Genomic DNA, 72,089 nt, shown 5'->3' on the forward strand with positions numbered 1-72,089 from the left:
ATTAGATGTGGTGGTAGTATTAATATTTGTTTCAGCTAAAAATATAAATTTCGATGATGAAATTTTTATGAGTTGGGAGGAATTGAACACATGTGCCTAGCTTTCTTTAGCTAAATACAAAGCCAAAAAGGACTTATTAATTTTAACCCGCCAAATAAAACCACACGATGCTTATTAAGTTAAAAGCAGCTAGTTGCTTGCTTCATTGAGACCACTTGCATGCTTCACTTGTATGCTTCATTTGCATGTTTCATTTGAATTAGTTGTCAGCTTCACTGAATTTCTCACATGTTTGCTTGGATTTGGTGGCTATATAAAGTGAAAAATATTAAGAGTTGCTTCATTTATCAATTTAGGAGTTGAGAGCAAAGCATGTAGAAGAAAAGAAAGAAACTAAGAGAAATAAGAAAAAAGAAAAAGAAAAAGGAAAGAAAAAGAGAAATAAAAGAGAAAAGAGAAGTCAAGAGTGAGAAAAAGGAGAAAAAAAAAAGATAAAAGAAATTAAGGAGCCAAGATTGAAAAAGAAGTTAAAAGAAGAATTGAGAGGAAACGTTACAAGAAATGGAATTGGGCAGTTAGATTAACATCCAGTGAACCAAGGGGTAACAAATTTATAAAGTTTAAGCAATTATGATTTGGTTTACATTATGCGTATTAGTTTTTTATATTAGTTGTAATAATTAATTTTTGAACCCTATGTTTACGAGAAATTCACGTTCCAAGAGAACAAAAAGAGTCTGAACTAATAGTAAATCAATCATATAATGTGCGTACATATAATTATAATATGATGCAGTTCAGTTTCTACTCAATTGAGATTGGGCCACAACACGCATTGCTACATGACTTGCAGTTTGAGCACGTTTTTGTTCGTATGTATATATTTAAGATGTATGTATGTCTAGTGACATGTAAAGTGTGTGAGTTTCGAATATGTTTTTAGATGAGGCACATATGTTATTATATGTTTATAATGGAGGCTTGAGGCTAGTTTTATAGATTCATGGATTAAGTCTATTTTTTGAGTTTTAACAAGCAATATGCTGAGTGTTTCATGTATAATTTTCATGTTTGCTTATGTATTATGTTCAGTGCAAAGTGATATCATATGATTATGTATAAGCACTAGTACACTATATTGCTTTTATATATATAGTTATATCTACTTATTGAGTTGTAAGTTCACTATTTTCCTATTTACCCCTTTCTCCTAGGTTCCCATAGGATTTCGTACAGTTCAATTTGTACTCTGTTGAAGTTGGGCCACAACACACATTTCTACATGACTTGCAGTTTAAGCACGTTTATGTTCATATGTATATATTTTAAGTGTATGTATGCATGTGTAGTGATATGTAAAGTGTGCGAGTTTCGAATATGTTTTTGGATGACGCACATATATTATTATATGTTTATAGTAGATGCCTGAGGCTAGTTTTATAAATTCATGGATTAAGTCTATGTTATGAGTTTTAATAAGTAATACAATGAGTGTTTCATGCAATCTGCCTCAGATCTGACAAAAGGGTCGGGTCGAGCCATGTCATATTTATCGGACGCTAACATCCATATGTAAACTAACACAATCAAGGGACATTTTAATAGTATGGTATGTGCAACGAAGCATGGATCTATGATCGGAGATGTATTCAAATTTGAAATTTTTTTTGCAGCCAATGTTTACAAGAAGGCGACCAACCAATAGCATATTCCATGAATTTTCTAAGAAAAAGTATTAGAGATTGTTGATCCTTCCTTCTATTGGAGGAAATGGCAAATTCTAGGAGTCATACATGGAGACGAAAGAGTTAGTATTGAGGAGTGCTTGGCTGCTGTATTTAAAATTAATGGAATCTCCAATTGCTCAATGCAGATGAGAGATATTATGACAAAATTGTGCTCTACAAGGATCGGCGAAGCTAGCAGAGGCCTCGCTTAGGCTCTAACCCAGTCCATTAAATTTCATGTAGATTCCTTAGTTTAGTAAAATATAATTATATGAATTACTGTCTTCTTCCATCTAATTTTCACTTGATATATAATCTTCTTTTATCTAATCTTCCCTAAAGCATAATTAATTAAATTTTTTATTTAGCTTGGTCTAACTTCTAATCTAATTTTACCAATGGCTACAAGGGAGTAGTGGCGAAGCTAGCTGTTGAAGTCAACAAATTGTTGGTGCACCAACAATTTGTTGAAAATAATAATAATTGAAAAATAATAATAATTAAAAATTATTATTTTTAATTATTTTATTCTTAGCATAGTAATTCATTTCTCCTATAAATAGCTAAGGATTTCATTCATTTGAAATCATCCCAAAATTGTTAAGCTTATAAGTTTCTAAGCTTTTGAGAGAAGTGAGAGAAGTGTGTCTGGGGAATTTATCTTTCCTGCAGAGTATGAGAGTACTGGGTATATTTTGGGTTTCTGAGAAGTGAGATTCGTTACTTAAATATTTGTACTCTATTAATTGTTAAATAAACAATTATTCTTTCTTGCCTCCGTGGATGTAGGTTTAATTACCGAACCACGTAAATTCTTGTGTCCTTTATTTTTCTGTAATCATTTGGTGCGCTTGATTCCACATTCCGCGCACAACAAGTGGTATCAGAGCCGAAGGTTCGTACTTGGGGGGATACGGTACTGTTCACATATACGGTAATATTCTCGTATACGATACTGTTCACGAATACGGTGGAGACGGTCATTTGTACTTGGGAGACAGTCTACTGTAAGTAGTGTGTATTTTTGCATGTCTTGGAAAGTTCTGTCAACAAAGGCGATAAGAGTTTAAGGATTCTGGTTTTAATTAGGACCGAGTTCCCGTCCAGTTTTCTGGGAACTTTCTTGGTGCATTTATTCACGTGAAATTAACATCATAGAGACTGTTTTTCAAGTGGAAATAGTTCGTTGAGAAAATGGTAGAAGGTGAAACTTTCAGAATTAGGGAGAGATCTACCGAGACTATTTCAGGAGACACTTCAGGTGGGAGGCGAGATTTGTCAAATCGCTATTCAGCACCTGTTATAGGAGGCCAGAAGATCGATGTTGAAAAGTTTGATGGGAAAATCAACTTCGGCATGTGGAGGTACGAAGTTATGGATGCCCTTATTCAAATCGATCTCGATATTGTTCTGAAAAATAAAAGACACTTGTATGATGAAGAAATTTTGGATCGTATGAATGAAAACAGCCTGTGGTCAGATCAGATCGTGTTTGACCAAGGAGGTGAAATCCTTGGTGAAAGATGAGGAGTGTGCGGTGACTTTGTGGCGTACATTAGAGGAGAAGTACCAGGTGAAAAGTCCTGAAAATTGCCTTCATGAAATGAGCCAAGTATATGGTTTTCGAATGAAGCCTGGGGTGTCAATGCACGATCATGTTTCAAGATTTGAAAAGTTACTTGCTGATTTGAAGAATCTTGATGAAGATATTAAGGATGAAGTCAAGGCTATGATTCTGTTACACTCACTACCAGAGGACTATAGCCATTTTGTGACTACTTTGATATATGGGAAGAGTGTGATCGTCTTTAAAGATGTTTGCACAACATTGACTAGCTTAAAGATTCGGAATAATGATAAAAATTCTGAACGAGCATTGTCTGAAGCTTTGGTGAGTAGAGATTGGGCGATGGAGAAACAGAAGAAGCGTGGTGGAAAAAATTCTCGATCCAAATCGATAAGCAGAAATATAGCTCGAGATGAGTGTGCCTTTTGTCATGAAAAGGGCCATTGGAGGAAAGATTGTCCAAAGGCTCAAAAGAGAGATGGGAAGAAACCAGCAACAGCAAACATGGCACGGAAAGATGAGGGATCTGATTATTCACTAAGTATTACTCCTACAGCATACGTGGCTAGTTCGAGCGAGTGGATACTTGATACTGGAGCAACCTATCATTTGTGTCCTATTAAAGAATGGTTTATGGATTTTCGTAATCTGGAATCCGGTGCAGTTGTGATAGGGAATAATCAACCTTGTCGTACAATGGGGATAGGAATAATTCGGCTCAAAATGTTTGATGGAATGGTCAGAGAACTCAAAAAAGTTAGATTTGTTCCAGCTTTAAAGAAAAATCTAATTTCTGTGGATGCTTTGGAAGCTAAAGGTTACAAGGTTACCATTGAAAATGGCACAATAAAGTTTACACATAGGGCTATGGTGATTCTGCAAGGGGTTCGACGTCACAATCTGTACTATTTGAAGGGAGGTACAACTGATGAAGCAAATGTTGTTGAGGCGCACAGTGACACCACCAAGCTATGGCATGTACGACTGGGACATACTGGAGAGAAGTCTTTGCAAACTCTGATGAGGCATGGACTCTTAAAAGGTACCAAAACCTATAAATTAAATTTCTGTGAGCATTGTGTAGTAGGCAAGAAAACAAGGGTCAAGTTTGGTACAACTAATCACGATACTCATGAGATCCTTGAATATGTTCATAGTGATGTATGGGGACCAACCAAGACTGCATCAATTGGTAGAAGCCATTATTTTGTTACATTTATTGATGATTTCTCTAGACGTGTGTGGGTGTACACCATGCGAGCAAAGGATGAGGTTCTAGAGATTTTCGTGAAATGGAAGAAATTGGTGGAGACTCAAACTGGCAGAAAGATCAAAGTATTACGATCTGATAATGGGGGTGAATATACTTCTGATCCATTCTTGCAAGTATGCCAGAGCGAGGGTATTAAAAGACATTTCACTGTGAGACATACTCCACAACAGAACGGTGTGGCTGAGCGTATGAATCGTACTTTACTGGAGAAGGTACGGTGTATGTTATCTAATGCTGGTTTAGATAAAAAGTTTTGGGTTGAAGCTGTAAGCTACGCAAGTCACTTGGTAAACCGGCGGCCTTCTACTGCAATTGGAGGTAAAACTCCTATGGAAATGTGGTCTGGAAAGCATGCACAAGACTATGATTCTCTTCGTATATTCGGGTGTCCAGCTTATTATCATGTTAAAGATGGTAAACTGGACCCTCGTGCTAGAAAATCTATCTTTATAGGATTCAAATGTGGAGTAAAGGGCTTCAAGCTTTGGGATCTCGAAGACAAAAAGTTTGTGTGTAGCAGAGATGTCACATTTGATGAAGCTTCAATGATGAAAGCTTCAAGTTCTCAGTAGGTGGAGAACAAGACCAAAGAGGTTTTGCAGCGGGTGGAGTTTGATGCAACTCCATATGTACCAGTTAGTTCTACATCAAAGAATGGTTCAACTATGGAGGTGACACCTAGAGTTGAAGAAGAGGTTGTTTCTTCTGATGTCCCACAAAATGAAGAAACAATTGATGATGTAGATAATGATGATTTTATAGCAACAAGGAGGCCAAGCAGAGAGATAAAGAAACATGGATAGCTTACTAAAGATATTGTGGTAGCCTATGCACTTCCAGTTATTGATGATGACATCCCCAACACTTTCGGTGAAGTATTACGCAGCAGTGAAAGTGATCAGTGGAAGTTAGCCATGGAGGAAGAGATGAAATCTCTTCATCAAAACCAGACTTGGGAACTTGTAAAGTTACAAAAGGAAAAAAAGGCTATTGGCAATAAATGGGTCTATACCAAAAAGCAAGGATCTCCAAATCAATCAACTCCTCGATACAAGGCAAGGCTCGTGGCAAAAGGTTTTGCTCAAAAGGAAGGTATTGACTATAATGAAGTTTTCTCTCCAGTTGTAAAACATACTTCCATTCGTATCCTACTCGCCTTAGTTACAGAATATGAGTTAGAGTTGGCTCAGTTGGATGTTAAGATGGCGTTCTTACATAGAGATTTGGAGAAGGAAATCTATATGATTCAGCCTTGTGGTTTCAAAGTTGCTGGAAAAGAAAATCGTGTGTGCAGATTGAGTAAATCTTTATACGGATTGAAACTAATTCTTTGAATGCGTTGAGTTTGGAGAATTTTGAACTACAGTTGGCTTGATCCCAAATTTTGAGTACGTAGGCAGTCACAGAGATGCAGCCACTTTGGGGATGATGGCTCGTTGGTAGTTGGTTCAGATTTGAAAATTTTTCGCCGAGGTGGAGATTTGTTGAATTAAACAAATTGTTGGTTAAAATTTGTTGAAGTCAACAAATTGTTGGTGCACTAACAATTTGTTGAAAAATAATAATAATTTAAAATTATTATTTTTAATTATTTTATTCTTAGCATAGTAATTCATTTCTCCTATAAATAGCTAAGGATTTCATTCATTTGAAATCATCCCAAAATTGTTAAGCTTATAAGTTTCTATGCTTTTGAGAGAAGTGAGAGAAGTGTGTCGGGGGAATTTATCTTTCCTGTAGAGTGTGAGAGTACTGGGTATATTTGGGTTTCTGAAAAGTGAGATTCGTTACTCAAATATTTGTACTCTATTAATTGTTAAATAAACAATTATTCTTTCTTTCCTCCGTGGATGTAGGTTTAATTACCGAACCATATAAATTCTTGCGTCCTTTATTTTTCTGTAATTATTTGGTGCGCTTGATTCTGCATTCCGCGCACAACACTAGCAATTTTTTTTTGGGTGGGCTGACTTTTTATTTTTCTAATTCAATACTTAGAAAATTACGGCATTAATACCGCGATAGACATAAATATTGTAAATTACACGTAAAATTAATAAATGTAAAGTAAAACTAGTAAATGCATACAAGATTATTATTTATTTAAAAAATTAACATTGTTTGTATAGAATTTTAGTGAAAAAAATTTTATTCATTTACAAAAAATATTTTCTTTAATTAAGCAAAAAAATTACTCATGAATTAAACAAAAAATTGATACGAAAAAAAGTGAAATAAGTTTTATTGAATTGGTTACCATAAATTCTATATTTATTCTAGAACATTTGTAAACTTTTTTCCCTGTTTTCTATAATGATATCTATTTATTACACATATTAATTAAACGGAATTATTTATTTTGATGTGGATTAAGTAAAAAAAATTAAAAAATATTCTTATATTACTAGACACATATATGATATATCAATAAAATTATATCTAATTTTAAGTATTATGCATACTTTATGTAGTTTCAAACATTTTACTTATATTTAGAGACCATTTAGGGTTGTTGAGGGAGTGCAAAAATATGTAAAATAACTTCATCTTACAACTGTTGTGCAAATTTTAATGTACTCGCAAGCGCACGAATCTATTGTAGTATAGATCAATGGTGACGAGTGTCGATCTCACGAGGAGGTGGATTTTAATTATATGTAGAATTAATTTTGTAAATGGGTGGTTGAAATTGTGGTGGAAATGATTTAAATTATCCTAAAATTGGAATTGAGATGGCGATAATAAATTCTAAAATTGGAATTGCAATGGCGAGAATAAATTGAAGAGAATTCTATTGAAATGACGTACTTGGGTATCTGGATCCGTATCAACATGCATCATGGGCTAAATAATCCGTATTAATGCCAATTAAATCATGAGGGGGGAATCTACACCTCATGAACCACGCTCTAATCAATATGGTGCTAAGGGCTTATTGTGCCAAATAATAATAACCTTGTACTAGAGGGCTGGTGAAACCAAGGCGGTACTAGACAAGATTAGTATTATTTGTCGACGAGAAGTCAAAACATCTACAAAAACTAGAGGGGAAGAGAAAATAAATTTACCAAATTAAGCTCATGACACATGTTGAGACCTCACCTTCAATCCAAGCTTGAAAGAAAATTAGCCACTCATAATTGAACTAGGGGCAAAATGGGAATTTATTAAAATACAAAGAAAATACAAGATGGAGAAGGAATTACAGAAAATGGATCCCAAAAATGGATTCAGAGATATCAAATTAAGGGGGGAGGCCCCCTTTTTATAGATACATGGAGTAAATCATGGCCATCGGATTAAAAACAGTTTTGACGCTCAGGATTGCGCCACGTCATCAGTCAACAGTCCACGGTTTGACCACGCGGATGAACAGTAACACGGTTTGACTCGGATGAACAGTAACACGGTTTGACTTGGATGAACAGTAACGCGGTTTGGTTGAAAATAATCCTGTGTGATGCATGTACCGTACGCGAGATTTTTCATCCACTGATATGCTGCCACGTCACCATCAACAGTACATAAGAATTTTAGCCCAACAGGATCGTGACACCTCATCAGTCAATGCCACATCATCGGTCAATGCCACGTCATCGATCCGTCTATGTGAACAGTGCTGTGAACAGTAACGTAGTTAGTACCGTACACGTGAATAGTACCGTACATATGAATAGTGTCATTTTTCCTTTTATGCTCCTCCTAAGGTTTTCGACCGTCCTGAGTTCAAAACTGATGTCCGTTTTGCCGTCTGATCTCTCTTTTATTGTAAAATGACTATAATGCCCCTAAAATACATAAAATACTTAATTAAAATAAAACACATATAATTAAATCACAATAAGGTTAAATACATAAAAGTAAGGGTTGTTAGTCAGACTTGAAATGTAAAATGACGGTTTTCTCCTTTATAAATATGCATTTTCTAACACTCAAACACCCCCCAACCAGCTTATTGCTAGTCCCTAGCAAATAAAGCGAAAACAAAATTCAAATTCAAAATATTTTTTTTTAATAGAAACACTCGTATTTATTCCGTCAGATTAATGATGGCAATCAAATAAAAGTATAAGCATTATCTCCAGTCTAAAGCAACATCACACCCACATCAACCATCCACATGAATCAGCCCAGTAGACTTTGTCATAGCTACTTTCAAGAATGACATGTCAAACCCCAAAATCTCACTGGAAGTAGTGACACTCTCACAAAGAAATTAAAACCAATAAAAATAGTCACTCCAATGAATGGTAATTGAGAGAGAAAATAATAAAGAAGTGATATCACATGCTCTCACCAAGATGAAATAAATATGCCCTCAGTTTATAAATAATACGAACTCAAGTCAAATAAAAATGCTAGTCAACCCACTTTATTTATCTTCTTTTTTTTTTATTCTGCATCACTACATCTTTTTAGCCCATATAACTAGCTTCTACTTCAAACTATAGTTCCCTAAAATCAAGGACTTTTATTAGGACGTAACGTAGGCTAGGGACATGGCTAACAAAGAAGGAAAATAAGGAAAACAAAGTGTATGTTTGAGAAAAATGCAGAGATTTTTTTTTTTTTTGGACGTTGCAAGGTGGATTTCACCTATTATTTTTATTTTTTTTTCTTTTGAAACAACAACTTTTATTTTTTATTTTTTTTTGGCATAACTTTACTGAACAACATAATTATTTACATTTTCTCAAACATAAATAGGTGATGTAACTTATAAGACATTGGGTAATACTCCAAATTGGAGTGGGTCAAGATGATAAGTTGACAAAGAAAAAGGTTTTTTTTTTTTTTAAAGGCTCAAAAGGGTTAACTATGGATATTTGATAAAAGGGATGGCTAGAAAGGCTCAAACGGATCAAAGATGGTCTTTCCATCGTCTTTTAGGGCTCTAAATAATCTTCCATATCTACTAGTTAGATGGGCCTCCAAATGTAGCAACACACTCTTTTTTTCTTTTTTTTTATTTTACAATTTTGTTTTAAGGGTTAACTCAAAAGCAATTTAGAGATCGTGTGTAAAATAATAAACTGCTGAGCTGTATAAAGAGTAGGCAAAAGGGTTATTCTCCAAGAAAAATAATAGGCTCAAAAACTCACTTGGTACTTATTATGACATGTTCATTCCTTCAAGCAACTCACATTTGTCTCCGACATCAACATGTAAAGTAGCAAACATAGCGTAACATCACTTAAGACCAAAGATAATACAAATATTAAAATTTGAAATTAATCATGTCATCCAATGTTAAAACAAATCACAAAAAGTTTTTTTTTTTTTTTAAACAACATTCTATCCCCCAACCTATTCTAAACATGAAACGAAAATATGCATGCAGAAATGTGAAAATGATGCATAAAAACTAAATAGAAAAGTTACACGTAAAATAATAGAAAACGAAAATGATTTTTTTTTTTTAAGAAGATGCGTTTCTAGAGGAACTACACTCCATATTCAGCCATCTTCGACTCAAAAGTTGGAAAATGTATATTTATAGAGGAGAAATTAAAAAGAAGAAAAATAAACATAAACACATAATAAAGAAAAAGAAAATGTCTGAATTTTTTTTTTAAGTTTTTTTTTTAATTTTTTTTTAAAACGATGAAGATGTGTTTCTAGAGTCACTACACTCCATATTCAGCCATCTTCAACACAAAAGTTAGCAACAGTTAGTTTCTACAACAAAACAATTAGTAAAAACTTAACCAAAATTCCACAATTGTCGATTATTCCCTCCCCCCAACCAGAACGAAACATTGTCCTCAATGTTTGAAATGAAAGAAGTAGAGTTTAGAAGACATCACCTGGGTGGTGCAACACAGAAAACAATATTTACAAGCGGAGAGTTAAATCTAATTTGTACTTCTTACCGCGGCTACTGTTACCATCATTATATGGATGCTCCAACACAAAGGTCCAGGGGTCTGGCTCCGATTTATAAGCTTGTAACAGATCAAGTAGCTCATTAGCAGTGTGAGCACAAATAAAAAGTTTTTTCACATTAGAATGAATGAAATAGTTTTTTATTGCATGGTTAAGAAATGCGATAAAGCCATCATAAAAGTTATTGACAGTTAACAAACCGATGGGTTTCTGGTGGATGTGCAGATGGGCCCAAGATGCTAGTGTGATAAGTGCCTCTAGTGTTGCAAGATCTCCTGGAAGGAAAATAAAAGCATCAGCATGATTAAGCATTTCAGTTATTCTTTCTTGCATACCTGAGACGACTAACTCTTCTACAATTGATGAGTCAGACGAACTGCCCAATGGTTTTAGGACTCTTGGGATGATGCCTAACACTTGACTTCCTCTGATAAAAGCTGCTTCTGAGACCATTTTTGATAACCCTCGGTTACCTCCTCCATACACCAAGTGTAATTTTCTCGCTGCTATGCTTCAACCAAGATCTATAGCTGCCTCAACGAACTCTTTATGTTTGCCATAGGTAAATCCAGAAAGCACACAAATGTTCTTGAATTGTCTATTGGGAGTAGCTGCCATTGTGATACTTCTTGAAAACAATTTGTGAGTGCTTGACAAAAAGGAAATCACATTTAAGAATCTTGGTGACAGTGGATCACAGTTGTGTATGAGGTAACATGTCAGTGTCAAATAACGCGTAAAGCATGTGGCTCGCTAGTCAAAAAGGAAACAGTAAAAGGAAAAAAGAAAACAGTAATAAGGAAAAAGCAAACAGTAATAAAATTTTTAAAGACAATAATGCACACAATAAAACAATAGTGAAATAAAATAACAGTAAAGGGAAAGGATATTTACAGGTAGTTGCGACTGTGGCTCACATCTTCCTCTGGTTTTACGTCCAGAAACGGCTTGAACGCCCTCTATGGGTCGAGGATAGGCTTCCTATCCAGTTTTCTTATAAACTGGCAAACAGGGTCGTTTATAGTCAGATTCCCAAGACTATATCGTGCATGCTCTTTCTGGAATAATGGCCATAACTGGAGAATCGCTCCTTGCACATATCCACTGGGATGAGTTTCAAGAGACAAAAGGATATCATCCAATGACTCCTTATTCAAGCCATCCCTAATGAATTGAATCTTATCTTCCCTGTTATCAGACATCATTCCTAAAGAACATGGGTTTTTATTGCAACTCATTCTGGCACACTTATGACAAGCAACAGAAATTCTTCGAGCTCGTCGTTTTCTTGCATAATTTCCTTTACCACAACCAGGCATGTATGCAATAAATTTTGGAGGTAACTCACCTGCCGATCGTACTTTAGCCTCGATTAACCAACGGATGTCAGCAGGTATGTTATTCCTCATGAGTAATCACATGCGTTCGGACCGAGCTTTATAGATCGTAAGGAGGGCATTCTGAGGAAGTGAAGGGAATCGCTTGTGAAGTTTCGCTAGAATCTCGTTTCTGTCCATACCTTCACCTCAGAATATCAATTATTATGGGAAACTGAAGTAACCGACTTGATTGTCACGGAGTACCGTTATCCGCCACTTCACCGGGGTAACAAACTAAAGCACACAAACAGAAAAACAAATTAAAACACACAAAGAAAATTAAAATCGTCCTCTTATTGAATTTACCTCAAGCTCCAACTGGATGTCGTAAACACTTCTCTTAATGTCTCTGAGTTGGCTTTCTAAACCCTCAACATAGGCTACTAACTCTGGTGGTTGTAGAGCCCAAATGCGATGTGTTTTACAAAATTGAATCTGCCTTTTGAGATGAAGTTTGACACGTTGAAGTGGTTTAAGAATGTTCAGAAGGAACGGTCTAAGTAAGGTACTCATGATTAAAAACGATAAAAGAAAATTTAATAGTTAAACAAACACACTTATGCAAAAATAATTTCAATTAGCAGAAGAATAATATAAAGAAAAAAAAATCAAATCAACGAAAAGAAGAGAAAAAAAAATCAATTCAAATCTGGTGGGTCACTCAAATTTATTTCGGTGTCTTCTCCATGTGGTTGGTACTCTAGATATGGCTTTAATCTTTGACCATTAACTTTAAACGTGACACCATTCTTTGGATCCTTAATTTCAATTGCCCCATGTGGAAAAACAGTATGAACAATAAATGGGCCAGACCAACGAGAGCGTAACTTACCTGGGAATAGGTGCAAGCGAGAATTGAATAAAAGCACTTTCTGACCTGGAGTGAATGATTTTCTCATAATTTGCTTATCATGGAAGACTTTCATTCGTTGCTTGTAAATCTTGGCATTTTCGTATGCATCATTGCGAATTTCTTCAAGTTCTGCCAGCTGTAATCTTCTTTCTGAGCTGGCTTGCTGCATGTCAAAATTGAATTTCTTGATGGCCCAATATGCACGATGCTCGAGTTCCACAGGTAGGTGGCAAGCTTTTCCATACACTAGCCTGTAGGGTGACATCCCAATCGGGGTCTTGAAAGCCGTTCTATATGCCCATAAGGCATCATCAAGTCTTAATGACCAATCTTTTCTGTCCGGCCTCACCGTCTTTTCTAATATGTGCTTTATTTCTCGATTGGAGATCTCAACTTGGCCACTGGTTTGCGGATGATACAGGGTCGTCACTTTGTGTGTGATTGAATACTTTGTCAAAAGAGCTTTGAATGCTTTGTTACAAAAGTGGGCACCACCATCACTAATTATTGCTCGAGGGAATCCAAAGCGTGAAACAATGTTGCTTTTCAAAAATGCTATCGCCACCTTGTGATCATTGGTCCTACATGGAATTGCTTCTACCCATTTTGATACGTAGTCAACAGCAACCAATATGTATTGATGGCCAAAAGATGGGGGAAAGGGTCCCATGAAGTCGATACCCCATACGTCAAAAATTTCAACCACTAAAATTGGATTTAATGGCATCATGTTCCTTCGTGTAATGCTCCCCATTCGTTGACACCTATCACATGAAGAACAGAAAGTGTAAGCGTCTCGAAATATAGTTGGCCAATAGAAACCACATTGTAAAACTTTAGTTGCTGTTTTCTTAGCACTGAAATGGCCTCTACAAGCTTGTTCATGGCAGAATGAAAGGATATCTTGAATTTCACTTTCTGGGACACATCGTCTAACAATTTGGTCTGCACAATACTTGAACAAATACGGGTCATCCCAAAAGAAATTCTTTATTTCTGCAAAGAATTTAGCCTTGTCTTGCTTGGTCCAATGCTCTGGAAGTTTACATGTAACAAGATAATTAACTATATCAGCATACCAAGGTAATACTTCCACATTCATTAATTGTTCATCTGGAAATGACTCATTCAATGGTAATGATTCTGTAATTGTGTCAAAATGGAGACGAGAGAGATGGTCCGCCACAACATTCTCTGTGCCTTTCTTATCTTTGAATTCCAAGTCAAACTCCTGCAAAAGTAACACCCAACGAATTAGTCTGGCTTTTGCATCTTTCTTTGTGAGAAGATATTTAAGAGCAGCATGATCCGTGAATATAATTATTTTACAACCAATGAGATATGATCGAAATTTTTCCAATGCAAACACTACTACTAGCATTTCTTTTTCAGTAGTTGAATAGTTCAACTGTGCATCATTCAATGTCATACTAGCATAATAAATAACATGGGGAATTCGATCAACTCTTTGTCCTAATACTGCTCCTACTGCATAATCAGATGCATCACACATGAGTTCAAATGGTAAGCTCCAGTTCGGGGCCTGAATGATGGGTGATGATGTCAACAACTGTTTTAATTTTTCAAACGCCATAAGACATGAATCATTAAAGATAAAAGGTACATCCTTAGCAAGTAAATTGCATAAGGGTCTAGAAACTTTGCTAAAATCTTTAATGAAACGTCTATAGAAACCAGCATGCCCAAGGAAAGATCTTACTTCTCTGACTGTTTTGGGTGGAGGAAGATTAGAAATGAGATCCACCTTGGCTTTGTCAACCTCAATACCTTTGCTCGAAATGATGTGACCGAGAACAATACCTTGTTTTACCATAAAATGGCATTTCTCCCAATTTAATACCAAGTTCTTCTTGACACATCTCTGCAGAACTAGTGTTAGATGATGTAAACATTGATCAAATGAGTCACCAAAGACAGAAAAATCATCCATAAAGACTTCAAAGAATCGTTCAACCATATTAGAAAAAATGCTCAACATGCATCGTTGAAATGTAGCAGGTGCATTGCATAATCCAAATGGCATTCTCCTATATGCAAATGTGCCAAAAGGGCAAGTGAAAGTAGTTTTCTCTTGATCTTTTGGTGCTATGGGAATCTGATTATATCCTGAGTAGCCATCTAGAAAGCAATAAAATTCATGGCCTGCTAATCTATCAAGCATTTGATCAATAAATGGTAAAGGAAAATGGTCTTTACGTGTGACAGAATTCAACTTCCTATAATCAATGCATACACGTCATCCTGTAGTTACTCTAGTGGGTATCAATTCATTATCAGCATTGGTAACTACTGTGACTCCTGACTTTTTAGGGACAACTTGTACAGGACTGACCCATGAACTATCAGAAATGGGGTAAATGATACCAGCATCTAATAGCTTAAGGACTTCTGTTCTAACAACTTCTTTCATATTAGGATTTAACCGACGTTGCATTTCCCTAGTAGATTTAGCATTTTCATCAAGGTGAATGTAATGCATGCAGTCTACTGGATTTATACCTTTTATGTCTGCTATGGTCCATCCTAATGCTCCTTTGTGCTCTTTTAAAACATCCAACAACTTACCTTTTTGTTCGTCATTTAGGGATGATGAGATGATTACCGGTAGAGTACTTTCTTCTCCCAAAAATGCATATTCCAGAGTGTTGGGTAATGGTTTGAGCTCGAGTTTCGGTGGTGATTCTGATGATGGGATAAGTTTCTTCTCTGATGGTGCTAGTTGCTCAACTCTTGACTTTCATTTATTAGTGTCCATAGATGGTGCTGAGTCAAGCAGGGCGTTGACTTCATCGACCGATCTGTCAATATCAAAATCCAAACCAAAGTGAGTTAAACATGTTTGTAAAGGATCATCACTAAGGTTTGAAAGAAAAGTGTTATCAACTATTGTTTCTATTAAATCCACATCAACAATTCCATCATCTGCATTATGAGGTTGTTTGGCAATGTTGAAGATGTTCAGCTCCATAGTCATGTTGCCGAAGGACAACTGCATATTTCCAGTCCTGCATTGAATGTGAGCATCCGCAGTTGCCAAGAAAGGTCGGCCTAGAATAATGGGGATGTGCTTCCTTGAATCCTGTATTGGTTGAGTGTCAATTACAATGAAATCAACAGGAAAATAAAACTTGTCTACCTGGATAAGCACGTCCTCCACAATACCACGAGGTATTTTCGTGGACCGATCTGCGAGTTGTAACACCACTGGAGTTGGGTGTAATTCTCCAAGTCCAAGTTTCACAAACACTGAATAAGGCAACAAATTTACACTAGCTCATAAATCCAACAAAGCATTCTCAATTGTGTGGTTCCCTATACTACATGAGATAGTGGGGGAGCCTGGGTCTTTGCATTTTAAAGGAATTTTATGTTGGAGTATAGAACTAACGTTTTCTGTTAAAAATGCCTTCTTTTGAACATGCATATTTCTCTTTTTAATACAAAGGTCTTTAAGAAACTTCGCATAAGATGGAACTTGTTTAATAGCATTAAGCAAAGGGATGTTAACACTTACCTGTTTGAAGATTTCAAGAATCTCACCTGTGGATTTTCCCTTCTTGCCTTTAGCTAACCGCTGAGGAAATGGAGCTTTCGGAACATATTCTCGTGGGTTGGTTTCTTCTTTCTCCTCCGGTGACGAGTCCTCAACACTCACAGGAACAATTTGATTTTCTTTTGTCACTGGCATCTCCACTTTGTTGTCGACTTCTTTTCCTTTTCGCAAGGTCATTACTGCTTTGACCTCTCCATGCTGTTGTGGTGAACTGGTACTTGCTTCATATACTCCTTTAGGATTAGGCACTGGTTGACTTGGAAACTTACCTTTCTCAACAATCATTGCCAAGGTCTGAACTGAAGAAGCAAGCTGTCCCACCATCTTCTCAAGGCTTGAAACTGATTGAGCTTGTGAATTGAAGCCTGCTCTCAACTCATTTCGTAGTCCATCAATGGTGCGGTTTTGTTGCTCAATCGTGGAGTGAGTAACATTCTTGAAATTTTGGAATGCATCCTCCCATGGTCTGGGTTGAGAGTAGTTCTGGTTCTGATTGTATGGTCTAAATGGGGGCTGAGAGGCTTGAGGAACTTGAGGAATTTGTTGCATTGGTGGAGCTGGAGCTACTGGTCCATTCTGTTGGAGTCCTTGAGACCATGAAAAATTGGGGTGGTCTCTCCATCCAGGGTTATATGTGTTGGAGTATGGGTTGTAATTAGATGATTTTCTCATTACACCTATGGCATTGGCTTGATCTGAGTATGAGTCATGGTCATGTGGCTCTGTTGATTTAGCAGTCGATAACGATGCTATTTGTCGAGCAAGACCTTCAACCATCTCCTTGACTTCTTTGATTCCCGAAGTTGACTCGCCAATTTGAACCTCATTTACTCCCTTAATTCTTCTAGTATTCCTGATTGATCGACTCCGTTGTTGGGAATTATCCGCTTGTCGCTGGAAGAATTCCCAAATTTCTGATGCACTTTTTGACATTAGCTCTCCTCCACTTGTTGCCATTAGCCATTCTTGCACATTCGGTAGTAATCCCTCCAAAAAGTATTGACATTGGTGCCATTTCTCGTACCCATGATGTGGACACTTCAAGAGTAGCCCATTGAATCGCTCCCATGTTTCGAAAAATTGCTCGTCCTCTCTCTGGGTAAACTCCGAGATTTCCCTGCGAATAGCATTGGTTTTATGCACTGGGAAATATTTATTCAAAAATTTAGTTACCATTTGTTCCCATGATGTGATGCTATTAGCAGGTAAAGTATTTAACCATGAACGAGCTCTATCCTTTAAAGAAAATGGGAATAATCTAAGTTTAACATCATTGTCTGAAAAATTCTCGTATTTAAAAGTTTGACAAATAGCATGAAAATCATTCAGATGATTATATGGGTCCTCATTTTCTAGGCCATAAAATGTGGGGAGACAATTTAGCACACTAGGTTTTAATTCAAAGCTCCTAGCAGCTACATTTGGGTATCTTATACATGATGTGCTCAAATTTGCTAAAGGACTGAAATAATCCTTAAATGGCCTCTCCTGTGGTTGCAAATCCATTTTATTTTTTACTTGTTTGTGTGTGCGAAGTGTTTTCTCAAGTTCAAGGTCTATAGGTTCAAGATTGGGTAATAATGACCTTCGACCATGCATGCAAAACAAATAAAATAAAAAATAAAAAATAAAGATGGGAACAAAACAAATAAAAATAAACAAGAGGGAGAAATTACGATACTAACCTTATTGCGCTATTAAAACCTTTCTATAAAATATACAAAAACAAATACGTGAAATAAATTAACTAAAAATAAATTAATAAGATAAACAAAAAAAAATTACAAAGAAAAATAAATTGAAAATTAAATTACAGAATTTTAAAGAAGAGAAAAATAAAATAAAATTCTTAACTCAAAATGTAAATTCACTCTTTTTTTCTTTAATAAAAAAATAAAATACAAGAAAACAATTTAAAAGAAATTATTCACAAAAATTAATTCTATGAATTAAAATTACTTACCTCCCCGGCAACGGCGCCAAAAACTTGTTGTGCAAATTTTAATGTACTCGCAAGCGCACGAATCTATTGTAGTATAGATCAATGGTGACGAGTGTCGATCCCACGAGGAGGTGAATTTTAATTATATGTAGAATTAATTTTGTAAATATGTGGTTGAAATTGTGGTGGAAATGATTTAAATTATCCTAAAATTGGAATTGAGATGGCGATAATAAATTCTAAAATTGGAATTGCAATGGCGAGAATAAATTGAAGAGAATTCTATTGAAATGACGTACTTGGGTATCTGGATCCGTATCAACATGCATCATGGGCTAAATAATCCGTATTAATGCCAATTAAATCATGAGGGGGGAATCCACACCTCATGAACCACGCTCTAATCAATATGGTGCTAAGGGCTTATCGTGCCAAATAATAATAACCTTGTACTAGAGAGCCGGTGAAACCAAGGCGGTACTAGACAAGATTAGTATTATTTGTCGACGAGAAGTCAAAACATCCACAAAAACTAGAGGGGAAGAGAAAATAAATTTACCAAATTAAGCTCATGACACATGTTGAGACTTCACCTTCAATCCAAGCTTGAAAGAAAATTAGCCACTCATAATTGAACTAGGGGCAAAATGAGAATTTATTAAAATACAAAGAAAATACAAGATGGAGAAGGAATTACAGAAAATGGATCCCAAAAATGGATTCAGAGATATCAAATTAGGGGGGAGGCCCCCTTTTTATAGATACATGGAGTAAATCATGGCCATCGGATTAAAAACAGTTTTGACGCTCAGGATTGCGCCACGTCATCAGTCAACAGTCCACGGTTTGACCACGCGGATGAACAGTAACACGGTTTGACTCGGATGAACAGTAATGCGGTTTGACTCGGATGAACAGTAACGCGGTTTGGTTCAAAATAATCATGTGTGATGCATGTACCGTACGCGAGATTTTTCATCCACTGATATGCTGCCACGTCACCATCAACAGTACATAAGAATTTTAGCCCAACAGGATCGTGACACCTCATCAGTCAATGCCACATCATCGGTCAATGCCACGTCATTGATCCGTCTATGTGAACAGTGTTGTGAATAGTAACGTAGTTAGTACCGTACACGTGAATAGTACCGTACATATGAATAGTGCCATTTTTCTTTTTATACTCCTCCTAAAGTTTTCGACCGTCTTGAGTTCAAAAGTGATGTCTGTTTTGCCGTCTGATCTCTCCTTTATTGTAAAATGACTATAATGCCCCTAAAATACATAAAATACTTAATTAAAATAAAACACATGTAATTAAATCACAAGAAGGTTAAATACATAAAAGTAAGGGTTGTTAGTAAGACTTGAAATGTAAAATAACGGTTTTCTCCTTTATAAATATGCATTTTCTAACACTCAACAACAACAACAACTATGAAAGATATTAAAATAATATTTTTTTAAAATCCGATTTTGAGCATAACTTTCATCTTTAATAAAACATCACATGTATTGCAAATGCAAAACTAACGCTATTCAATTTAAATAAAAAATAATAAATATATAAGGTAGTAAACATTATAACGAGTTTTTATTTTACAACTGTGAATTTTTTTTTTTTTACAGTAACTCTTATATTAATTTACTTATTTTACCTTTTGTTCATAAGTTTTAGGCATAATCTATAAACATTATGTTTTATTTTGCATTTAATGTTGATTAGCTTGTTTTATGTTATATTTATAAGTTTTCGTTTTATTTACCAGTAATACACTAGTTTACTAATTTTATAGTAATTTACTTATTTTTTACAAGTCTTATGTTTCATTTCCAAAATTTCTATTTTATTTTACAGTTAGTGTTGATTTACTAGTTTTATATTATATTTGCAAGTTTTTGTTTTGTTTACCAATAATAAATTAATTTACTAGTTTATATTAATTTACTTATTTTACATTCCATTTTACAAGTCTTATGTTCCATTTCTAAAATTTATGTTTTATTTTGCATTTAATGTTGATTTATTTATTTTTGGTTATATTTATAAGTTTTCATTTTATTAACCAGTAATACATTAATTTACTAGTTTTATAGTAATTTATTTATTTTACCTTCTTTTTACAAGTCTTATGTTTTATTTTCAAAATTTATGTTTTATTTTACAATTAGTGTTGATTTACTATTTTTATGTTATCTTTGTAAGTTTTTGTTTTCTTTACTAGTAATACATTAATTTACTAGTTTATATTAATTTACTTGTTTTACCTTCCATTTACGAGTCTTATGTTCCATTTCTAAAATTTATATTTTATTTTATGCTTAATGTTGATTTACTAGTTTTCGTTATATTTGTAAATTTTTGTTTTATTTACCAGTAATACCATCAATTTATCAATTTTATAGTAATTTACTTATTTTACTCTCTATTTACAAGTCTTTTGTTTCCTTTTCAAAATTTATGTTTTATTTTACAGTTAATGTTAATTTACTAGTTTTAAGTTATATTTGCAAGTTTTAGCTTTGTATACTAATAATATATCAATTTACTAGTTTTATATTAATTTACTTGTTTTATTTTCCATTTACAAATCTTATATTTAATTTCTAAATTTTATGTTTTATTTTTCACTTAATGTTGATTTACGAGTTTTATGTCATAATTACATGTTTTTGTCTTATTTACTAATAATACATCAATTTATTAGTTTTATATTAATTTACTCGTTTTACTTACATTTACAAATCTTATGTTTAATTTCTAAAATTTATATTTTATTTTACAGTTAATGTTGATTTACAAGTTTTATTATTCATTTACATAATTTGAAATACAAGTGTGCAACCCAAGAGGGGGTGAATTGGGATTCCAAAAATTATTGGATTCTAAAACAAATTATCAAGCAAATCTAAAATGAATTTAATGGAATAACAATTAAATCAATTACAATATAAAAAGATAAGAGAAGAGAGATTCAAATACGGAGATTTTTACGTGGTTCGGCCAACCTCGCCTACGTCCACGCCTCCAAACTTTCCGGGCTTGAGGATTTTACTAAGCAAGCCTCCAAGGCTTCAAATGCTTACACTTGACTTCCAAGGTGTCAATGAACCTTTACAACAAGAGATTATTCCCAATCTCTTAACCCAAGTGTATCCCAACACTTACAATCACTCAAAGTAAAAGATTAAAAATTATTTTTCTCTCACACAATATTTAAGATTACAAATCAATGCCCAATGTGTGAATAGATGAAGTAAGAATGTGTTTTAAAGCTCTATGAAAATTGTATTCTCGAATATAAGCTCAATGTTCGTGTTGTGATAAATCTTATTTGATTTTGAATGAGCTTATTTATAACTGTAGCTAAAAAACTAGCCGTTATACACTGTCTGCTAGAAAATAGTTCGCCGTTAGACATTAACGGTTAACCGTTTTGTCTTGTCAATATTACCGTTGGGCTAATTTTCAAATAAACGGTTTGCCGTTTAGGGTCAACCTTTCGCCGTTAAATTCCAGTGACCTACAAGATGACCATCAGTTATCCGTTTACATTAAACGGTTAAGGATTTGCATGAAATGACCTCTCTGGAAATTATCGGTTAACCGTTTGTAATCAACGGTTCGCCGTTTATTTCCAATAACCTGCAAAACAAATTAGCCTTATCCGGTTTTGTTAAATGGTGCCAGATGAGTACAATCTTCAATTCTGGATTTTATCGGTTAACCATTTAAATAAATGGTTCACCGTTAAATTACAGTAGCCTTCCCAGTTTTTTGTGTTTTTCGTTTTTCTTAATCGGTTACAGTTTAGGCAATATGTTGCTCTCTGGTTTTAATCGGTTAACTGTTCAAAAGAAAACAGTTCACTGTTTATTTCCGTAATCACATTTTAAACCAGATTTTTTTTCTGAGAATCATTTTCTAATTTGAAAGTCCATCTTTTATGAATATAATTGGAATGTTTATAAGGCTTTCGTTTATTTAAGAAATAGCTCCAACATTTTATAAAAAAACCATTTAATGTTTGTTATTATCAAAATCAATATTATTAACATATTCATGTTAACATAATTTATGTTTAATTACGGTATTGATACCGTAACTTTAATCATGGCATCATAAAATGGCCCTCAATACTTTTCTATTGGATGAGAGAACTTTATTAAATAAAGATACACTTAATAAGGGGACATAATGAGCCTTACTTTTCAAAATATTAGTTATGTACAGATGAAATTATTGAAATATAATTCCTAATAAAAAATAAAAGTATAATGTAATAAAAAATAAAATAATAAAGTGCAGCATAATAAAAAACAATATTTAAATTATAAAATTACCTATTTTTCTTTGAAATTTATAATTGCTCTTTACATTTAACTTAAAAGCTTATACTTTGACAATGAATCATGAAAAGATGAGAGTTTCAAATTGTAGTTCGGATGAATTCTGACAAGAATTTGAGGATGGTTGAAAAGGCGGCATAACTTTTAAAAAAAAATATTTATATAAATTTCAATAAGGGCAATTATATAACTAAATAAAATATTTAAGAGGGCTACACCAGGCTAGAGGTAGAATTTACTTGGCAATACAATTTTCTTAACTTTAATAATGAGATTGAAATAATTATTGGGACTTTTCTTCTGCTTCTTGTTGTAAGGACAATAATTCTCAAGTAAATTTGTTTCGGAATTTAATTCCTTGACCATTCTATTCTCATTATTGATATTTTTCTCTTTAATTCTAATAATCACAATTGTATCTTCAAGACTCAAATAATAAACAACATTAGTTCCACAATAGAGCATTCTTTAGTCTTTGATTTTTAATAAATTATTTCATCATCAAAACAATATAATTTTACAGAGCGTATGCTGACATATAGAGTTTTAATAATAAAATTACCGTAGCTCAATTCCATCTAAAACTATTGAAAATAATTTTCATTTTTGACCTCATAAATCTTGTCAAATATTTTTCTGCTTTGAGCTTACTAAGTTAAAAAATTCAAAATAATTTATTCTAGTATGAAAAATCATGAAATTTTCATAATTCATGTATTTTACTGAATATAGGAAACAATTTTCCGAATTTCATAGTTTTTGAAGACATATATAGGAAACAATGTTTCAAATTTCAAAATTTTTTAAGAAGTATGGATATGGTAAAATAGTTTCATAATTCATATATTTTACTAGAACAAAAAATTTCTAGTGTAACAAGTTTCAAAAATTTCTTTGGATGTCCAGTATAACATATAAAAATTTTAGATTGAAAATCAATTTAAATTAATTGTGGCGAATTTTATAATAACCAACTATTAGCTTAAATCTTTGTTGTAATCTTAGGTAGTCAAATATTTCTTACCAAAGCATGCCTAAAATTAAAGAAGTCACTAATAAAACTTACTAAGATTTGGGATCTACTACCATGTATATTTTAATAAATCCCTAATTGTAGATGCATTTTTATAGCTAATAAAAATCGTAGATAGTAGGTTTGTATACCTTATTTGAAGAAATAATCAAACCTCATAAATTGGTCTTAAGATTATTGGAAATATGAGTCAATATTGTTTGTAAGAATCCAAAATCATCCTGAGCAGAACTTCAATCAGCAAACACACTGACGATGAACAATGGCTTGAGCATAGCAACATAGTTATTCGACCTTGGAATTGCACCCGGTAAATGTCGGAACTTGCAATAGTAAACCTAAAAGTTGCATCCTGAAATGCTCAAGTTGTTACCCGATTGGCAAACATAAATTTGTCAAGGTGTGCATGAAGCATTGTCCTTAAGACTAAATTCCACCCCTCAAATGAAGATTTCTCGGCGTAAGAAAGACAAATAAGACAGTTTAATCTCTAAGATACAATGATATTGTTGTGAAGTTACGCTTTAAACACAACAGTTTATAACAACAAAATAAATTTGATGAAAAAATATGAGACAAAAGTAAAATGCATTAAAAAGAATAATAGAACTATTCTCTTCTCAACAATCATCGTGGAAGGCTTTGTTTGTCTCCCTTATGACAAACTCTCTTTAGTTCTTTTCCTAATTTAATTTAAATTAATCATTCATTTTTCTTATTTAATTTAAATTAATTATCCATGTGTCTCATAATTTAATCCAACTTGAATGATTCAAATCACATGTAAATTTGAGTTATTCAACTCTAATTTACAATTAAATCAAGCACATGAGTAATCTCTAGTCAAACACAAAAAAAAATTACTCTTACTTATCTCTTAATGTGGAAGATTAATATTTTAGAATACTAATAAAATTCTAAGAAGCACCCTACTGTATAAAGTTGAAAGTCAATTTCTCCCCAGATTTTTCGCTCATATAAAGTCGTATCGGTCCCAAAAAAAAAGTGGCAAGAGCCCAAAGAAGAACTTAATTCTTTGAGAATTTGTAAATCATTACGTTTTCTTGGACTCGTACGATTGGGGTCCCAATTCAATAATTCATCATCATTTTCTACTCTCTTTTTTTCCTACAATTTTTCAAATGAAAGAGGGTCCAGCTCAGTAATCATTTTTACCCCTAATTTTTACTGTAGCCTTACTTTTCTTTCCAAATGCATGGATTATCAAATAAAAGTAATCACTTATGCACCTAGTATCTGTTACCGAGGACTTACTTTTCTTTCCAAATCCAACTTTTTTGCGCACTAACGGGATTCTTTCTTCTTTTACTTATTTATTTATTTTTTTTAATTTCTCACTTTAAAAAAGACAAAGCTAGTGGGGTCAGATTTTGTGCGCCATACAAGACTTAAAAAGATTTTTCCACTGTTTTAACTTAAACATTCTCAAAAAAAAAAAATCTAAAGTTCAGAAAAGGTTAAAAAAAAATTGTGCATTCTAGAAAAATGGAGAATTTACATAAAAAGCAAAAAATTTGAGGGGGCACTCATGGTTTCAACCAATTACAATTTTTCTAGTCAAAATACTTGCTCGGGCTAAAGATATTGAATTTCTATTTTTACTGGCCAGAATGATCATTTGACATTCTTCTACTAAATGATTATTCTACAAAGCTAAAGAGAGGATACAATCACGATTACTTCTAAATGATTCCATATTCAAACAAGAGGCTTTGGAGATTTTTTCCGTACGATTTTTCTAGGTCTGATTAGCTAGTTTTCTTATTGTAGTTTTTCGTTGGAAATTATTAATGTGTGATTGTAATTTTGTACTTGAAGTCTAATGAATAAATTAAGAATACATAAAATAAATTATTATACTATATGACTGTGTATACTCATAAAATAAATTATTACACTACATGACTGTGTATACTCATAAATTAATTTTACTTTTATACACTCTTAAAATTTTTAAAATTTTCTTAACTTTTAAATTAATTACTTAACTTTATAGCTTCGTTTTTCTCATACTTTTAGAGAATGCAATCGCATTGCAAATGGTCTGGCTAATCTTGGGCTTGATTGTAGTGACCTTTCTTGGTGGCATGCTGCACCTTACGAGGTTCAAAGCGTTCTTTCCAAAGAGGTAAATGGTTTTCCAAGATATGGATTTTCTAGAAGCTTGTTCTATTTTGTTGTTACTTAATGGCTTTTCGCTTATTTTCATCTATTTCGGTTTTATAATTATTCTAAGGGGTAAGGTTCACTATGTTCTCCATTAATTGATTGTAAATGTTTCTTTTACTTAGAATAAATTGCCTCTTTACAGGGGTTTATCCCCCAAAAAAAAAAAAAAAAACTTCACTTTATTTAGTTGAAACACAAATAAACTATTGATCGCACCAGTTTTAAGAGATCTAACTCATACTTACAATAATATAATCAAATCAAGTGGTAAACAAATTATTTAACATAATTTTAGTCATTAATTTTCTGTTTATTTATGTTTAATATTAGACTTTGTACCCAAAACTACTTTTAATGAGAACATAATAAAAAAATCTGTAAGTACGTCCAAATAAAAAAAAAAACTAGGAGAAGAAGACAACGACGACGAAAAGACAAATAAGAAGAAGAAGAAGGCTCAAAAGGAAAAAAAAATCTTTCCAATATTTTTGTATCATTTTATTTTTCAAAAAAATAAAAAGTATTACAAATACTTTGTAGTCAATTTTTTTTCAAAAATATTGATTTCCTCATTGTTCTTCTAAGTTCTAAGCATGGATTAAGATATTAGAAATAAAAGTTTTAGGGTAAAAGGCATTTGAGAATTATATATGGAATAATAAGTGTGCTTTATGGGTGTTCAAAGTAATTATATAATATTGATTTATAATAAATTATCCTCAGTAGTAATTCACGTGATGAGTATAGTTTTAATAAACTTTTTTATTAAAATTAAAGTTTTCAAATAATTTTTAGAGCGAATAAATCCCCACCTTCTGTGAAATTATTTATAACTTTATTCAACTATTCATTTAGCAAAATTATATAGGTCTCTTTTATTAGATTTTTGTTTATGATGTTTCCACAAATTTTTATTTTATTAGTAATACTTCGGTCTTTAATTTATACTTTTTAATTTGTTCATTTCAACTTCAGTTTATTTCCTTTTATTTTGTGAAAGGTAAATTTTGAAAAATCTCTTCATAAATTGACTACCTTCAAATTATTCCCTTTACTTTTGAAAACCTCAAGTTACCCTCTTCGTTCAAAAAGAAAAAAGAAAGATTGGGATTGGATTGATGAATTTTTTGGGTTTTTTTAATAAAAACAGGAATAAATTCAAGTTTTCAAAACTAAAAAGATAATTTATAGATAGTTAATTCAAGAGGGAATACTCTAAAATTAACCCTTTCATGAAACACATTTTAATACTAAATTCGAGAATTTCATAATCTTTTATCTCAAAATTGATGACGATCATGGTTCACAATATAATTTCATTTAAAGTTTTATTTTAATATAATATTCTGATTTAATTCAATATTTTGATTGATCTGAATTTTTTAAAGCAATCTTTTTTTCTTTTCTTTTTTTTGCATGAATTTTCTTTTATTTCTTGATTCTCTCAACCTAGTGTTAAATAGTTGGGAGGTAAACCGAAACTTTGGTCAAAATTAGAAAAAAAATAAAAATAAAGATATGTAATTATATAATTCATCATAATAAATCTAGTTCTACAATAAACATAGAATTTAATTACTGTCTGTTTGTAATTCTATTTGTTGAATATTAATTTCTTAAGTGTCAGAGGATCAAAACAATGCTTCTCCCTTTCGATAAGCCTTTTAATAACATAACTATTGTCATTTTCTTTTTAACTTTTATTCTTGAAATTATTTATTACAAACGCATATTTAATATTCTATTTGGCTGCTAGATCAAACAGACCAATAATTATAAAAAAAATGGAAAATTTCTTCTGCATATACTCAAGATATCATTTTCTACCTGGTACAGGTTTTAGTCCTGGAATATGCCCCAAGTATCTTTCTGACTTACTGACTTTTGGAATAGTCAATTTCAAGGAAATATTCCTTATTTCTCAGAGAGAAGTGTAATGGTTCAGAAGTGTAGCTTTGTTCTTTAGGATCAGATTGCAATTGAATCTAGAAGTGATTTTGAAAAAGAGGAGTAATTTTTAAAAATATGATTTTTATAAATAATTTGATACTGCAGTAAATTCAAAAAACATCATTGCAGTAAGTTCTAGTTTTTGGATGAATCTCCAATTAGTTAAGAGATTTATTGAAAAGTACATAAAAGAATCATATATACAATCGATCAGGGGATATAAATAAGGCATCGAGTAGTGGCCACATTGCTGGTCATAATTTTTTCTGAAAACCTTTTTTATGTAATCAAAATCACTTAAATAAGTGTACTAAATCTAAAATTATTTAATAAATTAAATTCTTTAAAGTAAATTAAATTTACCAGCATAGTTTTAAAGTCTGGCTAGAGCACTATAACAAGCCTTACCCCCGATAGTTAAACTGACCCAACAACCACAAAATTGATCAACTCTTCCAATATATTTATCCAACAACCACATTACACCTTCACTAGATCACCTTTGCAGTGAAATTAGTGAAAGAGAATTAACACGGCCATGGAAACCTCAAAGACAACTTTGAAGCTTCTCATCAACAAAACGGAACGCAAAGTTCTTTTCGCAGAAGCTGACAAAGACTTTGTAGATTTCCTCTTCTACGTCCTCTCTTTGCCCGTTGGCACCATCATTAACCTCTTGAAAAATAAAAACACGGGGTGGTGTCTGGGTGATCTTTATCGAAGCATTGAATCTCTGAGTGAAACCTACATGCAATCAAACGAAAGCAAGAACTCTGTGCTAAATCCCAAATCTCCACTGTGTCCCAATGAAATTCCTCTTTTGTCGCTTGATAATAGCCATGAACCCAATGCTGTTCTGAAATTTTTCTCGTGTCCTAATAGCAATCACTATAGCAGTTCTCACTTATATGTGGCTGATGCTCCGTCGAGGTCTTGTCCTGGTTGCGACGCAACCATGAACCACGAGTTGACTTTTGTTCCTCCGGAATGCACAACGGCGGCGGATGCGGAGAGAGGGTTTGTTAAGGGGGTGGTAACTTACATGGTGATGGATAATTTAGAGGTGACGCCCATGTCTACTATCTCTTGTATTACTTTGCCTATAAAGTTTAAAGTTATGGATCTGAGTGCCCTTGAGGAGCAAGTTGTCGATTTTGGCATTGATGAGGTATATTGTTAATGTATTTCCTCAGTGATTATTTGATTGGGATTATGTATTCAATAACCTATAATATTTTTGTATTCAATTTATTCGTGGATAGGGTTTGAAGTTGCTCAAAGCATCTATGGAGTGCAAGAATGTTTTGACAAGTGTTTTCTTGGGCAATATGGAAGATTAAAATTTCAAGACTGCAACTTTCTATTTTTAGTATGACAATTAATGCTTGCAGTATGGCCTGTAATTTTCTGTTCTTATATTAAATCTAGTATGTAAATAAATTAAATATTGTTGTCTCTCGGTGTTTTGTTTGTGATATATATTTATATCTTTTTCCTCTTATCTATTCATAAGAGCTTTTTGTCTTATGAATTTACATTTTGAAAATCTCATATGTTAAATTTAAACGTAACGGATGATTGGTAAGATAAGAGTTGTTTATGACATTTTAGAAATGCTTTGAATGTTTAACTATGTCGAATATAAATTAACTGATAAATCTATTAGAATTGAGCTTTTCTGGAATTAAGCTCAACGTGCCATGGTTGCCAAGACTATGCTTCCCATACATTCGGAAGATTTGAACCCTGGATCTCAGGGATAGGAGAAGAAGGTGATTGCCGATAAAACAATGAGTGATTTGACGCATTTAATTAGAAACATTCAATTTTGATGATTGGATTAGGTTAAGTTCGTTAACATGAACCTACAAAACCTAACTCAATCCAAGAAAAAAAAAATCAAGTAGATATTAATGTGAATTGTCAATTGTTAAAACCCAATGGTAACTCTTAAAGTTGAACCATTTTTATTCATCTACAAAGTATCATTTTCAATATCACTCTGTCAAACCTGACATTGATTCTAATTTTTTTAGGCTTAAAATTCAAAAATTATACCCTCTATTTTCACTAAAAGTAAGTTAATAGATATTTAGAAATTACAACATTTATTTTTTATTTTGTTTTGGTCTGATTTTCGTTCAGCGCAAAATACTATGAAAGCTTCTCTCTTGGAGATGGTTTTCTAAAGAGGAGGGCGACCGGAATAGTAACGATGCTATTTTTCGGTGCAAGTGACAGCTGAGACGCCCCTATGACCATAAGAAATAGTCGTTAAAGACAACGCGGGAGACGATACTATGACGGTTAAGTCAGTGAGAGGTAGGATGGAGTGAGGGGTTTCAGAGAAAACCTAACACAAGAAGAAAGTTGAGTGTTTTAGGGATAAATGAGTCACTTACGTCTTTGTGAGACCAACCCGATCGTTTTTATGTGGAGTGCCCCTAAGGGCATCTTTCAGTGTCATTATGAACACGTGGTAGACCACTGTTGGGGAATTCCCTCCTCAAGTAGTGTTTTTAGGCAATTCGGCCATTTTGGTGGATATTATTCTGTGTTTGAGCTGACAACTGCCAATTTAGGAGCAGTTAGTGTTGGCAAGGTGTCCCTAACACCAATTGGGTTATTTTAAATGAGCCAATTGGGTGGAGGAGCACGTAAGCTTTCTAGAGTGGGTATTGGTGGGTTGTCCATGGTCTTCTTTTCCTTCTGACTTGGGCGGCTCGCAAGGAGATATTTGGGAAGCAACTTATGTGGGGATCATACTACCATGCAATGGCGCGGCCATACCATAAAAGGGATATTCCGTTATTCTTTGATGACTTGGGTGGTTGATGTCATCTTCCCGAGATCTTCCCATCTCAACTTCCCTTTTCATCTTCCACTTGTTAACTTCCTTCTCAACATCCCTTTCATTCTTTGTCATAGTTTTGAATCACATTTCCCATGTGAGATCTTTCCATTTCTTCAAAGTCTTCCCCTTCATCCTCTTTTTTCAGCTTTCCTTTTATCTTTTGTCATGGTTTTGAGTCAGACTCCCCATGTGTCATGCCCTCAATATCTTTAGCCCATATTTCATCCTCAATGAAATCCTCTTAGTCTTCTTTAGTAAAGAACGAGATGAAGGAGACTAAATTTTTACTTGAGGGATCATGCAATGTGAGGAAATCTTCTCATTGAGGACAGTTTCTGTGAGGGTAGACCTTTGCAGCATCGAGGTTGTGTATTTTGTCTCTTGTCCTGGGTGTCTCACATTAACTTTAGAATTATGCTAACCCTCTTTCTCTTGTGTTTTCTGCCAAAGAGTTTGTCAAAGTAGGAGATGCCTAAGATGGAAAGAGATTCCCTATAAGTTGGCTGGAAGGGAGTTCCTAGTTTTATTAAATGGGCAACAAGTTTGACTCGGCGATCTTCCCCTCAGGCCATAAAGGGCGATGTCTAGGTGTTTTTTGAAAAAGCTTCTTCATCCATTTCTGAGAGTGCCTCGCAGGGCTTACCCCCTTGCTATGCAATTAGATTAGCTGTTGACAAAAGGAAAAGACTAGTTGTCAATGATCCTATTCCCTATCCTCATGCAAGCTTCATAAAGAAAGTTTGAATTCTTACATTCTACTAGGAAGACCTCACAGTGTCAACTGTTAGAGGAAGCTACCCAGAGCTTTCTTCAGGTTGATCCCAATTTACTTTTCTCATGACTTTGGCTAGCTAACGTCTTATGTAATCCGTTTTTTTCTTCATATTCCCTCTTTTTTGGTTGTACGTAGACTGTTATGCTCCATGCTCATGTCCCGAATCAAATGTTGGAGTGGAACTCCTAGATGATGGCAAAGGTGATCAAGCTCTGCAAGGAGCTAACAGGTTCTAGATAGTGCTCTTGCAAAAGGGAGAACTCCTTTAAAAAGTAGTTACGTTCTGTTTGTGACGAAGGGAAGAGGGCCAAGGAGAAAGTTAAAGAGGAGATGCTCGATTCGGACAGTTGGCTTAATGTATAGTGTTGAGCTATTTTTACTTTATTTAAGCCTCCGTATTCCTCAAAACTTCTTGATTTAGGGAGGACCCTACTCACAATCCAAGTTCAACTCCTAGTTATCAACCTAGCACGGAAGATAAAGACTCAAAGGCAAGGGTGTTAGTGATAGGGCATGAGATGAGAGAGAGGGCCGCTTGGAGTAGCTTATTGTTGCACCTAGGGGAGTTTGCTTTATTGGCCGCACTTGAGGAACATACATCATATGTCGTATTAAGGCCTTTGTTCTATGTGCCATGCTTGAGGGATGTGCAATTTCACTATGCCGGGCCAAGTATGTACCTTTGCTGCACTCATCGTGGCATTTACCTTATCTAGGCTTGTCACCGTGGTCGGGGAATTTATTTTATGTGTAAGGCCCGGGGCTCGTTGCCGCACCTAGGGCATCCATTGTGTGTGTCGCACTAGGGCATTTATAATGTATGCCACACCTGGAGCTCATTACCATACCTCGGGCCGTATGTATTTTGCCACGCTAGATGGAGCATTTATTTTTGTGGCGCTCATAGGGGCATTTGCCGTGCCCCTAGAATTTATTTGATGTGCCACACTTGGGGCTCATCACCGTGTTTATGGCATGTGTATTTTTTCATGTCGTGCGGAGCATTTATCTATGCCTCACCCATTGGGGCATTTACCGCTCATAGAGATCGTCATCGTGACTGAGGCATTTATATCATTGTTACGTGGGATGTTCTCAAGCATACATGGTATTTAGAGATTCAAGCAAGATAAACTTAGCAACACGAGGGCATCCCCCTTATGTGTGGGATCCATATCGCTTATACGAGTAGTACGGGATCCCTTGAACACCCTGTGGGGTGTTCCCATCATGTGTGCGCCCTTATCATAGAGATAGTAGATATAATGAAGTTCTTGAATGCCATATGGGATGTTCCCATCATGTAGGGACTCTTAGAATGGAGATTGCCCATTTCTTTATTACCATGTGGATTTGATCCCATAATATGGAGACTCTTGTAATAGACTTTTCCTTGTCCATTTACGGTCCCATGTGGGGTTGATCTCATCATACGGGGACCCTTATAACAGAGATTACTCGATCTCTTCACCGCGCCATGTGAGGTCGATCTCATCATGCGGGGACTCTCAAAATGGAGATTGTTTAGTCCTTTTATTGCCATGTGGGTTGGTTCCATAATTTAGGGACCCTTATAACAAAGATTAGGTTGTCCCTTTACCATGCCATGTATGGTTGATCCTACCATGTAGAGAGCTTTTAATAAATATTGTTCGGTTCTTTTATTGCCACATAAGTTGATCCCATCATGTGGGATCTTTATACATCATAGATACAGCGATATTCCCTTCCATATATTGTTGTCGTGTTGGGAGATAAAATAAATAGCTCGATATGTACATCTTCTCAATAATACTTCTTTGTTGAGAAAGAGGCAACATGTACGCATCATCTGAATGGTAAAAAAAGGTGGTATGTACGCCTCATCTGAATAAGCAAGAAAAAGGCATCACGTACGCCTCATCCAAGTGGTCGAGAAAGAGTTGGCATGTATACCTCATCTGAATGGTTATAATATTAGTAATTCTCAAATTGAGTACGATCCAGTCGAAGTCATAAAAAGCTTTTCCCTGGGAAAAAAACGTAAGGTAGAAACTACAAAAGTGAATAGATATATCGGCCCTTTTAGAGATCAGCTATTAAGATAATACTCCTTATTACTGGTAACATGTTGATTATTATTAAAAATTGTTTAATTATCAAGCGATAATATGGTATTTTATGCTTATATTATAATTTATATTTTTGTATATTAGGAATTATTAATTATGTTTTAAATATATTTAATTTTGTGTATTTTTATGTGTTTATTAGAAAAATATTAATTTCACGTAATTCGAAGCTCCAAACAGATAAACGGAGGTCAAATTTGGATTCCGGAGGTCCGAAAACCTTAAGATCAATTAAGATCGGCTTAAAATTGGGCTTGAGTAAAATAAAAGTTGACTTTTCCTGTTGACCGAGCACTGATTGGATGATGAAATGACCTTACAATAGATATGAGTGCATGAGATAGCTGGCAATTTTGACTAAATCTCAACCGTTTATCATTCAATGGCCATAATTGTGCCATGTGGCAATTGTTGGTGAAGCAAGTTGTAGGATCTTAATCTTTGTATTTGGGTCGACCCGATCCACCCAATAACCCGCTAAATCTCAACCGTTCTTTGGCCAAATCGGACGAGTCAAACGATGCCACGTGTGATGTTGACTTTTGAAGTTTGACAAGCCATTGGATCTTGATCTAAAGGTTGTGAGGAACACATGCATGAAGCTTATGATGGACCGCAACACACTGGATTATGAATTTATTTTTCTATAAATGGAGCCTAATTTTATGTTTTTAATCATCTCTTTACAACTCTCTTCTTCTCAAATTCTCTCCATCTCCCTGTAATCTTGATTTTCAAGTGTGTTTTTAATATTTTGTATAATTATTTTTATAAATAAAATTAGTTTTATTTTCAATTTTAGTTGTTTTTATTACTTTTAATTATAAATAATTCAATTTTAATATTTCTTTTTTTTTCAATTATGCTCAACTAAATAATATTAGTTAGGGGAATGTGAAACTCTTAGGAAATAAATATGATTTAATCAAATTCTATTTTTAATTTTATAAATTAAATTATTTTCTATTTAATTTTATACATATTTTATATTTTGAAATTTTGATTTATTGTAAACAAACAAATGAATTTGGCACAATAAATTCTTAATATCTTAATATAAGGTATGGTAAAATGGTATTTTGACTTATTGTAGACAAATTAAATTTTGGCACAATAAATACTTAATCCATCATAAAATTAAAGGGAAAATAATAATAATTTATATAATTAATCTTTTGGGCAATAAATCTAAAAAAAAGGCAAAAAGAATTTATCAAGTTTTATTTACTACTAAGAGTAGATCCACAACCTTAACTAATTCAATTTCATAGTTTCATTTAAATTAAGTTGTTTATATTCAAGTTTAAATTTTAATTTTTATTTAAAATAAAATAAACAAATTAAATTTTTTCTCTGTGGATCGACCTCGGACTCACCGAGTTATAATACAACAAAATACTCTTATACTTGGGAGTTAAAAATTACTTTTAAGTTGTGTAAGTTTTTAGCGCCGTTGCCGGAGAAAAATTTTTATTTGGTTTGTTTTTTCGTTTTTTATTTTTCTCTTATATGTAAATTTTCGTTTGCCCCCTTTTCCTTTTCTTAAATTCTCTTTTATCCCCACATCTTTCATAATTCTAGTTTTACCCCAACAATTCTCGCTCATTCTTCTCATAATTACGTTTGGACCCCAACATCTTTCAGAAGTTTCACGTGCATCCCACATGGGTCAATTCTAAACTTCTAAAAATTACGGTGTGGCCATAAAATTAAAAATAATTTACAATAGGATCCCTAAACGAAATTCCTCAAAATAATCAAGACTTGGACTTACATCTTGGACATATTTTGGACATATTTGGACTTATTTTGGATTTAATTGGACCAAACTAACTCTAACTACTAACTCTTAACTTACTTACTGCTAAGTCCTAACTTTTTTTATTTCAGTTATTTAATTTCTTACATTTATTTTATTTCGTATTTTTTTATTTATTTTTACTTTATTGGTGGGTTCAACCACCAAACTAACTACTAACTCTTAATTTTTATTTTCAGTTATTTAATTTTCAGTATTTATTTTATTTTGTATTTTTTTTGCTTTATTTTTTTATTGGTGGGTTCAACCACCATTTTTTTAGTTATTTTATTATTTTTCATTTATTTTTATTTTTATTTTTTTGTTTTATTGGTGGGTTCAACCACCATTGTTTTTCTTTTTTTTTTCTTTCGCATTTATTTTATACTTAATTTTATTGTTAATTGGTGGGTTCAACCACCAAAATTGTTATTTAATTTTCTTTTGTACACTTATATTATTTGCATATATTTTTTTATTTTCAATTTGTAATTAGTCTTTTTAATTTTGTTATTAATTTGTGTGAATATTATCTTTGTGACATAACCATTGCATGAAATGTTTGTCTCGATCTTCAAGTGCCAGGTTAATTCGTAGATCTCAATCTCCACCACCAATCATGGATGAGAACCAAGACGAAAACTTTGTGCACAAACCTAATCCTCAGATTGATCAGGGAGATAATCATTCTCAACATGGGCATGATCAAAATCAACCAAGAACTCTTAGAGACTACATGAATCCAACCAGAACCGGAGCACCGTCATGTATAGTATTCCCTCTAGAAGCATCTCGATTCAATTTTAAACTAGGTATTATCCAACTTTTACCAACATTTCATGGTTTAGAATCTGAGAATTCATACTTGCATCTAAGAGATTTTGAGGAAGTTTGTAATACATACACGGACCAAAATTGTAGCATGAACATAATTAGATTAAAGCTTTTTCCTTTTTCATTAAAAGATAAAGGTAAAACTTGATTACAAAACCTTAGATCTGGATCAGTAAGAACTTGGAATAACATGCAAGAACAGTTTTTGAAAAATTCTTTCCACCTCATAGAACAAATTCTTTTAAAAGGCAAATCACTTCTTTCACTCAAAAAAATGGAGAAACATTATACCAATGTTGGGATAGGTTTAAAGAGTTGCTTAACATATGTCCACATCATGGTTTTGAAACTTGGCTATTGGTCACTTACTTCTATGAGTGCTTAATACCCCAAAGTAGATAGGTTGTTGAAATGATGTGTAATGGTGAATTTAGGGATAAAAATCCTGAGGATGCACTAGATTACCTTGACCAATTAGCTGAAAATGCACAATATTGGGATATTGTTGGAACTTTTGAATTGAAAAATAAACAATAACCATCTCCATCTAGTGGAGGAATCCATAACCTTAGGGAAGATCATGATTTACAAGCAAAATTTGCATCCCTAGTTAGGAAAGTTGAAGATTTGAAGCATAAAAAGAGTGATCAAGTAAAATCTGTTCAAGAAATTGCATGTAACATATGTAGTTCGAATGATCATTTAACTCAAGATTGTCCCACTCTGCCTGCACCTAAAGAATGTCTAAATGATCAAGCTAATGCCATTAACACCTTTAATAAACCAAACCCATATTCACAGACTTATAATCCTGGTTGGAAAAATCATCCAAATTTCAGTTGGAGGAATAATAATAATGTACAATCTTCACAAGCACCACCTCCACAAAATTTCCAAAATGCTCAGCCTTATGCACTATATGTTCTACCACCATGGAAAAATCTAGAAGACACAATGCATTCATTCATCATAAAGCAAGATGTTATTAACAATCAAAATGCATAAACTTTCCTGATTTGAAATACACTCTTACTAAAATTGTTTCTGCACTCACCATTCAAGAAAAAAGAAAATTTCTAGCCCAACCACAACCAAATCCTAAGATTCAACAAAATCCACCCACAAACCAAGTCAAGTCAATTATAACTCTTCGTAGTGGTAAGGTTGTTGATAGACCTATGCCTGAACCTTGTGAAAATGATGAAAATTCAAAGGGTAAGGAAGGACTAAATGAACTTACACCTAGTGAAGAAATAACTAGTGTTCCACCTGAACCACCATTTCCGCATGCATTGAATAAACCAAGGAAATCAAACCACTCTTCTAAAATTTATAAAATCTTTAAGCAAGTGAAAGTTAACATTCCTCTATTAGATGCAATCGAGCAGATACCTTCATATGCCAAATTTTTAAAGGACTTGTGCACTGTTAAGAGGAAATTGAAAGTAAGAAAGAGTGCTTTCATGGCTGAACAGGTAAGCACAATTCTGTCTACTAATAATAAGTTGAAATATAAAGATCTTGGTTGTCCTACCATTTCTTGTATTATTGGTGATCACATAATTGAGCATGCTTTACTAGATCTTGGTGCTAGTGTTAATTTGCTTCCATATTCAGTTTATCCTTAACTTAATCTTGATGAGTTAAAATCAACTTCAACTACACTTTTACTTGCCGATAGATCAGTTAAAGTACCAAAAGGAATAGTGGAAGATGTTTTAGTGCAAGTTGATAAATTCATATACCCTGTGGATTTTATTGTCTTGAAAATTGAACCTATTGTGAATAATTACAAACCAATTCCTGTAATTTTAAGTTGACCATTTTTAGCAACTGCTAATGCTTTGATTAATTGTAGGAATAGTTTAATGAATTTTTCTTTTGGGAATATGACTTTGGAATTGAATGTTTTCAACATGTGCAGGCAACCTAATGAAGAAAACGAGAATGAAGATGATACTGATGAGCAAAAAGAATTGCTTGAATCTTGTATTGAGGAAAATATTCAAAAAGGGGATTTTTCTGAACTCTCTGATGTTTGTTTAGTTAATTCAATTGAGTCAAATAAGCAACTTGAACTTGATATTTCCAATATAAATTCGTTGCTTGATTCTATGCAGACTTCACAAAATTACGATGACAAGCCAAAATTTGACTTGGAAGTATTGAAAAGATAGAACAACAAGAAGCACCTAAAATGGAATTAAAACTTTTGCCTGAAGGATTGAAGTATGCTTTTCTTGGAGAAAAACAAACTTATCCTGTTGTGATTTCTTCTACTTTAACAAGCGACCAAGATGGTAAGTTACTAACTGTTCTTAAAAAGTATAAAAATGCAATTAGATGGACTTTAAATAATATTAAAGGCATTAATCCCTTAATCTGTACACATAGAATTAATCTGGAAGAAAATGCTAAAACATGTCAACAACCTCAAAGAAGATTAAACCCACACATGAAAGAGGTAGTCAAAATAGAAGTCCTTAAATTGCTTGATAGTAAGTGGGTAAGTCCTACACAAGTAGTGCTAAAAATCTAAAATCACTTTTGTTAAAAATGAAAAAGGTGAATTAATTCCAACATGAATTACATCTAGTTGGCGCATGTGCATTGATTATAGAAAATTAAATGAAGCCACTAGAAAAGATCATTTTCCATTACCATTCCTTGATCAAATCTTAGAAAGAATAACAGGACATCCCTACTACTGTTTTTTAGATGGATATTCAGGTTATTATCAAATTCCTATAGCACTTGAGGACCAAGAAAAGACCACATTTACATGTCCCTTTGGAACATTTGCATTTAAAAGAATGTCATTTGGGCTTTGTAATGCTCCTGCAACATTTCAAATATGTATGTTAAGCATTTTTTGTGATATGGTTGAACATTGTTTAGAGGTCTTTATGGATGATTTGACTGTGTTTGGAAATTCTTTTGATGATTGCCTTGATAATTTGGAGAAAGTTTTAAAAAGATGTGTTGAAAAAGAACTAGTGTTGAATTGGGAAAAATGCCACTACATGGTTACTTCTGGAATTGTTTTGGGTCATGTTGTTTCTGTTAAAGGAATTGAAGTTGACAAAGAAAAAATCGAAGTCATATCTAAATTGCCACAACCAAAAACAATTAGAGATGTGCAATCCTTTTTAGAACATGCAGGATTTTATAGGAGGTTTATAAAAAACTTTAGTGTCATATCTAAACCACTTTGTAACCTCTTATTAAAAGATGCGTTGTTTCAATGGAATGATGATTGCTAAAAATCTTTTGAGAAAATAATTTGCCTTTTAACATCTGCACCTATTATGCAATCTCCTGATTGGTCTTTGCCCTTTGAATTAATGTGTGATGCAAGTGATTTTGCTGTTGGTGCTGTTTTAGGACAAAGAAAGGATGGTAAGCCTTTTGTGATTTATTATGCAAGTAAGACTTTGGATAGTGCTCAAATGAATTATTCTATGACTAAAAAAGAATTATTTGATGTGGTATTTGCATTAAACAAATTTCGTTCATATTTGCTTGGCTCTAAATTTGTTGTGTTTACTGACCACGCTGCTGTGAGATATTTAATGAGTAAACAAGATGCCAAACCGAGACTAATTCGTTAGATTTTGTTACTTCAAGAATTTGACCTTACCATCAAAGATTAAAAAAAAAAGGTGCTGAAAATGTCGTTGCTGATCATCTATCAAGACTCACATCCGAATTCTGCAATGATATAACACCCATCAATAATTCTTTCCCTGATGAATTTTTATTTTTTGTTACTTCAATGGCATGGTATGTTAACATTGTTAATTTCCTTGTTACATGTAAAATGCCTTTGCAATGGAATGCTCAAGAGAAGAAGAAATTTTTTGTTGAAGAAAAGAAATTTTATTGGGATGATCCTTACTTGTTCAAATATTGCTCAGATCAAATTTTTCGGCGATGTATTCATGATAATGACGTAAGTAGTGTCATTAATTTTTGTCATTCTGAAGCATGTGGTGGACACTTTTCTTCAAGAAAAACTACTGTTAAAATTTTACAGTGTGGATTTTATTGGCCTACCATGTTCAAAGACACATTTGAATTTTGCAAAACTTGTGAAAAATGTCAAAAATTGGGATCAATTACAAGAGGAAACATGATGCCCTTAAATCCCATACTTGAAATTAAAATATTTGACTGTTGGGGAATTGATTTCGTGGGTTTGTTTCCATCATCTTTTGGATTTGTGTATATATTAGTTGCAGTTAATTATGTCTCAAAATGGATTGAAGCAATTTCTTGTCGAAATAATAATAGTAAAACTGTAGTTAAATTTTTAAGAGAAAATATTTTAAGCCCATTTGGAATCCCTCGAGCCATTATCAGTGATGGAGGTAAGCATTTTTGTAATAAGTCATTTGACTCTTTAATGAAGAAATATGGAATTACATATAAAGTTGCTACCCCTTATCATCCTCAAACAAATGGTCAAGTTGAATTAGTAAATAGGGAGATAAAATAAATTTTAGAAAAAACAGTTAACCCAAACTGAAAATATTGGTCTCTTAGACTTAATGATGCACTTTGAGCCTACCGTACTGCATTTAAAAAGTCATTAGGAATGTCACCCTATCGGTTAGTTTATGGTAAACCTTGTCATTTACCTGTTGAACTTGAACATAAATCACTTTGGGGTATTAAAGCTTTTAATTCAAATTTGGATGATGCTAGTAATGTGCGAAAATTGCAATTGAATGAACTTGAGGAATTAAGGAATGATGCATATGAAAATTCAAGAATTATTAAGGCAAGAACAAAAGCATTTCATGATAAAAGAATTTTTCGAAAAACATTTGAGATTGGTCAAAAAGTGTTGCATTATAATTCTCGTCTTCATTTATTTCCAGGGAAGTTAAAATCAAAATAGAGTGGCCCATTTGTTGTAAAAAATGTATATTCATATGGAGCCATAGAAATTGAGAATCCAAAGAACGGTATCACATTTAAAGTTAATGGTCAAAGATTAAAACCATATCTGGAACATCACCCACGTGACAAGGATACCGAAATTAATTTGGGTGACCCACCAGTTCTTGATTAAGTCTTTAATGATTGATGCATTGTACATATTTTTTTTAACATTATTTTTCTTGTGTAAAAGTGTTTGTTTGACAGTTGTACATTCTCTCATCAATTTTCATTTTACATCATGAGCACCTTAATGAGAAAATTCTTGTTCACACATCTTAAAAGATTTCTGCGTGTGAAATTTTACTTAAGAGGCCTGATACAAAGCTGTAAATCACATCCACTTTGGGATCTGCAACCACCGGAATTTGTGTCCTATGTTGAGGATCTAGAAATACAACTCAGAGAAATAGAGCGTGGCATATATGAATTTCAATTGGAGCTTGAGGTTAACTTAATGAGAGGACGAATAAGTTCATTTTCCTTTTATATTGTGTGTTTCTTTTTGCTCGTTTCAAGTTTGATTTGATTTTGCAGATTTGATTTTGGTGTGTTTTGATTTATTTTCCCATATAAATGGCGGATAACGGTACTCCGTGACTTCTTAAGTCGGTATCTTCAGTTTCCCACAATAACTAAAACCCCAAAATCAAACATGGAAGAAATACAACATAAACTGCATAAGCATTTTCCCTCTCTCCCTCAAAATACCCTCAGGAAAATTTACAAAGCTCGTTGTGAATGACTGCGTTTGTTAATGATCAATGGCATTCCTTCTAACATTTGTTGGTTAATTGAAGTAAAGGTCCGATTAGTAGGTGAGTTTTCTGATCCATTTGTTTCTTACATGCCTGGTCTTGGTAAAAGTACGTTTGCTAAGAAAATGAGAGCTAAACGACTTGGCTCAAAATGTCATAACTGTGTAAGACTTGGTTGCAAACGAGAAGTTTGTAAATCTTTAGGAATGGTGTCTGATACTCGTGAAGATAACATTAAATTCATTAAAGATGACCTGAGTAAAGAATCGTTGGATGATATCTTACGATCTCTTGAGACGCATCGCAGCGGACATGTGCAATATGAGATATACAAGTTATGGAGACTATTCCAAATACAAAGTGCACAGTTTAGTCTTGGGAATCTGACTCAAAAAGACCATGTTTGCCAGTTTATAAGAAAACTAGATGGGAAGCATATCCTCGACCCATAGAGGGCATTCAAGCCGTTACTGGACGTAAAACCAGAGGAAGATGTGAGCCACAATCACAACTACCAGTAAATATCTTTTTACCTCACTGTTATTTTATCATTTTCATTATTGCATTTAGCGGTGTGATTTTGTATTTAATAAATATTTATTTTCTTTTACTATTTACTTTTTCTAATCATTATTTTCTTTTTACTGCTTACTTTTGAATTATTGAGCCACGAGCTTTACTCGTCATTTGACAAATATGCCAATCATTTTATAGTTGTTTCTCATTATTTCTGTCACCAAGATCTTTAAATATAAGCTCGTGTTTCAAAAACTCACAACTTATTTTTGAAAGATTAGTCCAATGGCAGCATCTTCGAGTAAACAATTCAAAAATATTTGTGTGCTTTCTGGGTTTCACTATGGAAAATACAAAGAGTTTGTTCAGGCAGCAGTAGATCTTGGTCGTGTCATAGCAAAGAGGAAACTGCATCTTGTATATGGAGGAGGTGAACGAGGGTTATCAAGACTTGTCTCAGAAGCTGTTTTTACTAGAGGAAGCCAAATACTAGGTATTATCCCAAAAGCCATGAAACTACTAGTGTGCATGTTTGGCCCACCAATTGGAGAAGAATAAGTGGTTTCAAGTATGTAAGAGAGAATATCTGAAATGATGAATCATGCTGATGCTTTTATTTTCTTGCCAAGAGATATTGCAACTTTTGAGGCACTGATTACATTTGCATCTTGGGCCCACTTGAACATTTATAAAAAATCCATTGGTTTGTTAAATGTTAATAATTTTTATGATGGCTTGCTAACTTTTATTAACCATGCAATAAAGAATCATTTTATTCCATATTTTGTAAAAAAAACTTTTTATCTCTGCTTCTACTGCTAATGAGTTACTTGATCTTTTACAAGCTTATATACCAGAGCCAGATCCAAAGACTTTTGCACTGAATTGGTCGACTGATGATGGTAGCGGTAACAGTAGTAGTAATAAGAAGTGCGATTTAGATTTAACTCTTCATCTGTAAATATTTTCTGTTGCAGTGTTTATGTACTGTCTTCTAAACTCTTTCTCTTTCCTTTTAAAATATTGAGGACAATGTCTTTTTAGGTTGGGAGAGGGAATAATTGATAATTGTGGAATGTCTTAGTCCTAGTGATGCGTTTACAAAAAAACAATTCTGTAAAAACTAACTTTGGACTAAATTTGAGTCGAAAATGGCTGAATATGAAAAGTGCAGTACCTTTAGAAACACATCTTCTTAAATTAGGGTTAACTAACTTAGGACAAATTTGAGTTGAAGATGGCAGGATATAGAGAATGTAGTACCTCTAGAAACGCATCTTCTTAATATTAAGAGTGTTGTTTAAAAAAAAATATTTAGACTTTTTCTTGTTATTTGTTATCCGCTTTTAAGCTTCTGCATCAAGATCAGGTGAGATCTCCTCCTCTTCTTCTTTTATTATTCTCTTTTATTATTATTTTTTTTTGCATATTTGTAAAATTATAAAATGTTAAGATAATGTTTAGATTAGGTTGGGGGGTAGGGATAGTTGACTTATATTTTTAAATATGTGTGTTGTTTTTCTCTTTTCTCTTTTCTTTTCTTTGTTTAAAAAAACCCAAAAAAAATTATTTTTGTCTAGGATAGCTGTGTAAAGAGTCACGACTTTTTAGACGCATCCTAATAGTCTTGTTGTATTATATTTTGATTTTGAAATTCATAGTAAATTGTTTTTGTTCCCTTTTCTTTGAATTACTCAAATTTGTGACCTCTCCACTTGGTTATTAAGTTATTTAACTGTTTACTCATTTAACAGGTATTATTAAATCATTCTTCACACACACACTATGACACATACTAGTGGGTTGTAAGTTAAAATTTTACAGCATTTAGTTCTTTTGATTTATTAGGAATAGTATCTAAGGTAATAGAAAGTGTATATTACAAAAACAAAAAAAAAACAAAACAAAAACAAAACAAAAAAAAGAAAAAAAAAGAAAATATTTTTAATTTTGCTATATCTAGAACCCGAGTAATTAAGTCCGTGGGGTGTTTCAACACCTAGTGCCCTAAGGTCAACTGGTCTGAGAGTCACTGTCCTAAAGCTCGCTATATGGGTAATAGATATATTGTTTGTTTATTAGAAACCCGAGTAATAAGTCCGTAGGGGTGCTTCAACACCTAATGCCCTAAGGTCAACTGGTCTGGGAGTCATTGACCTAAAGCTCGCTACACGGGTTAGAAATGTAATATTTTAAAAATATGTGTGAATAATCTATTGCCTAAAGATATAATTTCTAATGAATTTTGGAATGAAAATGTTATTTTTCTTTTAATGAAGCCCCATAAGTATTGTGTTAATTACTTGAGCACAAAAGAAGATTTGATGATATTCTGGATAATGAGTGAACATCAATGTGGTAAAGAAATTTGGGAGAGTTTATTTATTTGGTAGTTTAGAGGATAGATGAACAACTATTAACTTGCATGTGAATTTTGTAAATCTTAATTTAATATAACGCTTTAATTGCTAGAGGGCTAGCAATAAGCTGGTTGGGGGTGTGATTAGTATTAAAAATTATTTAATTATCAAGCGATAATATGTTATTTTATGCTTATGTTATAATTTATATTTGTGTTTATGTAATATATTAGGAATTATTAATTATGTTTTAAATATATTTAATTTTGTGTATTTTTATGTGTTTATTAGAAAAATATTAATTTCACGTAATTCAAAGTTCCAAACAGATAAACGGAGGTCAAATTTGGATTCCGGAGGTCTGAAAACCTTAAAATCAGTCAAGATCGGCTTAAAAATTAGGCTTGTGTAAAAATAAAGTTGACTTTTCCTGTTGACCGAACACTGATTGGATGATGAAATGACCTTACAATAGATATAAGTGCATGGGATAGCTGGCAATTTTGACTAAATCTCAACGGTTCATGATTCAATGGCCATAATTATGCCACGTGGCAATGGTTGATGAAACAAGTTATGAGATCCGAATCTTTGTATTTGAGTCGACCCGATCCACCCATTAACCCTCTAAATCTCAACCATTCTTTGGTCAAATCGGACGAGTCAAATGATGCCACGTGTGATGTTGACTTTTGAAGTTTGACCAGCCATTGGATCTTGATCTAAAGGTTGTGAGGAGCACATGCATGAAACATATGATAGACCGCAACACACTGGATTATAAATTTATTTTTCTATAAATAGAGCCTCATTTTATGTTTTTAATCATCTCTCTACAACTCTCTTCTTCTCAAATTCTCTTTATCTCCCTGTAATCTTGATTTTCAGGTGTGTTTTTAATATTTTATATAATTATTTTTATAAATAAAATTAGTTTTATTTTCAATTTTAGTTGTTTTTATTACTTTTAATTATAAGTAATTCAATTTTAATATATCTTTTTATTTCAATCATTCTCAACTAAATAATATTAGTTAGGGGAAGGTGAAACTCTTAGGAAATAAATATGATTTAATCAAATTCTATTTTTAATTTTATAAATTAAATTATTTTCTATTTAATTTTATACATATTTTATATTTTGAAATTTTGATTTATTGTAGACAAACAAATGAATTTGACACAATAAATTCTTAAGATCTTAATATAAGGTATGGTAAAATGGTATTTTGACTTATTGTAGACAAATTAAATTTTGGCACAATAAATACTTAATCCATCATAAAATTAAAGGGAAAATAATAATAATTTATATAATTAATCTTTTGGGCAATAAATCTAAAAAAAAAAGACAAAAAGAATTTATTAAGTTTTATTTACTACTAAGAGTGGATCCACAACCCTAACTAGTTCAATTTCATAGTTTCATTTAAATTAAGTTGTTTATATTCAAGTTTAAATTTCAATTTTTAGTTAAAATAAAATAAACAAATTAAATCTTTTTTCTGTGGATCGACCTCGGACTCACTGAGTTATAATACAACAAAACACTCTTATACTTGAGAGTTAAAAATTACTTTTAAGTTGTGTCACATGTCCTGGGCATGAAGGCATTCCAGGGTTTCTTGACTTTCTTTCTATCGAGACACAACAATACGTATGTCCCAAATTTGAGAACTCATTCACCCTTATAAGGGCCTCCCAACTAAGGGCATGATCCCCTTGCAAATTTCTTCAAGCGCACAATCAGCATCAAAATACCTGATGTATTTAAGGTAAGGAGTTAAGATTCTCTGACAATATAGTTCATCCCCCATTGGCCACTATTTTATAGCTTTGTATCTAAAACTTTGAACTTCATTTTCGTCCTTAGGGATGGTCCCTTTTAGGGATGACAATTTTTCCTATTCCATTTGGGATGGGTCAGGACATATTTTTATCCCAAAAAACTAAAAGGATGCGAATGAGAAATTTTTTATCTTATTTGCATATACGAGATAGGACTGCGATTGGCAAATCCCATCCCATCTCATCCTATTGCCAACCCTAGTTGCTGGTTTGGTTTATTGTTATATTATTGAAGTATTGGATATTTTAATATGGTTGAAGTTGGTTACTGTCTAAATCTATAGTTTTTTAAGTATAAGTCTTAATATTAATGTGCAATAGAAGCAAAGGGACAAATAAAAATTGTTAGTATAAAATTATATTCGAACATTCATGTAGTCAAAATAAAACTAGTATTTGATTATTCTACTTTGTACTTATTCAAGATTTTTGCTATATTGAATTATGATAATCCTTAAAAGAAAAAATTTTACATTTGGGATTAGGATAATAGGATAGGACGGGATATTTGACAATACGAGACTATGAAAAATTTTTATCCCCAAAAAAAAAAAAGACAGGAATAGGACTTTTTTTTTTATCCTACTTGCATAAACGAGACAAAACTAAGATTGACAAATCCCATCCTATCTTGTCCCATTGCAAACTCTAGTCCCCTTAAATAACTAATTGATTAGAGGGCCCATCCAAGACCCCCCAATGACCATGACGTTCATCTCAAATGAAGGATCCCTAGTGATGCTGGGATTGAGTATTCTTTCCACAATGAAAGTTTTAGAGAAGTTGACTTATCTTTTCGATGTCATTCCTGCTAATCTATCAGCCAGCATGTTCTCCTCTTTGAGGATCTAAACAATTTCCACAATTTTGACTTTTTGACCTTCTCCAAGTAGGCCTTAATGTTTTCCTCCCTTGCTTGGAATTCTTCCCTTACTTGAACCATGATTAATTGAGGGTTGCTCATAATTAGTAGGTACATTGCCCATATAGGCATTTCGCAGAGTTCCTCTTGAAAAAGATCGCCCCTTATCCCCACTTCATCCCCCAACTAATTGGTGAATTCAACTATGAAATTAGTGATGGTTTGTACTTTAATCGAGAGGCGACACATATAGATAATGTCAAACTCGTTGAATTTTAAGAACCATTTAATCAGTGATGAAAAAGGGAGTAGGTTAAGGTAGGGACGGTCTCCGCAGATAGAGGAACAATACTATAGTCTTGATCTAGAGGGGATATAGTAGTAATTTGAGTCATGATGGCCTTCACAGATAAATGGATGGTCTCATGGTCTTGATCTGTAGAGGGACGATATCGGTAGAGTAAGAATGACCTTATACGATTAACCCATATGCTTAGGAACCCATGTTGAGCTCTGTATTGGCGAGATCCTATATTGGGGCGATCGTCAAAAGCTTTAAGAAGATATTAGAACTATGTTCTCTAGGTGGAAGGATGGTCTCTGCGCGTGCAGGGAGGTTCGTTGTGGTTGTACGGATGGTGTTAGCATTGTTAGGGAAGTTTTCTATGGGCAGAGGGATATGGTTTCATTATTTTCATAGAGGTTCTCTGTAGGTGGACTTGGAAAAGATAAGTTCCCTGATTGACCTTATTCTGACAAAGTCACTTCTTAGTCGAAGTTTTTAGATCTCTTAAAATATGTTAACACTCATAATCGGCTTATATTTGTAATGCAAAAGATATGTGGAGTGTCCTTGATGGTCATGATCCCCATTAGGGTAGAGACCTTAAGAGCTAAAGATTACATGAAGATGGTGCACTAGGATACAGTGAAGTATGGGTGATTGATGATTCAGTTGTAGGCACTCTCCTTGTAAACAATAAAAAAAATCAACAAGATGAAGAACATAATAATAACTGTTAATGACAATCACTAGTAAGGATACAATCCCCTCGGGAATAACCATCTCGCCTGTAAATTTAACCAGTGGGGTTCCCTATGGGCACATCTTCACTGACTTGATGTATATGTGTTCGTTAGTGAAAATGATATCTACTAAGCTTTCTGCGTTGACAATAACTCTTGCCATTTTGCGTGATGCAATGTCCATTGTTACCACAAGTGCATTATCATAAGGGTAAAGCATTATAGCGGCATCATCATAAAAAAAGATGATTAGTATTGGGTGTGAGACTTAGTGACTAAGAGCCGCGTGGTTGAGATTTATTTGGTGGCCATAGAGTAAAGCTTAGATAGTGCTCTTTGCATAGCTTTTGTTTGCATAGCTAAATATGTCTGCACTAGTGGGTCCCTTAGTAATTGTGTTGACTCTCAGGTTTAGGGGTTGTTGATCGTGCTACTCAACCTCCATAGGGGAAAGTGCATTAGAGATGTTTGCTTTGTCGTTTCTTCTTACTTCTTCTCAATTCTTCAAACGTTAACAAAGAATTCTAATAGTTTACCGTTGTTGATGAATGTTTGGATGGCATAACATTCTACAGTAATGTAACCAACATCTTTGTGATATTCACAATATTTGTCGGTCCACCTCAATTTGCATTCTTCCTTATTGGTGGGGGCCCTCTGAGTAAGCTTTTGTGCTTAATCTAAAAGAAAATATGTTTTTGTGTAGTGTTGAGCTCGTTGAGCTATGGGGGTTGGGATACTATAGGGTGGGGCTCATTCTGTGGGCGATCAAGTAGTTGAGGGACAATTCCTCAGTTTAGGCTGGCGTGATCCCCTCGGTAGGATAGGGTTGAGATATACTCCAGGTCGCCGAGAGGGTAACGGGGAATGTCGTTTGGTTTCTCACCTTTTAATATGGTCATGTCCAACTGGTTGGGTCATTTAGTGCTTTTTAATGGCGTAACTCTCTTCAATATCTATTAGCTCTAGAGTCCAGTGGTGCACTGCGGCATAAGTCTTAGGAACATTGTGTTTGATAATTTTTTTATAGACCTTCTCAACATTGTTGAGATTTTTATAGAAAATCTTAAGGATTCTTCCCTCTCTATAAAGAGTAGCATGACCTTCTCGTGAAAGCGCCTCATATAACTATCTAATAATTTGCCCTCCCTCTACATGATTTGTGATAGGTCTGAGAATCCCTGCTGCTCTTTACTTGCATGTTAAAACTGAGTGAAAAACTCTCGTTGCAGTTGCTCCCATGATAAGATGTTCTTAATGAGAAGACTGGATCATCTGCCCTTCATAGTTTTCTAGGTGTTCGGCTTGGTCAGTGCGACCTTCGTAGAGAGGCAGTTAGGGCATGATGAGATCTTTAAGGAGGTTTATAGCAATGATTTACTTTGTAAGTAGAAAGTGGAGGTATGCAAAGAGAAGACTTCTGGAGAAGTCTCTTTCACTTTCGTCGTCTTGTTCACCTTCTCATGGAAATGCCATAGTCCAACTAGGATGTTTTCGTAAACAATTAATTTTCAGCCAACTTTTCATCCTCTTGTTCGTTTTTTGCATTTAGCTTGTCGCAAAGGTCAACAAAGACAGGTTAGAGGTATTGTTTCCACATTTCCTCTATAATGTAACCTGAGTAAGGCAAACATCCCTCTTGTGTAGAGGTTCTTCCCTTCAGCCATTTTGGGGGACTTTGTTTACCTAGCTCTAGTGGATAGGGTTGTTGGGTTTGTACCATTCAGTGGTGAATTGGTGATGACTCTGTTTGGTAATGTGGGGTGTCAAATAGCTTAGAGACGACTTGTATGAGCTGTTGAACATCATCTCAAGTTAAAGGTTTCTCCTTTCTTTTGGAGGCTACCTTAGCTGGGGCTTTACCTCTGGCAGCGCGAGTTTGGTTGGTTATGGTTTGAGACTATTGATATTCCTCTCAAATCGTGCCTTCTTAATGGTTGCCACCTTCTTGTAAGTTATTGATAAACATGTTTTGTGGGTCAAAGATGTGATGTTGTGATTAAAGAATTGTTTTTACAAGTAAGGGAGAAAAAGAGATATATTTGTAAGTAAAAGAGATATTTTTATGCATAAAAGATTAAGCTTTTTAAATGAAGGTGTGACTTTGTTAGAGAAGAAGGTTGCTTTGTGTAAGAAAATAGGCTTGTGTAATTTTCAACAGGTTTATGAAGATAAAAAGCTCTCTTCATCAATTAAAAATCAAGAAAATTCCCCACAGACAGGGCCAAAATGTTTTGGTTTGATTTTCATTTGGTCCAAAACATTATGAGAGCTTCTCTTTTGGAGATGGTTTTCTGAAGAGAATGGCAACTGGACTAGTAAAGATGCTATTCTCTAAGGAAGGTGACGACTAAGATGCCTCTACAACCAAAAGAAACAACTGTACAACCGCCATGGTGGTCGGCATGACACTCCGACGGTCAAGCAATAAGAGGTAAAATAGAGTGAGGGGTTTTAAAAAAACCTTAGAGTAAGAAGAAAGTTGAGTGTTTTTAGGATGAATGAGTCACTTACCTCTTTATGAGACCCAACCTGACCTTGTTTATGTGGAGTGCCCCTAAGGGTATCTTTTTGTGTCATTGTGCACACCTAGCGAACCGCCTTTGGGGAATTCCCTCTTTAAGTAGGGTTTTAGGTAATTTAACCTCTTTGGTAGAGGCTGTTCAGTGTGCTTAAGTTGACAACTTTTAATTTAAGAGTAGTTTGTGCTAGTAGTGTATCTGCGACTCCAATTGGCTTATTTTAAATAAGCCAATCAAGTGGACGAGCACCTTAGCTTTCCAGAGAGGGTGCTGAGGGCTATCTATTGTCCTTCTTTCCTTACTTTTGACTTGGGTAGCTTGGAAGGAGATATTTAGGAAGCAGCTTATGTAGGGACCATACTACAATGTTGTGGCACAGGCATACCATAGAAGATATATTTTGTTATTCTCTAACAACTCGGATGGTTGATGCCATCTTTCCAGGATCTTCCCATCTGAACTTCCATTTTTCATCTTCCCCTTGTCAACTTCTCCTTCTCAACTTCCACTTCATTCTTTGTCACAGTCTTGAATCACGTTCCCCATATAAGATCTTCACATTTCTTCAAGGTCTTCCCTCTCATCCTTCTTTTTCAGATTTTATTTTATCCTTTGTCATGGTTCTAAGTTATACTCCCCATGTGTCATGCCTTCAATACCTTTAGTCTATATTTTACCACCAACAAATTTATTGCTTCCTTTATGGATAGATGTTCAGTACAATGCACAATAATTTATATTATGATAGAGAATTGATATGTTTTTTTTCTTATTTGAAATTGATTTTAATTACAAAATAATTTTTATAATTTTTTATGTTTGAATTTTCTTGATTTTTAATTTTAATCCAATCAACGAAACCTAGCCCAAACCAATAACTTAAAGGTTGGATTTGCATGGGTTGGGTTGATTTTTTCTCAACTGAATCCCCATGTCTTCAACACTCTAAGTACAGAAGTTTGTAGGCCTAGCTCATATTTAAAAACTAACTCTAAAGTTAAAAATTACTCCGCGTTTATGTTATTATCCTAAGAATCATTCTTAATCAATGTAAGATTTGCAATATCCTTGACAGCTCCTTAGTAGTACTAGCCAACTTAATTTGAATAAATATATAATAAATAAATTATATAAAATTTAAATAATATCTTATATAATTATTGGAGTGTATTTTTGAAAACTCAAAAGAAAAAAAATCTTTCAAATTTTAAAGTGTTACTAGTTAATCAGTTTATATGGAAAATTTTGAGAATACATCAAAGATATCATCTCATTTATACAACAGATAAATGATATTATGACATGTGTATATTTATTTTAAAAAATCACCATAGAAGTAGTGGTTATATAAAATTTAATTATACATATCATAAATATGTATTAGTTGATTATATTACTTATGATATACCTTAGAATTTTCGGTTTAAATGCTATGTACATGAGAAACAGCACCAATTGAAGTGCTTTTCTCAAATAGCACTTGTAGTTAGTGCTTACAATACCTGACGCAAAAGTGTATTCTAATTGTTTTTTTTTTTTGTCTGAACCACGAGGTGGTCCTGAGTGGGCTCCAACTGTGGGAGATACCTTTAAACCCGTACCACAACCCGAACTAATCCCTGCTTGCACCGGGTCGGCCCGTAAAGGGTAAAGTGCTGGCCAAAATGGTGACTACATACAAGAGCATGGTTTGAACCTCTGACCTCTCTTAAAAAGTGAAAATGCCGAACCACTCACACCAACCAAATTTGGTTAAAGTGTATTCTAAATTTGATTAAGAAAGAACTTACATTTGGCATTTAAGCATTAACAAATGGGGTCTGCCTAAGTTGGGCTACCATGTCAAATTTCATTGCAGCCCCCTATAGTCTATATTATTTACAATTTATTTATAAATATAATAAAACTTTCTGTATTATAAAATTTCGTTAAGTCCCTTACACTCTATTTTATTTCATCGAAATCTTTAGAGTATCAATTCACCCCTATAATTTTAAATTTCCAAAATACCCTCCATTTAATTAAAAAATATAATAATTATTAAATGAATTATAAATATAATTATAATAATTATTTTATTATAACTATAAATATAATTATAATTTTTAAATAGATTATTATTATTATTATTATTATTATTATTATTATTATTATTATTATAGAGTGGTTTATAATTTTATAGTGTGTTTATTAAATAGGAATTGAAATTACCTATAAACATAATGAGTTAAAATTGGAATAGTTATAATCGAAATGAGGAATTGGAATCAAAATAATTTATTTACTTGAACTGTATGAATCATAATTAAAATGAAATGTATTACCATTTATGTATTTACTTTATCTTAGAATCAAAATCAAAATGAGTTAAATTGTAACAATAACTATAAAATCTTTAATTAATTTTTATCATCATTATTATTTTTTATTTTAATTATTATTGTTATTATTATTTAAAAATTAATTATTAATAATAATTATCATTAATTATTATTATTATTAATTTAACAAAAAAATTATTAATTATTGTTTATAGATTAATTAATTTTAATACTTTTTATTCTTGTTAATAATAATAATATTAATCTATTTAAAAATTATAATTATATTTATAGTTATATAAAATAATAATTATAATTATAATTATAATTTATTTAATAATTATTATATTTTTTAATTAAATAGAGGGTATTTTGAGAATTTAAAATTTTAGGGGGTTTTAATGAAATAAAACAGTATAAGAGGTTAAACAAAATTTTATAATGCAGAAAAATTTATAATACTTATAAATAAATTATAACTGATATATATTATAGGGAGCTAAACGAAATTGTAGAGGGCAGCTGTAACTTTCGTGAGCTGCTAACTTAGGGGGTCCAAGACAAATGGGTATGAAGAGTGAGTAAAGTTAAAAAAAAGATTCGCCTAGATTTTCTCGTGATATGGGTCCAATTAAAGTGGAAAAACGTGAAGAAAAAATAGTTTAACCGCCTGGCTGTCATTAATGTTTCCTCGCACAACTGGCGGTCCAAAACACCAAATTCATCATCTTCTGCTTTTCCTTCACAATATATCAAATAAAAGTAGTCATCTTTACCTCTAATCTTCCATTTGCTGTGACCTTACTTTTCTTTCTGGATGCTTCTTTTTTGCGCACTAACGTGATTCTTTTTCTTTTTTCCTCACTTTGAGTTAAAAAAAAAAAGAAATTCGTGCGAGTCAATTTTGTGCGCAATACAAGGCTTAAAGATTTTTTTTCACTTTTTTTAATCTAATCACCTTTTTTTTAGATAAACGACACTTATATCTCAAGTTTTAAAAAAATAATTATGAAAATCTCAAATTTTTTAATAAGAGAAACTACAACAATGTTTTTACTATAATACCTTTCAACTTTATAAACCCAATAAAATTGACTTCAAAATTTTTCATTAAATAGAAATATATCATTAAAATAAATGTAATAATATATAAACTTTAATTTTAATGTTAATATTTAAAATATTTTTATATTTTACAATCTATTAGACCTGTTTTATTATACTAAAGTAAATTTTAATAATAGATACAAACATAATATTAAATAAAATAAAATTAAATTAACATTAGTTTGAATATTATGTAAAAAAGTAATTTTGAATATTATTAATAGAGAGATATTATTTTGTTAATTGTAAAATCTATTTAACCCAAAGATTTATTTAAAATCTTGATAATAAACACAAATATAATACTAAAATAAATATAATAATTTAAAATTGGGTAAAAGCTCATTTAATCCCTATATTTTAAGATTAATGTCCGTTTAGTCTCTGTATTTTAAAAAATGCCTCGAAACATTCCTAACGTTAAAGTATTGATACCCCTACCGTTATTTTTTATTTCTTTTAGCTTACTTTTACAATATTACCCTTTTATAATAATTTTTTTGTTTGGACATTAATAAAAAGAAAATAATTAAATTACCAATTTCACTCTAGAAAATAAAAAAATTATATTAATTTTTTTGGAAGCACCATTTGCACACTTGGTAGTTTGCATACAATTTTTGACAATTAAAAATTAATAAAATTTTTAGGGTTAAATTTGTAATTTAATTATTTTCTTTTTATTAATGTCCAAACAAAAAAATTATTATAAAAGGGTAATATTGTAAAAGTAAGCCAAAAGAAATAAAAAGTAACAATTTAATTTTTGACAATTAAAAATTAAGATAATTTTTTTATTTTTTAGGGTTAAATTGGTAATTTAATTATTTTCTTTTTATTAATGTCCAAATAAAAAAATATTATAAAAGGGTAATATTGTAAAAGTAAGCTAAAAAAATATTAAAAAAAAAGGGTAAGGGTATCAATACTTTAACAGCAGGGATGTTTCGAGGTATTTTTAAAAATATAGGGACTAAATTGATACTAATCTTAAAATACAGAGACTAAATGAGTTTTAACTCTTTAAAATTTTAATATTATTTTAAATATTAAAAATAATTTAATATTATTAATCTGTTGGATCGATTATATTATTTATATTAAATTTATATTAATTAAAAAATTAAAATCAATTTTTTAATTACTATATTTAAAGGGTATTATGATTAAAAAGAAATTTTGATTCCCTTTTTAAATATTTGATATTCTTATAATCATTTTTTTAAACTTTAAAGATATAAATATCCTCTATCTCCTTTTTTTTAACTTCTGCATCCTACAGTTACTTTTTGGAAAAAAATAATAATAAATAACCTTGTGCATTCAAATCAACAAGGATAATTTACGTAATTGAAACTTGCGCACCGGCTAGAATATTTTTAATTTCCATTTCATTTTACATTTTTATATAGAAGAGAGGAGAGACTCAAACAAGAGGCCTGGAGATTTTCTCTAAACGATTTTTCTAGTAGCTAGTTTTCTTGTTGTAGTTTCTGGATTAGAGATTCATACTGTATTGATTTTACTGTTGTAATTAAAGTGAAATGAATCATAGAAAATGAAAATACCTAAAATGTTAAAAACTATTAAAGGACATCGATTTTGAAAGCAAGAGCAGTGGTTTGATGTGGGATATAAATGTACAAGCCGACGGGTTATTTTGGTTCAAAAATTTGGTTATAAAGTTTATAATCTGTCAGTTTAATTATTAGTTTATTTGGCAATTTGGCAAAATAGGTCCTTTTGATTAAATTTTTTATTGTTGAAAAAAATTAATTTTTTCAATTATTTTGAGATAACAAAACATTAAAATAAAATAGAGTAAGAATATTTATTTTGGTACAAACTAAATTTAGATAACAAGTAAATAAATAAAATTACAAAAGCTACATATACATTTAAAAATATTATAAATACACTAAAAAATATTTAGAATTTTTTTAACTAATCATTCTCTTATCTATTTTAATAATATACATTATCACAATTTTTTATTAATAAAATTTACCAAATACAATAAATTATCTTTACACTTTAAAATAAAACATTATAATAAAATTACCAGATTGACTCTTAATATATAAAATTTGATTAAATGATATTTAGTGTAACTTACATCCCACGGGCTCACATGATAACATTTTGTTTCGGCTTATTTTTGGTGGGCTGTAACTTACATAAATGTAATTTAGGAAGACCGAAATATATATGTATCCAACAACCACATTGCAACTTTACTAGATCACCTCTTTAATACACACCCTGAAAGAGAACACAGCCATGGAAACTGCAAAGATAACTTTGAAGCTTCTCATCCACAAAACGGAAGGCAGAGTCCTTTTTGCAGAAGCTGGCAAAGACTTTGTAGATTTCCTCTTCTACATCCTCTCTTTGCCCATTGGCTCTATCGTTAATCTTTTGAGAAACAAAAACATGGTATGGTGTCTTGGTGATCTTTATCAAAGCATTGAAACTCTGAGTGAAACTTATATGCAATCAAACAAAAACAAGAACTCGGTGCTAAATCCCAAATCTCCACCATGTCCCAATGAAATTCCTCTTTCACTACCTGATCATAGCAACGACACAAAGCCTCGGAAGTTTTACACTTGCACTAATAATGGCTACTACGGTCAAGGTGGATGTTATACTCGCTGTCCTCGCTCACATGTGGCTGATACTCCATCCAGGTCTTGTCCTAGTTGCAATGAGACCATGACGGGTGAAATGACTTTTGTTTCTGCCGATGGTACGAGCACGATGACGACCGCAGCGGATGCTGAGAAAGGGTTTGTTAAAGGGGTGGTGACTTACATGGTGATGGATAATTTAGAGGTGATGCCTATGTCTGCTATCTCCTATATTACTTTTCCTAGCAAGTTTAATATTGAGGATCTGGGCACCCTTCAGGAGAAAGTTGTCGATTTTGGCCTTGATGAGGTATATTGGTCATACTTTTCCCATTTGTTTGTGATTATTCAATAATAATCTGAAACATTTTTGTTTTTAACTGATTGGTGGCTTCCTATTGTTAGGGTTTGAAGCTGTTGAAGGCATCAATGGAATGCAATAATGTTTTGACAAGTGTTTTCTTTGGGAATATGGAAGCATAAGATTTCAAGACGGCGATTTGCCCCCTTTTTTTTCAAATTTTGCAGTCATCTTGATGCTTTGTTATTCTGATAGTTTGAACTGTTTTGGAAGCTCCTCTTTTTTAACTGTGCTCTGTGTTGTTCTCTTCTGATATTAAATCTAGTTTGTATAAACAATATCGTTTACGGTGTATTTGATCTGTGCTGCAGTCCTATATTATATTTTATTATGTTATATTAATAAGATGTTTATACTTTATTGCAATATTAATATTTATTGAGAAATTACTAAAAATACTAAATTAACATTTTTTATACATTAATAAAAAATTAAATCATCATTGGCAACTAGCACCGGGCACCACCAGCAACTGATAGTTTTCGCTGTTTAAGTCTTATTTAGCACCGTTAAGAGATCTTTATTCTGTAAATTTAAAAAAAAAAAAAGAGAGAGAGAGATCTTGATTCGTTGTACATAGATCTACAATTATCCAAAACATTGACTACAAGGGACCTTTTTTTTTAGTTAATTAACTTAATTTTAATCAATTAAGTCATTAAGTTTTTTTCAACTTAATAAAAATTTTGAGCGATTAAGTCATTAAATTATTAAATTAATTTTTCTAACTTTTTGTTTAATTTAAAAAATCTGAATGATATCGTTAAAAGGTATTCTCCAAAATATCTTTATCTAATTAATTAATTAATTTTCATTCTTATATAAATAAAATTTAATAATTAGTATTATTATCTATCTCTATATAACTTGTGGTAATATACAGTGGTAAATTATTATTATTTTTATCTTTTTATTTTCTTCATATTATCATTATTCATCTTCATAATTTTTTATGAATATTTTTCATATAAAACACCATAAACTATAATCAAATCGATTAACATATATAATATAGAATATTAAAGAGGTGTATTCAATTGAATATGATTTATGTTATGATAATTTATTATCTTATTCATATTCTTTGAGATATTTATTATTTGTTTAACATTTATGTAAAAATATTAATTTTCATATTTTTTAAGTTAAAAAAGTCATTTAATATATATTTTTATCGATTAAAAAAATATATCATTTAAATCCAAACATTCAACTTTATTTAGAACTTAAATTAATTCAAATCTATTCAAATTTCAGACAAAAAAACAAACGTCACCTAAATGTATCAAAAATGGAAGATTATTCTCATTTTATAAAACCAATGACGAGGATTGACGGTATCAAATTTAACGTTAATGGCTACTGGATTGAAGGACCCAGCCTGAATTTGAAGGGGGTCTAGCTTCCATCTAACATGGCTGAATAAAATCATTAATGAGGATTTTGCTGAAAATTCAGTAAGGTTTATACTATATTTGGCATTTCCAACCTACAAATCTATAAGTTAATCATTCCCATAATATATCATCTAATATTTAACCTACGTCATTGGTTAATCTCCTCAAACATAATTTCACATATCACTATAAATAATATGCTTAAATGATCTCATCCAAATATCACCCAATATTTTCAAATTACCAAAAAGAGTATATTGTAGATAATGCCAATATACATAAACATCCATAATAATTAAAATGTTATTATACAATTCAAAATAGGGAGATCAAAATTATAATACCCAGAAATCGAGTCAATAATTATTGATATTAATTTTATTGTATTATTATGATTATTAGTTATTTTCTTAATTGGTCTTTAGTTTATTATTATGTTATTATTCCTGTTGCTATTATATGCTATAACCAATAAATATCACTATGGTTATTGGTATTCTATTAGCGCTTGGACTTACTAATTTTGGGCTTAGGATTTTGTTTGGCCAAATTATATTTGTTTTAAGTAAAGCCCAATTCAACTCAATTCAGCCCAACTCAGGTCCACTAGCAAAAGTCCTGGCTACATTCCTATCGACATCTAACATGTTCTTGACGAGAATCCCTCTAAGTTATATGCATGTACCTTACAACCCTCTCACATGAATAGTGAGTGAACCCACATCATTCACTATTCATGTGAGAAGGTTGTAAGGTACATGCGTATAACTTAGCATTAGTCTCTTGATGATAGATATCGCATAGTTCAGCCCTTATGCAAAAGTCCTATCTAGATCTCATATGTTCTTGAAATCCTTCATCAAGGAACTAAACTTTTTGACATAATCCCTCACTGATCCGATATGATGTAGCTTCTCGAAGATCTCCCTCGTCAGCCAGCTAGCATTCCCCAGTAAGAATTGCCCTTCAGTCCTGGTTTGAGTTTTTCCCATGTCTTGATTGTCGGTCGCCGCGCTTCAGCATCTATTTTGCCACCACAACTTAACATCACCGTTTAGGTGCTTCTGATAGTGACACGCTCCATCTCATTTACTCGAACTACTCAAAGTACTGCTCTATACCGCACAGAAAAGTTCCCCAACTCCTTAGCGTTCGGAGTTTAGCTTTAAGCCTTAGATTCTGAAACCTTGACTGTCAAAGGACCATCCTCCAAATGTGAAGTACTGCCTCTTGCTTGTTTTGACAATCCAACTTCCTCTTCAAGGTACCCAATGTTACTTTTTAGCACTTCTGCCAACGTAGCAACATCTCTCGTCACCTTGTTCAACCTCTCAGTGAACTCATTCGCAAACTCCCATTTGTTTCATGTTTGTCATCTCAATCGAGTTGATTTTTATTTTCTGAGCCAATCTCTCAAAGTCAATCAATAGAGTACCCATAGCTTCCAATCACGCCATCCTATCCTTTGTTGATTCTTCCGCCACGTTGGTTTTTGCTGTTAGTCACACAACCTATTTGCTGTTGTCAATTTCTCCAAAACTATAACAATCTTGCTCTTGCCCAGTAGCTTCTTTGAAATGACTCTATGCCAGTTGTCACCAAAACTGATTTAATCGGCCTTTAATACTAATTTTCACTGGGTGTTCTTCAAAGATTTGGCAACGCAAGTGATGGCACTAAATCTCACTTAGCCAGCCACTCGCCTAAATATGCCCCAAGACCCACAATGGAGGTTATTTTAAGAGACTAGCCAAACTAACAAAAATAAACAAGAATCAAGGAACAGGAACACAAGATATTTCATGGAGGCTTTGACCCACAACTTTTCTATTATTTAACAATAGAAAAGAAACAACCTAACCCAAAGATTTGTGTGCTCTTTGAGACCACTGACGAGAGTGCAAAATGTCATATTTTTTACTCCCATAGTGTTTAGCCTTTTAAACTCATTTGGTGCCTAAATGTACTCATTATTCTTATATTTTGGTTTAGGATGCAAATGGAGTCGTTAAATGCAAAATGGAGATTATTGCGCGATTTTGGATAAGTTTCGATATTCCTTCATAATATAGGAATAACTCTCTCATCCAAGCTCCAACTAAGATGATTCAAGATGTTCTGGGAGAACAAGAAAAAGCTCTATAAATTTCATGTTTTGAGTTTCGAGATTTACTAGCTGCATCAAGGTCAAAATTGGGCTTAAATTTCGTGCAACTGCACTGTTGACATTTGGAACGCTCTTTAGCCTAAAATTCTAATAGCGGATTTGATGCAGTATATTTTGGAAGTTTCCAGATCTGATGCACTAGAAGTCCAGCTGAAATCACCACTTTACTATTATGTTAAGAAAATATTTTATTTTAATTGATTAGTTAAATTTAAATATTGTTATTTTAGGATATATTTACAATATTTTTATTTTAGGAGATTTTGCAGACTTCTAAGAAGTGAATTAACCTATATAAAGAGGAAAGAAATCATCAAACCTAGAGACATCTCTCTCTTTTCTTCTCGAACTTCTCCTTTGAATTTTTTGCATAGCGCTCTATGGCTAAACTTTTATAATTGGTCAAAGGAAATGGAAGTCTCGGAATTAATAAAAGAGATCTAATTTTTTTATTATTTAATTCATGCTTTGATTGTCTTATGCTCTTTTGTAACTATTTTCATGATTGTCTCATTTAATTACTAAAAGGCTTACTAGTTTACTGTTGTTGTGATCTGCTGTTAGGTTAGATATTAAATCCGTAGTTGTTTGATTCCTCTAATTTGTGAAGCAATTAAAATTTAATGATTTTTTGCGTCAGAAATTATTAGATCTTAGGAAGAAAGCTCGATTAAATTAAATACAACTGCTTGTACTTGTATCGTTTTGCTTAATCGATTTGTATAAATCTTAAGAATTGAAGCTAGCATATATATGTCTCAATAGAAGACTAAGTTAGCCAACAAATAAAATGGAAAATCTTTCTCATTTCCTCTACCATACGTGCTCTGTTCTCTTTTATTTTTCTGATTTGTTTGTTCCTTAACACAACTTATTCAAGCAAATAACCAATATATATATATCCAATTTCTTAGACGCACTGGTTCCTCCATATGCAAAGTTCATGCCATACTGAAGTTCAGACGAGGTTGCATTTTGATTTTTTCAATTCATAAGGCACAGGAGATTGTATCTTCAGAAATGAAGCTGCATATATAAACAACACAAACATGAAAATGAAAACATAAAGCTTTTAATTGGAGAAATTAATTGGGGAAAATTCGAGAATTATGGCTGTCCAATGTAATCCGTCAAGACGCGTCCACTTGAGAAACAGCCAGCTGGTTCTCTAGGAAAAGTGATCCCATAAGGTTGTTGCCATGGAGTAAAATCTTTTGGCCAATTTCCAGTATTCACGCGGCAGTCTCCAAATACAAAAAGCTTCACAGATGAGCCGCCAGCAAATGTGGAAACTGCACTGAACAGAAGAGAACAAATAAAAAGAAGATGAAATTAATTAGCTTCTCCATGGAAGGGGAGAAAGATAAAACGCAATAGCGGAATATATTGCAGGATATATTGTAAAATAAATTAGAAGAAGAACAATTGATAAAAGAAATGATTTTTGTGTATATTTCACTATTTGCAGGTACATATTTATAGTACAGAATTGATGATAAAAAAAGAAAGAGTACATGAGTTACGCATTTGTTATGGTAATTTTGTCAAACATGCGATGTGCCAAAATTAATTGCACAAGTTATGCTTCTAACGGGTAAAAGACAGCCTACAATATTGCCAATAATCTTGACTGATTGTCAATGATCATGGCTGAACCAATTCCAATACTCCCCCCTAAGTTGGAGCATGGATGTTGTGAATGCCCAACTTGCCACTAAGACGATGGAAATGTTCCTTTCCAAGGGCTTTCGTAAAAATATCAGTAATTTGATGAGCAGATAAAACATGTGCTGTTTTGATCAATCTTGCCTAGATTTTCTCTCGAACAAAGTGACAATCCAACTCGATATGCTTGGTCCTTTCATTGAACACTGTATTGGCAGCAATATGAAGAGCAGCTTTATTGTCACAATAGAGTTGCATAGGTTGTGGATGTGAAACGCCAAGATCATGTAAAAGCGATTTTAACCAAATTAATTCACAAGTAGTGGAAGCCATAGCCCTATATTCTGCTTCTGCTGTAGATCGAGCTATAGTTGCCTGTTTTTTGCTTTTCCATGCAATAGGACTTTCTCGAAGGAAGACACAATAGCCATTGACAGATCTTTGAGTAGTTAGACAGTCTCCCCAATCTGAATCACAATAAGCTTCAATTTGGAAAGAACTATTAGAAGATAATAAGATGCCTTTACCAGGAGAAGATTTTTAAAAAGCTAAAATTCTATAAGCAGCATCTAAATGAGGTTTACGCGGATTAAAGACAAATTGACTAAGTTTTTGAACTGAATAAACCAAATATGGTCTAGTAATGGTAAGATAAAGGAGGCGTCCCACTAGTCTTCTGAATAAGCTTGGATCTTCTAAGATATCACCATCATCTGGATCTAATTTTAAATTTTGCACCATTAGAAAATCAGTTGGTTTAGCACCAAGAAGGCCTGCATCATTCAAGATCTTTAAGGCATATTTTCATTGAGATAAAAAAATTCCTTTACTAGATCTAGCAATTTCAATTCCCAAAAAATATTTCAAAATTCCAATGTCTTTCATGTGAAAACGATGATGCAAGAAATCCTTAAGAGCTTTTATGGCAAGTTCATTATTACTAGTGATGACAATATCATCAACATATACCAATACTGCAGTAATGGAGGACTCTATTGTAGATGTAAATAATGAATAATCACAATAAGATTGTTTAAATTCAGCAAGACGAAGGACGGAAGAAAATTTTTCAAACCAATTACGAGAAACTTGCTTAAGACCATATAAGGACTTTTGAAGCCGACAAACTAAGTGCTTCCCTTGTTGACAAAAACCTGGAGGAGGTTTCATGTAGACTTCTTCATGAAGATCTCCATGAAGAAAAGCATTATGAACATCGAGCTGATATAAAGGCCAATTTTTTATAGCTGCAACAGCAAGAACACATCGAACAGCTGTTAGTTTAGCTACAGGGGAAAATGTTTCATGATAGTCCAAACCTTCTTTTTGAGTAAAGCCTTTAGCTACAAGGCGAGTCTTGTATCGCTCAACAAACCTGTCTGACCAAAACTTAATTTTATACACCCATTTACAGTTAATAGGCACCTTTCCAGGAGGAAGCTGTGTAAGAGTCCAAGTCTTGTTCTTATTAAGAGCTTGAATTTCAGCAACCATAGCTTCTCGCCATTTTGGGTGCCTAATTGCTTGAGCATAAGATGTTGGCTCAATTTCTATAGAAATAACAACTGTAAAGGCAAAATGTTTAGAAGATAATGTATTGTAAGATATAAAATTATGAAGAGGATAAGAGATTGTTTTAGACTTAGAAATGATTGGGAAAGGACGATGAGATAATAAATTAGAGTGAGTGACTAGCGAACAATGATAATCTTAAAGATATGAAGGTGGTTGATGAGTCCTAGTGGAGCGACGAAGTGTATCAATGTCCAAGCCAGATGGTGGTGGCTGATTTTGTTGATCAAGTGTAGATAGTTGCAGATTTTCTTGATCACTTGGTGGTGGTTGAGCATTAGCCTCATTTGATGTTTCATTGATAACTTCATTTATAGGTATGGGCAAAACAATTGAGGGTTGATTTTGCTAAAGTTGTTTCTCCTGAAAAGGGAATATCCTTTCCTGAAAAGTGACATCACGATTAGTGAATATGATATGCTTTTCAAGATCATATATGCGATAACCTCGTTGAGCAAAAGGGTACCCGATAAAGATACCTTTAATTGCTCGAGGAGCAAATTTATGTTTCTTGGGAGATAAATTTTGAGCATAACATAAGCATCCAAAAACACGCAAATGATCATAAGATGGCTTAGATTTAAGAAGAACTTCATGAGGAGTCTTACCAGAAAGCAAGGGTGTAGGCAAACAATTTATAAGATATGTTGCCGTTAGAACACATTCACCCCAAAACTTAAGAGGTAAGTAAGCTTGAAAACGAAGAGCACGTGCAACTTTTAAGATGTGACGATGCTTGCGTTCAGCAACACCATTTTGTTGGGGTATGGCTACACAAGTATGTTGATGCAAAATGCCATGTTCATTAAAAAAATGAGACATATATATAAATTCAAGTCCATTATCACTACGAATTTTCTTAATAGAACATTGAAATTGAGTTTTAATCATGGCAAAGAAATTTTTTAAATGAATTTGAGTTTCATATTTATGTCTCATTAAATAAAGCCAAGTGCAACGTGAGTGATCATCAACAATAGTTAAGAAATAGTGAGCTCCAGATAAAGAAGGAACTGAATAATCACCCCAAATGTCAACATGAATTAAATCAAAAGGTTCATTACACTAGTTATTTTTATTAGGAAAAGGTAAGCGAGTGTGCTTAGATAAAGGGCACACATGGCAAAATAAATCATGACTAGAAGAAAAGTTATTAATACTCTTAGCTAAATAAGGAAGTCGAGATGCAGATGGATGACCCCAAGCGCCAATGCCATAGATCAAATGTAGGATGCTGTTGTTGAGTGAGCAAAACAGTAGGAAAAATGGTAGGATAATAGTAGTAAAGTCCATTGTGTTCTTTACCCAGACCAATCATCTGTTTCAACACAAGGTCCTGAAAAACACAGAAGTCAGGAAAGAAAATAACAACACAATTTAAAGACTTAGTAATTTTGCTAACAGATAAAAGATTAAAAGAAAAATCAGGTACACAAAGAACTTTGCTAAGTCTGATTTTTTCTGATAGATTGATATTCCCAATATGAGAGATTTGTGAAAAACTACCATTAGGCAAGCGAACAGGTTTATGAGTAGAGATAGGTGTAACATGTGATAATGAATCTATGGATGAAGTAATATGATAAGATGCACCAGTATCAATAATCCAAGATGAAGATGTAGAATTTGAATAATAAACAAAGTTACCCGTGAGATTTGCTGCTGGTGCAGTAGAGTTAAGATTGAGAATGGATATCAGCTGCTGATATTGCTTTGCTGTGAGGTGAGGAATTTCAACCTTATTTGGAGAAGCAGGAGCTGTAGCGTTGTTTGTTGAAGGGACATCGGTTGTGGTGGAAGCTGCATGAGCTTGTTTTGGTGGATAACCGTGAAGTTTGTAGCATTTTTCTTTAACATGCCCAAGCTTACCGCAATGTTCGCACTTTGGTCGATGCTTGCCTTTAGAACACTATTTTGTGGACTAAATTTATCTTGATTGAATTCACCCTTAGCTACAGCTAGTACGGCAGATTCAGGAAGGGGATTGGCAGATTCAGGAAGGGGGGAGTATTGGAATTAATATGAAGCTCTCTTTGTTTTTCTTCTTGGATGAATGTGGAGTAAACCTTTCCGAAGGTTGGCAGTGAACCCATAGCAAGAGTTTGACTTCGAAGGGCAGCATAAGAGTCATTTAACCCCATTAAGAATTGATAAACACGTTCTTGTTGTTGATATTCTTGAATTTCTTTGAGAGATCCGCAAGAACAATTTGGAATGGAAGTATAAGATGCAAGTTCATCCCATAGGGTCTTTAATTTTGTGTAGTAAACATTTATGGATGACTGTTCTTGGAGAAGAGTGCATATAGCACGCTTGATTTGAAATATTCTAGCAAGATTTCCTTGAGAAAAACGATTGTAGAGATCATCCCAAACTTCTTTAGCTGTATCAGCATAAATAACACTGTTAGCAATATCAGGAGATATAGAATTCAATAGCCAAGATAATACCATATCATTACAATGCTCCCATTCTGCAGCCTCAGGACCCTCTGGTTTTAGGATGTTTCTGTTGACAAATCCCATTTTATTTTTGGCTGACAAAGCCATTCGAATTGCTCGACGCCAAGTTGGATAGTTATCACTGGTTAGGAGTTGAGACACTAGTACAGTGCCTGGATTATCAAAGGGATGAAGATAATATGGAGAAGTATGATTTTGAGTGACCAACCCAGTGGATGTACTCGGATAAATTCCGAGGCTGGATTCAATACTCATGATGAAGAAAGTAATCAATGCTCTAATACCATGTAAAATAAATTAGAAGAAGAACAATTGATAAAAGAAATGATTTTTGTGTATATTTTACTATTTGCAGGTACATATTTATAGTACAGAATTGATGATAAAAAAAAGAAAGAGTACATGAGTTACGCATTTGTTATGGTAATTTCGTCAAACATGTGATGTGCCAAAATTAACTGCACAAGTTATGCTTCTGACGGGTAAAAGACATAGCCTACAATATTGCCAATAATCTTGGCTGATTGCCAATGATCATGGCTGAACCAATTCCAATATATATAGTAAGTTTAAACACTCCAAAAAGAAGTTGTTGAATACTAGGGGTGTGTAGAATTCAATCTGATCCGCTTAATCTATCTGATCCGTGAATTAGTGGATTGGATATGGATTAGGATTAAAATTTTAAAAATCCGCAGTTGATAGATTGGATATGGATTTATTTCTGTAAATCCGCAAAAATTCGTGAATCCGCAAAAAAAAATATTTATTTATTTATTTAGTTAAAAATAATTATAAATTTAATTAAAAAATATTATAAATGTGACATTACATAGTTACATAAGCACTATAACATATCTTAGCCATTACCCAATAATAATATAAAATAAAATAATAATTAAATAATCAAATATACAAATATAACTTGTAAAAATTGTTAAACAAAATAAAAGTAAAGTCACACACACTAGCAAAAACAACCTAACATAACACCAAGTTACCAACAATTTACAAAGTCACCCAAAAGCAAAGTAACATAATGCAAGTCACCAACAATTTGCAAACAAAAAACCCTAAGCTTCCCCGCTGTCACATGCACTAACAACACCCAATACTGGTTCGATACACTCTCAACACCAATTTGAAGGTCATCGGCCGTGTGATTCTGACTAGAGGAAGCCATCTTCTTCCCCAAGTCCATTGAGCCACTTCACAATCACTGGTTTCAGCCGAATCCCGCAGGATCCCATCTCTTTTGGGACGGGATCGGGACATATTTTTGTCCCAAAAAAAATATAGAGACAGGAGTGAGACGTTTTTTCATCCCACTTGCATATACGGGACAGGACTGAGATTGATAAATCCCATCCCATCTCGTCCCATTGCCAACCCTAGTTCATGGATTGGAGAGAACTAAAAAATTTAATTCGGAAATTAATGCGCAAAATGGTGGATTGGATATGGATTAAGTTAAATTTGCATCCGATCCGCAGACGTATGGATTGGATATGGATTGAGTTAAATCCGTATCTGATCCGCAGATGTATGGATTAGATTTGGATTGAATTGAATTGAAAATTTATAATCCGCAAAATCATGGATCGGATATGGATTGATGTCTAATCAGTAAAATCCGATCCGCGAACACCCCTATTGAATACTATTCAAATTTTTTGAAAATTTTGGATGATAATAATAAGAATAACTACTTATGTATTCGCATATTTTCAAGAAATAAAGACAAAGTTAAAGATGGAGGGAATAGGCTATAGAATATTTTACTTATTCAAAAAGATAAAGATTTAGACCTTATCTGATTAAAAAGTAAGTTATACTTAGAATGACAATAATTAAAGTTCTATAAATTTAATAATTAACATTTTCTAATCTACATAATTTTGTGTTACAAAAGTCTTTAAATGACAATTTACGTGACAATTTATGCTATCGTTCACTTAGCATAAACACAATAAATTCTATAAATCGGTTCCCCTAAAAGGATTAATTCTATAAATTAATGGGAACAATATATTTAAAAATTAATTCTATAAATTAATTAGAGCGTATAAGTATGAGAACTATAACTTGTTTTGCTTTCCATGTGGAGAAGTTGCTACTTTAGAAGCATTCTTTTATTCATTATTTAGCATGTGTTTATATGAACATTTTTTTAGTATATGGCAACAAATAGAAGCAAAACTAAGAGAGGGTTAATTTGAGCTGCTGCTTGGGCTAGCCCTTTGAATATTTATTTGAGGCCCATTCATTTTTAGAAAAAAATATTATAAATCATAACAAAATAACTAAAGTTCATATTTATTTTTAATGCCATTTTTATAATCTCAATAAAGTTAATAATATTCATATTAACTCCCAAAAAATTTATATTATTTTTTATTTAGTTCAGGTTAAAATAAATTCATAGCTTCGCCACTAGCAAACAGTAATGAAAATGGAGCAACTTTGCACGACCAACCAATACGTTAACCATGCTAACTAGTTCGGGCTCCACTTGGGCCATCAGATTTCGAATGAGATGGGCCGGATACTCATTGCAAGCGTCAACACGCTTCCTAATAATATCTGGGTATTGTCACACGGCTTTTCTCTATGATGCGGCAAGCCTGTGACAGCGTCAAACCTCGTTCGACCAGCCACCCAACGCCAACGGAGGCTATGTGTTAATAAGCATTTAGGATTTTTTGTTTCAATGAAGGAGAAACAAAAACACACAAGATTGTTTTTTTTATGGAGGCAACGACCTCCAACTCTCCTATTCTCTTAATAAGAAAAGTATACAACCTAGCGAGAGGCTATGTGTGCTCAGAGGATCTCACTCTCTACCAAAATTTAGACCCTAAAACACACACTTACCCTCACTATATATACAAGTTGCAAATGACACCCATATTTATTAAGGTGAGGTGGCGCGCTGCTCTCGTGCCACCTCATTCTAAGACTAGGCACATTAAGCATGATTTAAGGAAGCACGTCTCTGCTCCCCCTCGGATAATGTAACTACTGCCCATTAAACTAAAGGCAAGGAAGTTGCAGAGCATAGCCGCCGCTGCCCACTTCCCTTAATGAGTAACTGCCAATGCCCACTTTCCTTGTCTCCACTTTTCTAGGCACGTAATCCAAGCCCATATTCCCCTACTAGTTGCACCAACAACGACCCACGCTTGTTTTTATGACCGATTCTATAGCCCCTGACTTAGTCTTGCGTCATCTCGCTTGCTGCCCAACTTAGCCAGCGTGTGCTTCATGCGTCTTGCAGTCGCGGGTCTCGTGAATCCCACACACATGCCCTCATCAACCCGCGCTCACGAGCTCGTGCTCCCACGCACCCACGTGTTTGCAAGATGCGGTGTGCATTGCCCACACGCCCTTGTGCGCATTGTCTTGCACTCCCTACACTTGTCCTACAGTGTGTACTTGCTATCACGCCCCAACCTACGCGCCGGTCTTAACTTGCTTTTATGCTTGCCGTCAAGCATGCCCATATTGCTGCCGCAGCTTGGCACAAGCTACAAGCCAAGCCTTGCCGTCGGCAAATCATGGCCTAAGGCGGTGACAGCTATCCACTTAAGCATAACATGGGAGACTAACTCGTTTCCTCTCCTTTTACTTTATAGGTCTTTGATGCTGTTATTTTTTCTACAGTATCAATGATGTAATGAAAGTACACCTTTAGATTTTGATCAACTATGTAAAATATTTGTATAAATAAAAAGATATAAATACTTTAGTAATATTGTACTAGCTAAAAACAAATAAAAAAGATTATTTATAGATTAAAAGAAAGAAAAAAAGAGTTATTATGGATCACTTTCTTTTCATGTTGAATTCAAAAATATCTTTATTTAATTTGAATTCATCAACTTAATTTTAAAGGTTACCTATTATTTATTAATTCAACTAATTATTTTCCACTCAATTAAACTGATAGTATACATTAAAATATTCAAAGCAAAGGGTCTAAAACAAATTCATTATCAATACTATAATACAGCATCACATAAAATCCTTAATCTATATATTATTAATAATAATTCACACATGCACTCATTGAAGCTCGAGCTCAAGATTCGAGAAGGCCGCTCTGTGGCACTTGAGCTAGACCTTAGCTTCTCTTTTCACATTACCTATGTGAATACTTTGTGGGGAAAAAAAATAATTGATAAGAGATATGACAAGAAATAAATAAATATTAACAGTTGGTTGAATGCATACTTAGTGATGGGCACATCATGTTTGAGGTCAGTAATTTTTCTTTTTATTTGGATCATATTTCAATTTGGACCAAGTATAATAACAGTACATCAAGACAGGTTCTTACAGACGATTTTGTGAATAAAATACTTTTGATATATTTCTGAAAAAAATAACAAGATACAATGTCAAAGATATTTAGTCAGATGACTAGGAATTTCATCCAAACAGAGGTTTCAGGGCAGCAAAATGCAAAAATGAGCTAAAGTATTTGCTACGTAACTACGTTATTGCATCCCCTAAAAAATATGAGATATCCGAAAATCTTGCTTTAGTATTAACAAGTGATGAACTTCAGAAATGATCCACAATAGCTCTGTATGCGTACTTTGTTGTCCCATAATATATTGTACAACACGCAAAAATATAACTCTACAGTCGAAGGAGATAAACCAATCTCCTTAGCAAATCGGCCGCTCAAGGAAAAGGCCTCAACATCAGCTATATCCACGTCATAAGTGAGATACCCCTGCAGCCATCATCAACGTCCTTGCCTCCACAAGAAAATATACCCTCCCCCAAAGCACACAATTTCTTCTCCACCCGGAACCGTAACTCATGAAATTAAAAAGGCTCTTCGCTGCCGCCCACCAGATGGTAATCCCAAATACTTATCATACGAAGACACCTTTGTAAGCCCAAGTAAACATTTAATTTCATTTCAAACATTCTCCCGCGCGCTTGGGTCAAATAAAATAGAAGATTTATCAAAATTAAACAAACATCCAGAAGTTGCTGAATATGACTCAAAAACCTCCTTTAATTTGTAGCAGTCAATCAAGGATGCTCCACAAAATGTAAGGCTGTCATCAGCAAAAAGAAGATGTGAAACCATCAACTCAGGTGCAAAATGAAACCCACTAATAGACTTTGATCATATAAGGGAATGCATCCCGTCTTGCCCGACAGACATTGGACTAGACTAGATATGCATCTATTAGTAAATTTGTATATTTGTACATTTTAGTGAACTATTTTTGGGGGAAAAACAAGAAAAAGGAAAAATAAATAAAAAGAGAGAGATAACAGATCTAAACGTTGTGTTTATCTCTGTATTATATCACCAGGAAGAACCACTGGTGCCGCCAGAGCCTACTCTTGTATAAAACTCATATTGTTCTATTTGTTTATATAACAAATATCCATACGTGTGTGTATATATATATTTAAATTTAATTCAGTTCATTTTCAATAGCATCC

The 72,089-nt window shown here is 33.1% G+C and overlaps 2 protein-coding genes, 2 long non-coding RNA genes and 2 other non-coding genes across 6 annotated transcripts; 4 read left to right on the forward strand and 2 right to left on the reverse strand.

Annotated features, from left to right (window-relative positions):
* Positions 1-17,280: 17,280 nt before the first annotated feature.
* Positions 17,281-17,384, forward strand: LOC127902009 (small nucleolar RNA R71). The gene has a single exon (XR_008054414.1). It is a non-coding gene; the product is annotated as a small nucleolar RNA R71 (small nucleolar RNA).
* Positions 17,385-28,144: 10,760 nt separating this feature from the next.
* On the forward strand, positions 28,145-29,186 carry LOC102621890 (uncharacterized). The gene is made up of 2 exons (XM_006485160.4): positions 28,145-28,895; positions 28,990-29,186. Exons 1-2 carry the CDS (start codon positions 28,266-28,268, stop codon positions 29,065-29,067), a joined length of 708 nt encoding a protein of 235 aa, XP_006485223.1. The 5' UTR covers positions 28,145-28,265; the 3' UTR covers positions 29,068-29,186.
* A 1,142-nt stretch (positions 29,187-30,328) lies between these two features.
* LOC127901731 (uncharacterized) lies at positions 30,329-33,064 on the forward strand. Its single transcript, XR_008053966.1, has 2 exons — positions 30,329-31,395; positions 31,492-33,064. It is a non-coding gene; the product is annotated as an uncharacterized LOC127901731 (long non-coding RNA).
* Positions 33,065-36,334: 3,270 nt separating this feature from the next.
* On the reverse strand, positions 36,335-36,443 carry LOC112495903 (small nucleolar RNA R71). Its single transcript, XR_003062310.2, has one exon. It is a non-coding gene; the product is annotated as a small nucleolar RNA R71 (small nucleolar RNA).
* A 20,135-nt stretch (positions 36,444-56,578) lies between these two features.
* On the forward strand, positions 56,579-57,720 carry LOC102621588 (uncharacterized). Its single transcript, XM_006485159.4, has 2 exons — positions 56,579-57,303; positions 57,399-57,720. The coding sequence occupies exons 1-2, from the start codon at positions 56,644-56,646 to the stop codon at positions 57,474-57,476; spliced, it is 738 nt and encodes a 245-aa protein (XP_006485222.1). The 5' UTR covers positions 56,579-56,643; the 3' UTR covers positions 57,477-57,720.
* Positions 57,721-61,968: 4,248 nt separating this feature from the next.
* On the reverse strand, positions 61,969-63,482 carry LOC127901730 (uncharacterized). The gene is made up of 2 exons (XR_008053965.1): positions 62,433-63,482; positions 61,969-62,215 (listed from the first exon to the last, which is right to left on the reverse strand). It is a non-coding gene; the product is annotated as an uncharacterized LOC127901730 (long non-coding RNA).
* Between the last annotated feature and the right edge of the window lie 8,607 nt (positions 63,483-72,089).

The sequence above is a fragment of the Citrus sinensis genome, chromosome 4 (assembly GCF_022201045.2).
Source record: "Citrus sinensis cultivar Valencia sweet orange chromosome 4, DVS_A1.0, whole genome shotgun sequence".
Taxonomy (NCBI): domain Eukaryota; kingdom Viridiplantae; phylum Streptophyta; class Magnoliopsida; order Sapindales; family Rutaceae; genus Citrus; species Citrus sinensis.

Coding starts and splice junctions, on each gene's coding strand:
- LOC102621890 (XM_006485160.4), top strand. CDS start 28,266: ATGGAAACCTCAAAGACAACTTTGAAGCTTCTCATCAACAAAACGGAA. Junction 28,896..28,989: donor TCGATTTTGGCATTGATGAG/GTATATTGTTAA, acceptor ATTCGTGGATAG/GGTTTGAAGTTGCTCAAAGC.
- LOC102621588 (XM_006485159.4), top strand. CDS start 56,644: ATGGAAACTGCAAAGATAACTTTGAAGCTTCTCATCCACAAAACGGAA. Junction 57,304..57,398: donor TCGATTTTGGCCTTGATGAG/GTATATTGGTCA, acceptor TCCTATTGTTAG/GGTTTGAAGCTGTTGAAGGC.